Here is a 72,089-nt window from a genome sequence, read left to right as displayed (position 1 = left end):
CTTGCCTGATCAAAGGCAGTGGCTAAGTCGAGAGTTTTATTCTCCAATAAACGCTGCCTTATTATTGGTGATTGCAGGCCACTGATGAAAGCATCCCTGATGGACTCTTCACAATACTGAGCAGCTGTCACTGCTTGGAAGTGACAGGATTTACCTAAAATTTTCAGTGCTTGAAGGTATTCCTCTAAGGATTCATCAATCTGCTGGCGGCGAGTTGCAAGGCGATAGCGTGCAAAGATTTCATTTGTAGGTTTAATATACTGAGACTTGAGGGCTTTGATAGCATCTTCGTAGGTATTACACTCAGAAATAGCCTCATATATCTTAGGTGACACAAAATTGATGAGCAGACTTAGTTTATCTAGATCTTCTTTAGGAAGGGCTCCCAAGAAGTTTTCAAAAGTCTTAAACCAGTGCTTCCATTCCTGAGCAGCCGTTGATAAGCTGCGGTCACAGTCGAGCCTCTCAGGTTTCAGTAAACGCTCCATGTTGTGATGTAGTCTAGCGCAGGATCACCACCAGGTAGCCCAGGATTCTATGTTCAATAAATTGTTGTGATAGAAACACAGGCCTTATCTCTAGGCTCTATTGAACATAGAATCTTCATAGTATTTCTGCAACAACAAAATATAATGACTAGTACATCTAATAACGGCTTGTATAGGGATGGTGATGTCTTGCATATGTCAAGAGAAAAGTTATAACTACAGGCCACATATTTAAACTCACCATGTAATCTGCATCACTAATATATATGGATAGAGGAGACGAGAATCACACACCATGTATTGGCGCCCATGACACACACCAAACTGTTGTTGTTGTTAAGGGCCCCGAGAGGTGGTGCAGTATTATCCTGCTGCTGCTCCCCACAGGAGCAGTATCACTGCAATCTCCCCCTTCTAAAATATCAGAGACAGTAATCTCCCAAACTGTTAGGTGGGCGACGTACACGTCCCGACCTTCGTAGCCCTTGAGCCCCTTCACCAGGTTCAATATTTTCCAGCGGGGTTTGACTAACTGCTGGAGCAGAATCCTCTATTTCCGTAGGGGTAGTCTCAAGGGGCTTTCCAGGAGAAAACGAAGCATCTTTCACATCTATTGGTGTATCTTGAGATTCCACACTAATGGGGATTTCAACTGGGGCTAAATGTCTTGTAGATACTGTAGTCTCTTCACCATTTTGGTAGCGAATGTGAGTGTAATGTGGATTAGCTTGCAGGAGCTCTACCTCTTCCACTAAAGGATCTGTCTTGTTCATCCTACGGTGACTCTTCAGGAGAACGGGTCCAAGATGACATAACCAAGTGGGCACGGAGGCTCCCGTAGAGGAACGACGTGAATAGTTGAGGAGTCTTTCATGAGGGGTTGCATTAGTAGCTGTGCACAGCAATGATCTAATAGAGTGAAGAGCATCAGGTAGGACAGTTTGCCAGTGTTGAACAGGTAGATTGCGCGACTTCAATGTCATTGTAACTGCCTTCCATATAGTACCGTTGAACCATTCCACTTGACCATTGCCTTGAGGGTTGTAGCTTGTTGTTCTGCTGCAGGCAATACCTTTGCTAGCCAAAAACTCCTGAAGTTCGTTACTCATGAACGAGGATCCCCTGTCTGAATGGATATAAGCTGGCATACCAAAAATAGAGAACAACTGTGAAAGACAACTAATAACAGTTGAAGCAGTCATATTTGCACAGGGGAATACAAAGGGAAATACCTATTCTGATTTGTGTTTGGTAGAGGTCCTTTGAAATCTATATTCAGTCTCTCGAAAGGCTGGGTGGATTTGATGAGATGAGTCTTCTCTGGCTGATGAAAGTTTGGCTTGCACTCTGCACATACTCTGCATGCTCTGATCACTTGTCGCACATCTTCCACTGAGTAGGGCATGTTCTTTGATTTGACAAAATGGTACCAGCGTGTAACTCCTGGGTGACACAAAGCCTTGTGGAGCGCTGAGAGTGATTGCAAATCATGACATGCTGCTCCACAGCGGGACCTAGAGAATGCATCAGGTGAGATGTTCTCTTGACCCGGTCGGTACAGAATATCAAAGTCATAACACGATCATTTCATCCTACAGCGTAATATCTTGTCATTCTTTATCCTACTTTTGCGCTTATTGTCAAACATATACATCACGGACCGTTGGTCAGTCCTTATGGTGAAATGTCTACCAGTTAAATAATGCCTCCAGTGGCGAACTGCTTCTATGATGGCCTGGGCTTCCTTTTCTACAGCAGCATAACATTTCTCTGATCCTTGAAAAGTTCTCGAAAACAAGGCTACTGGTCGTCCTGCCTGAGATAAGACTGCAGCAATGGCAATGTCAGATACATCCATTTCCACTTCGAATGGTAGGGACTCATCAATGGCTTGAACTACTGAGTTTTCAATGTCCTGTTTGAGAGTATGGAAAGCGGCTTCTGCTTCCTTTGTCACAGGAAATGTGGTAGCACTCAATGTGCGGACTTTACTTGAATAGTTGTAGATCCATTGTGAGTAATAAGCAAAGAGACCAAGAGTTCTTCGGAGTGACTTTTTGTCTTGAGGCATTGGAAGTTCCCGTAGAGGTCGTAGTCGTTCAGGGTCTGGGAATATTGAACCTCCTTCCACTACATAACCAAGGATGCTAAGCCTTTTAGTTGAAAAAGTGCACTTTTCCTCATTGTAACTGATATTTTTCTTCTTGGCGGCTTCCAAAAACTTATCAAGGTTTGCATCATGTTCCTCCTGGGTCTTGCCACAAATGGTAACATTATCTAAATATGCATAAGTTCCCAGGAGTTGCTCTTTCTGAATGAGTGAATCCATAATTCGTTGGAAACAGGCTACCCCATTGGTGACTCCAAAAGGGACTCTGGTAAACTGATACAGGCCATCACTAGCCTGATGCGCTGTGTATGGTTTATCTTCATTCCTAATAGGGACTTGATGATAGGCACTCTGTAGATCAATTGTGCTAAACACATAGTACTGAGCAATTTTGTTCACTGTATCATCAATTCGAGGTAGAGGGTACCCATCAAGAAGTGTAAATTTGTTGATTGTCTCAGAGTAATCGATAGCCAGTCTCCGTTTCCTGTAATCATCTTTAACAACAACAACCTGTGCATGCCAAGGGGAATTACTCGGTTCTATAATACCCTCCTTCAGCAGCCTCTGAGTTTCTTTCTCAATGAACATCCGATCCTCATAAGAATAGTGGCGTGACTTAGCTGATATACGATGGCAATCCGCGGTAAGATTTGCAAACAGCTTTGGTGGGTCTACCCTTAAAGCACTAAGTCCACAGACAACAAGAGGAGGCAGTTCACCTCCATATGTTAAGGTGACACTACCATGCAGCTTCTGAAAGTCCTGACCAAGGATAACATCAGAGCACAGTTGTGGCAGAATAGCTAAATGTACATCTTGATAATCCTTTCCATTAACTCTGAGATTTACCTTACAAAACCCTAAGGTCTGAATAGAGAGAGATGTTGATGCCATGGAAACGGTACCTGATGAGTGATGTACAGTCAAGGAGTGGCGTTTAACTAAGTCAAGGTTGATGAAACTCTCTGAGCTGCCACTATCAATAAGACCATCTACTTCTGTTCCTTTGATGAATACTTTCACAAAAGCCTTTGACAGTGAATTTGGAGTAGCCGCAGAAGTCACTGTTGCTAGAGTCGCATGATCACTGGAATGTATGGAGGCACTAGCTCTTGTTGATGCATTAGCATGACATACTTTAGCAAAGTGACCTTTCTTGTGGCATTTATGGCACATTGCTTCACGAGCAGGACACTTTTGACGTGGATGTCTTGAAAAACCACAAAAGAAACACACCGTACCTGCTGCTGCTGTCACTGAGGCAGGTTCCACAGTAACTTCATTGCAAGAGTCTTGGTCAGGAATTGCAGCACTTACCACTCGAGAAGGCTGAGTGGTACTGTATACTTCAGAATTCTTCTGGGCTGAATCTAGAGCTCTTGCCTGATCAAAGGCAGTGGCTAAGTCGAGAGTTTTATTCTCCAATAAACGCTGCCTTATTATTGGTGATTGCAGGCCACTGATAAAAGCATCCCTGATGGACTCTTCACAATACTGAGCAGCTGTCACTGCTTGGAAGTGACAGTATTTACCTAAAATTTTCAGTGCTTGAAGGTATTCCTCTAAGGATTCATCAATCTGCTGGCGGCGAGTTGCAAGGCGATAGCGTGCAAAGATTTCATTTGTAGGTTTAATATACTGAGACTTGAGGGCTTTGATAGCATCTTCGTAGTATTACACTCAGAAATAGCCTCATATATCTTAGGTGACACAAAATTGATGAGCAGACTTAGTTTATCTAGATCTTCTTTAGGAAGGGCTCCCAAGAAGTTTTCAAAAGTCTTAAACCAGTGCTTCCATTCCTGAGCAGCCGTTGATAAGCTGGGGTCACAGTCTAGCCTCTCAGGTTTCAGTAAACGCTTCATGTTGTGATGTAGTCTAGCGCAGGATCACCACCAGGTAGCCCAGGATTCTATGTTCAATAAATTGTTGTGATAGAAACACAGGCCTTATCTCTAGGCTTTATTGAACATAGAATCTTCATAGTATTTCTGCAACAACAAAATATAATGACTAGTACATCTAATAACGGCTTGTACAGGGATGGTGATGTCTTGCATATGTCAAGAGAAAAGTTATAACTACAGGCCACATATTTAAACTCACCATGTAATCTGCATCACTAATATATATGGATAGAGGAGACGAGAATCACACACCATGTATTGGCGCCCATGACACACACCAAACTGTTGTTGTTGTTAAGGGCCCCAAGAGGTGGTGCAGTATTATCCTGCTGCTGCTCCCCACAGGAGGAGTATCACTACAATAGCCACTGAGCTTTTGTTGTTGTTTTCTCTTGTCTTGCTTTGAGCATGATCTACTCTTTTTAGGCCAGCCAAACCCCGCAGTTTTCAACAGCGACTTCGCATGTTGCAAACACGCAATACGCTGAAATAAAAAAGCTTGCCAGGACATTTGTCCTGCATTTGAGCGCCTATTCGATGGGAAGGACGTTAGCCTTAATCTGTTCGCTGGAAAGCCAGGCAGTTCCATTGACTGAATCAAGGTTGCCGAGGCAGCTAGTAGTCATTTAACACTATATCTTCGGCTGAAAGACGAAAGACTTATTGTCAGCATGATAGAAGACCTGTCGTGGGTAGCCGCCTCTTGAGTGGTTTAGAGATTAAAACCAAACAGAAGAAATGCCCTAAACTTTGATGGCTTCCCGCTCTTTAGTCTTGACCACTTCTGCTGTCATTCTCGTGCCATCGCGGTGTACACCAATGGTTCCAAGTCTTTTGATGGTGTCCGATTCACATCGGTGTTTCTGGACAGTGTCGTGCAAGGACATTTATTAACATTTGTGGTCGTTTGACTCCCTTAGGGGTTTACAGGCTATACGGAGATTTGATACACCTCTCCCCCCTAGTTCTTCGTATCCAACTTTGGTTATGCCGTATCTCTAACAGTCTTCTGTTGGGTCCCTGGTCATGTTGACGTACAGGGCAATGAACAGGCAGACACTGCTGTGCAGTCAGCAGTACATGACCTTCCAGTTTCATGTAGGTGTTCCATTCACGGACTATTTTGCTGTAATTGCTATCCACCTTCACACCTGTTGGCAACAATGTTGGTCTGATCTGCTCAATAACAAACTTCATTCTATTAAACAGAGTCTAGGTTACTGGCCGTCTTCTTAGTCATCAGTGTCGAGGTTGGGAGACTATTCTCCCGTCTTCACATTGGCCACACTCGTTTTGCTCACGGGTATTTCATGCAGAGGCGCCCTGTTCCTCTGAGAATTGTCAGGTTCCAGTGTTAGCCACATTCTGTTACTGCCCACTCTATCAACGAGCACCATCAAGGGGGGCTCCTTGGCATGGTGAAGAGGCTCTTGGTCTGAGGAATTAGACCTGTTGGTCTCTTTCCTCAGACTGAACCTAATTACCCCCCAATGCCCCCTTCCCTCTCCCATCCTCCCCTTTTTCCTTTCCTCCTCCTCCCCACCCCTCCCTTTTGCCCTTCCTTTTTGACCTAAGGGATTTTTTCCCACAGGCGTGCTAGTTCCTAGGTAGGGGAAAGGGTACCGGGGTCCATCCCATTCCGTTGAGGTGCTTGGCGGTGGCGTAGTTTGCCGTGGAATCTGGATTGCCTGGGGATGTCCTGATCCCTCTCCGGTATCCCGGAGGGTGGCTTTGGGTGTCTTTCGGGCGATGGGTGTATCTCGGTAAGCCACCTTTCGGATTCCGGGGGTGGTGGCCAAAGGAGGTATGCTTTGTGGCGGATATCCGGCCGCCCTCTCTTTTGTCCACCGAGGTAGCTCAGCAGATGTGAGGTTGCTATCCCAGATTGCTGGTTTACTGGCATGATGGGTAGGGTATGGCACGGGTTCCATGCTGCATCTGCAGCATAACATTGGATATGGCATGGGTGTTTTGGTTTAGAGTGTTTGGTTGCACTGAGGTTGACCTGGTTGGGGGGCTTCCATAGGAAGTTGTGAGGGAGGCTGTATTTGATCTTCTTCCTGGGTCTGGGATCTCCTGTCTGTCTCCTCCATCCCCTCTCTTTCCTCCTTTCGCCTTTGTACCATCTCTCTCAGTTTCTGCCTTTCTTCTTGTGTTATGTCGCAGTCGAGATACACCTTCCTGTATGCTGGCATGTCCCTTAATCGTGCTTTCTCCTGCAGGATCCTGTTCCGAGTCGATTCTGCCTTGAAGGTCACTTTCACTGGTCGGGTCCTTGTTTTTACAAAACCCCCTATTCTCCGAAAATTTTCCAGCTGGGTCATGTCTTCTCCTATTGCTTTTATGATGCTTTCAGTTGCTTTTTTTTCCCTTGTTTCCTTGCTTCATATGTTTCCCCTTCAACTTCCTGGAGCCCATACACAAAGACTGACCTCACCCTTTCATTCTCCCACTGCATATCCTTGTGTATCCCCTCATTCAATTTAATTTCCTCCATTACAGCTTTCCTTTCTTCAGTTTCACTAGCTAATGTACTTGGGCTCAGTGGCCTGTCATTTTCCCTTCTCGGCTTTCCCTGGGCTCTGCTGTGGTCTGTTAGGGCCTCCACATATAGCTTAGCTCTTTCATTTACTACAGTCTCCTCTGATAGAGCTTCTACATGCAGTTTTGCTCCTTCTTTCCCTACAGTCCCCTTATTTGTGACTGAGGTAGCAGTCTCTGATGTCAATCCCAAAATGTTCTTTAGTTCTTTAGGCTGTTTCAGATTTTTCAGTTCCTCTTCTAAACTCTGCATCCTAGCTTCTGCTGCTTTGACTTGCACCTCCCACTTCCTGCTTCTAAATCTATCCTCTCTTCCATTCTCATGCTAAGTTCTTCTAGTTTCTTTTCCCATTCATTTTCCTTTTTTATGAGCTCTGCTGCCCAATCTTCCTTTGCAGATTCCACCTCCTGTCCCTTGGTTTTCCTTCCTGCTCTCTGGCAACCCATTTTTGTTTTATTTTGATTGCCTCAGAGTGGGAAACCTATGTAATTCTGTGTGTTAGGTTAGTAGTGTGTTTGTCAGAGTGTGTGTGGGGGGGGGAAGGTAGAGGAAGAACTGTGGCTATGTGGAAGAGGAGTGGGGAGGGGGATTTAGGGGGGAATATGGGGAGTGGGAAGGAGGGAGAATCAAGTGGGTGAATGGGAGAGGGAGAGGGGAGAGGGGAAAGGGGAGAGGTGGGGAGGGGGAGGGTGAAAGAGGGTGGGGTGGGATCAGGGGAAGGTGTGAGAAGTTGGTGGGGGAGGGGGGAGTGTATGAGTCGTGTGTGTGTGTGTGTGTGTGTGTGTGTGTGTGTGTGTGTGTGTGTGTGTGTGTGTGTGTGTGTGTAATTATGTGTGGAATTATGTGTGGGTTTATTATGTGTCTGAAAAGTAGGTGAATTGTGCGTTGGAGTGTAATGTGGAGTCTCAGTGATCGCTTGCCTGACCAAAACTTCTTGTGATCTGACCCCCACCCTCCTGGGAATTGACCTGCACCTACTTACAATGTTGCCCTTTATGCTTGTCCTGCCACCTAGCTGATAGTAACTTGCCTTGTTCCATAGATTACCAATTGCTATTCCTTATTGAATACTTGAGTGCCTATTCTTTATCGTCTATGAGAGTTGACCATCCACAGTCAGCTTGGCGGTTAATTGGAACCTGGAACCCCACACCCATACAACCACTCATAGGTGATTACAGTACTTGCAATGCAGCTGTAGCAGCCTGTAGATTGTCCAGCTCGATGTGACATCCTGGCGTAGATCCACCTCAATTTCTTGTTATATAATGAACCCTATTCACTGTATTTCTCTCACTGGCCACACCCGCGCACGCACTGACGAGACTGTGTGTGTGTGTATGTGTGTGTGTGTGTATACTCACCTAGTTGTACTCACCTAGTTGAGGTTGCGGGGGTCGAGTCCGAGCTCCTGGCCCCGCCTCTTCACTGATCGCTACTAGGTCACTCTCCCTGAGCCGTGAGCTTTATCATACCTCTGCTTAAAGCTATGTATGGATCCTGCCTCCACTACATCACTTCCCAAACTATTCCACTTACTGACTACTCTGTGGCTGAAGAAATACTTCCTAACATCCCTGTGATTCATCTGTGTCTTCAGCTTCCAACTGTGTCCCCTTGTTACTGTGTCCAATCTCTGGAACATCCTGTCTTTGTCCACCTTGTCAATTCCTCTCAGTATTTTGTATGTCGTTATCATGTCCCCCCTATCTCTCCTGTCCTCCAGTGTCGTCAGGTTGATTTCCCTTAACCTCTCCTCGTAGGACATACCTCTTAGCTCTGGGACTAGTCTTGTTGCAAACCTTTGCACTTTCTCTAGTTTCTTTACGTGCTTGGCTAGGTGTGGGTTCCAAACTGGTGCCGCATACTCCAATATGGGCCTAACATACACGGTGTACAGGGTCCTGAATGATTCCTTATTAAGATGTCGGAATGCTGTTCTGAGGTTTGCTAGGCGCCCATATGCTGCAGCAGTTATTTGGTTGATGTGCGCTTCAGGAGATGTGCCTGGTGTTATACTCACCCCAAGATCTTTTTCCTTCAGTGAGGTTTGTAGTCTCTGGCCCCCTAGACTGTACTCCGTCTGCGGTCTTCTTTGCCCTTCCCCAATCTTCATGACTTTGCACTTGGTGGGATTGAACTCCAGGAGCCAATTGCTGGACCAGGTCTGCAGCCTGTCCAGATCCCTTTGTAGTTCTGCCTGGTCTTCGATCGAGTGAATTCTTCTCATCAACTTCACGTCATCTGCAAACAGGGACACCTCAGAGTCTATTCCTTCCGTCATGTCGTTCACAAATACCAGAAACAGCACTGGTCCTAGGACTGACCCCTGTGGGACCCCGCTGGTCACAGGTGCCCACTCTGACACCTCGCCACGTACCATGACTCGCTGCTGTCTTCCTGTCAAGTATTCCCTGATCCATTGTAGTGCCTTCCCTGTTATCCCTGCTTGGTCCTCCAGTTTTTGCACCAGTCTCTTGTGTGGAACTGTGTCAAACGCTTTCTTGCAGTCCAAGAAAATGCAATCCACCCACCCCTCTCTCTCTTGTCTTACTGCTGTCACCATGTCATAGAACTCCAGTAGGTTTGTGACACAGGATTTCCCGTCCCTGAAACCATGTTGGCTGCTGTTGATGAGATCGTTCCTTTCTAGGTGTTCCACCACTCTTCTCCTGATAATCTTCTCCATGATTTTGCATACTATACATGTCAGTGACACTGGTCTGTAGTTTAATGCTTCGTGTCTGTCTCCTTTTTTAAAGATTGGGACTACATTTACTGTCTTCCATGCCTCAGGCAATCTCCCTGTTTCGATAGATGTATTGAATATTGTTGTTAGGGGTACACATAGTGCCTCTGCTCCCTCTCTCAATACCCATGGGGAGATGTTATCTGGCCCCATTGCCTTTGAGGTATCTAGCTCACTCAGAAGCCTCTTCACTTCTTCCTCGGTTGTGTGCACTGTGTCCAGCACATGGTGGTGTGCCCCACCTCTCCGTCTTTCTGGAGCCCCTTCTGTCTCCTCTGTGAACACTTCTTTGAATCTCTTGTTGAGTTCCTCACATACTTCACGGTCATTTCTTGTTGTCTCTCCTCCTTCCTTCCTTAGCCTGATTACCTGGTCCTTGACTGTTGTTTTCCTCCTGATGTGGCTGTACAACAGTTTCGGGTCAGATTTGGCTTTCGCTGCTATGTCATTTTCATATTGTCTTTGGGCCTCCCTTCTTATCTGTGAATATTCGTTTCTGGCTCTATGACTGCTCTCCTTATTCTCCTGAGTCCTTTGCTTTCTATATTTCTTCCATTCCCTAGCACACTTGTGTGTGTGTGTGTGTGTGTGTGTGTGTGTGTGTGTGTTACCATTGTGTCCTAGGCACATGTCGATTAGACACTAGGTCTGTGGTATATGCATGTACTCACCTAATTGTGGTTGCAGGGGTCGAGACTCAGCTCCTGGCCCTTCCTCTTCACTGATCACTACTAGGTCCTCTCCCTCTCTGCTTCCTGAGCTTTGTCATACCTCTTCTTAAAACTATGTATGGTTCCTGCCTCCACTACTTCACTTGCTAGGCTATTCCACTTCCTGACGACTCTATGACTGAAGAAATACTTCCTAACGTCCCTGTGACTCGTCTGAGTCTTCAGCTTCCAGTTGTGACCCCTTGTTCCTGTATCCCCTCTCTGGAACATCCTATCTTTGTCCACCTTGTCTATTCCCCGCAGTATCTTGTATGTCGTTATCATGTCTCCCCTGACCCTTCTGTCCTCCAGTGTCGTCAGTCCGATTTCCCTCAGCCTTTCCTCGTACGACATTCCCCTGAGCTCTGGGACTAGCCTTGTTGCAAACCTTTGTACTTTCTCTATCTTCTTGACATGCTTGACCAGCTGTGTTTTCCAGACTGGTGCTGCATACTCCAGTATGGGCCTAACATACACAGTGTACAGTGTCTTGAACGATTCCTTATTAAGGTATCAGAACACTATTCTCAGGTTTGCCAGGCGCCCATATGCTGCAGCAGTTATTTGGTTGATGTGTGCCTCCGGTGACGTGCTCGGTGTTATGGTCACCCCATGGTCTTTCTCCCTGAGTGAGGTCTGTAGTCTTTGTCCACCTAGCCTATACTCTGTCTGCGGTCTTCTTTGCCCCTCCCCAATCTTCATGACTTTGCATTTGGCAGGATTGAATTCGAGAAGCCAGTTTCTGGACCACATGTCCAGGTCTCTTTGCAGTCCTGCCTCATCCTCATCCGATTTAATTCTTCTCATCAACTTCACATCATCTGCGAATAGGGACACTTCAGAGTCTATTCCTTCCATCATGTCGTTCGCATATATCAAAAATAGCACTGGTCCTAGAACTGACCCCTGTGGGATCCCGCTCGTCACAGGCGCCGACTGTGATACCTCTTCACGTACCATGACTCGTTGCTGCCTCCCTGTCAGGTATTCCCTGATCCACTGCAGTGCCCTCCCTGTTATATGCGCCTGATCCTCCAGCTTCTGCACTAATCTCTTGTGGGGAACTGTGTCAAAGGCCTTCCTGCAGTCTAGGAAAATGCAATCAACCCACCCCTCTCTCTCGTGTCTTACTTCTGTTATCTTGTCATAAAACTCCAGAAGGTTTGTGACATAGGATTTGCCTTCCATGAACCCATGCTGGTTTTCATTTATAATCTTGTTCCGTTCCAGGTGTTCGACCACTCTCCTCCTGATAATCTTCTCCATGACTTTGCACACAATACATGTCAGAGACACAGGTCTGTAGTTTAGTGCCTCATTTTTGTTTCCTTTCTTAAATATGGGAACTACATTTGCTGTCTTCCATTTCTCAGGCAGTTGCCCAGTTTCAAGGGATGTGTTGAAGATTGTGGTTAGAGGCACGCACAGCATCTCTGCTCCTTCTCTAAGGACCCATGGGGAGATGTCCGGTCCCATCGCCTTTGAGGTATCAAGGTCACTTAGCAGCTTCACCTCCTCCTTGGTTGTTCGTATGTCATCCAGCACTTGTTGGTATATTCCCTCTTGATGTTCCCTTCTGTTCCCTTCTGTGTGTGTGTGTACTTACCTAATTGTACTCACCTAATTGTGGTTTGCTAGGTCTGTGTTCTCAGCTTGCCTCGTTAGGTATTCCTGGATTATAATTGGTTCAGCCTGAATACCACAAGGTTATGATTGGTTATTGTCTCTCAGAGGTGAGGAGCTTGTTAGTGTCGGTGTGTGTTGTTCCTGCTTGTTGTGTGTGTCTGGCGTCCCTACTGCCCTTCCTACTGCTGTCTCCTACGCAGTTTCTCGCTCCTGAAGTTCTCCTAGAAGTTCTTGACTCCTCCTACATCTTTGACATCTTGCAGATTTAAGGAAGCTGAGGTATACAAAGGTTATAGTTAATCTGACTGTTAACCTGACTCACTAATAGAGCTCTCTCTTATATCAGTCTGTAAGGAAGCTATAAAACACAAGTATGAATATATACTGCGATACCTTTCTATGTTACTGACCTAAATAAACAAGCAAGGTATCTTGTACCTAGGTACATGTAACACTAGTGTACATAGAGAGGAGAGACGGAACTAATACTCTTCAAAAGCTCTTGTACTTTCGTGTATACAGGTACGTGAAACGCAACTAGTAGTACCCTTCCAAAGCTCAGGTGTTCTCGTTTATCTAGGTACATGATATACGATTTATAATACTCTTCTAAAGCTCTTGTACTTATATACATAGACATTATAACACTTGTACTCACAGCTCCACTTGTTTCAAAATACTTCATTCTTGTACAAAAGACTGTTGTTGCAAGGCAGACAAGATTTCCACCCAAAAAAAATTAAGTACAAAGATCGATCGCTAACGCATTCACCTCACACACTGAGGTCCGGGGTTGGAATCTCGGGTACGGCTGGAATACATTAGGACGTTTTTCCATAAGATACCTGCTGTCCCTCTTCACCCATCAGTTTAAAATGGGTATCTGGATGTTAGTGGACTGGTGTGGGTCGCATCCTGGGACAAAACTAACCTTATTTTCGGGAAATGCTCAGCATAACAAGTGGCTTTCTATAAAATAGTATGTTATTGATGTCAGCTATGGTCTGTATACCTTGTACATGTACTTGTAGAAATAATATTTAATATCTAAACTATTTAGAGCACCTCAGGGGACTCTGAATTTATTTTCTAACACGGAAGATAGAGTGGTATCATATATTCTAAGTAGGGTAAATATTATGCCAGATACCTGTCTTACACACTAAAATAACTAACTGGAGTATGAGATGTCAGAGGAAGTGAAATGTAAAAGGTGCCTTAAATACAATTAGAGTGAATCTTGTCAACATTCATGCTCCATTCATTCATCAAGGTTTTTAATACCATGGTGGCTGCTGGGGATTGTGCCTTAAATATTTTGTTCAGTTTTTAAGCAACTGGTGTTGCAAGATGATGATCTTGCAAGTGAATGTTGTCTTATGGAGGATTTCATTAGTTCACTTTACTGTGATCTCCATGGATCCAGGGATGATCTTATACACAAACAATGATGATCAAGTCATCCTGACTCTCACTCTCATACTTAGTTATGTATATTAACTCAAATTAAGTTTAATTAACAACTGTCCATTAATAAACAGAAAGGTTCAGGTAGGGATCGAACCGCCGTCCTCACATTTACAGTCCGACACTCTACCGACTGAGCTAACCAAGAAAATTAATTAGAAGAATTCAGAATTAATTGTAATTGTATTACAGAACAGCACACAGCACAACGGTGCACAATACAGCTGTGTTATCCATCGTATTACCTTCAGTGTTATCTGCTATATTGGAATCAGCACATCATTCTTGATAACCAACTTCATGACGTTCTCTTTATCTGATAGTTCAGACCTTCTTAATCCCCCCACCCCTCTTAATCCCCCCCACTCCACACCACCCCACCCCCCACCAATGCCCCAACCCCAAACAACACCCCATCACCACCTCCCACCCCCCACCAACCACCAACCCCCTACCTCTGTATCTCACTAAGTATTGATCACAAAAAAATTTTTTTTTGGTTCTATAACACTTAAAAAATATTCTTAAGATTTTTGTAAGAAAAAACAAAACTACTTCTTTATATATATATTTTTGGAGCCTCAGAACGAGTTCAGGACGAGGCGTCTCAACCCTGAAAGGCTTAAATAAGTTCTATTCATAAATTATTTGTTCTTTAATAGATTTTTTACAAAACAATTCTACACAGTAATTAGCACACTGACAAAATGAAAGTAAAGTTTGCCAATATTAATGTGTGTTGTTGCAACAGTACTTGTGTGAAGAAATGTGTTGTTGCAACAGTACTTGTGTGAAGAAATGTGTTGTTGCAACAGTACTTGTGTGAAGAAATGTGTTGTTGCAACAGTACTTGTGTGAAGAAATGTGTTGTTGCAACAGTACTTGTGTGAAGAAATGTGTTGTTGCAACAGTACTTGTGTGAAGAAATGTGTTGTTGCAACAGTACTTGTGTGAAGAAATGTGTTGTTGCAACAGTACTTGTGTGAAGAAATGTGTTGTTGCAACAGTACTTGTGTGAAGAAATGAAACTGATTCCTTGTACGTTAAAATTTGGAAATAAGTCATATCTATAAAAGAACTTTCTGGGAAACTGAATGCAATAATAAATGAAACTGACTCGTTGTATAACTGAATATCAAGCTTATTTACTACAACCTCTGTTAACACTGTTAATTCACTTCAAACATCTTGTGGGTACTACAACGGATGTGATATTCAACACTATCGTACTGGTACTTTTGTCCTTCAGTGTTATCTTAGCTTCCTTTAGCCTCTCCTCGTTAACTCGTACCCTTTAGCTCTGGAACTAGCCTCAATGCGAAGGAATTCTTTGCACACTTGACATGTTGTATAAAGGGCTTAGAACTTGCACGAAAGTTTAGTAAGCAAAGGATGGACCTCTGTCGTCATCATCTTGGCCAGGATACTCAAAGTCTGTTGTTCTGACATCTTGATCTTCACCATATTGCAGAGCAAAGTCTGTCTGAATAAGTACATCCATCAAAGAGTCTTCCTTCTTAATGCTGAGAGGAACATAATGTACAAGGGAATATTCGTCGAGAACTCTACCCAGGGCCCGGGTCAACTTGTGATGCCTGCAATAAAAAAATCATCTCGTACATTTGTACATCACCACTGACAACACACAAGCATCATTGGCATCGCTTTTAAAGAGATTTTAGAAAATAGCCTTAGTTACCCCACTGTAAGATTAGTATTATTATTCACAAGTGATAAACCGCAATGGGTCATTCAGTGCTGAACCAAATGAGAAAACGTTACCAACAGTATACAGTCGTACCTTGAGTTTCAAACAGCTCCCAACTTGAATAATTATGTAAGTGTATTTTTGGGGGTCTGAAATGGACTAATCTAATTTACAGGTCTCCCTCAACATTCATGTTTTCAACTTTCACGGGCTTCACACATTCGCGAATTCCCAACCGCCAAATTCCCAGCCACCAAATTCCCAGCCGCCAAATCATATTTAAGTTTCCTGCCACCTGCGAGTCCCTACTACCCTCCCTCCGACCCCCGCAACTGGCAGCCAGCCCTCCCACCACTCAGTGTGGTGAGTGTTTTGTTTGTTCATTATTTGCTATTAAACTACAGAATAAATAATGTAAACCCATTCATGACTGCATATTGGAATGGCTATTAGGAAAGGTATTAGACGGTGACATCATGTGTTTACTCTTGAACACAGCAAAGAATTAAACATTTCTGCTACAGCTAATAATAACAATAGTAATAATAATAATAATAATAATAATAATAATAATAAATGATATAATTGAAGAAGGAAATTGTACAAAAATACGAGGGAGTGGTTGACACATCGTCAGTGTGACTTTGTTTATGCTGGAGTGAACATTAGTCTCCGTGCTCTTCCAAACATTTCACAATAATTCATTGTGTTTGGTGCTTGTAGATTGAGTGTGACTGGAGTGGTAGAGGCAGTGATTGAAGCAATGGTATTTAATAACATACATGTTAATAATAATACATGTTATTAATAATATGTACTATTATTATTTATAACATATATGTTATTAAATACATACATGTTAATAAATGTTAAAAGCAGGGGGGATATAGTGTTGGAGTGGTTGGTACTTTTGTTTAATAAATGTATGAAAGAGGGGAAGGTACCTAGGGATTGGCGGAGAGCATGTATAGTCCCTTTATATAAAGGGAAAGGGGACAAAAGAGATTGTAAAAATTATAGAGGAATAAGTTTACTGAGTATACCAGGAAAAGTATACGGTAGAGTTATAATTGAAAGAATTAGAGGTAAGACAGAATGTAGAATTGCGGATGAGCAAGGAGGCTTCAGAGTGGGTAGGGGATGTGTAGATCAAGTGTTTACATTGAAGCATATATGTGAACAGTATTTAGATAAAGGTAGGGAAGTTTTTATTGCATTTATGGATTTAGAAAAGGCATATGATAGAGTGGATAGAGGAGCAATGTGGCAGATGTTGCAAGTTTATGGAATAGGTGGTAAGTTACTAAATGCTGTAAAGAGCTTTTATGAGGATAGTGAGGCTCAGGTTAGGGTGTGTAGAAGAGAGGGAGAATACTTCCCGGTAAAAGTAGGTCTTAGACAGGGATGTGTAATGTCACCATGGTTGTTTAATATATTTATAGATGGGGTTGTAAAAGAAGTAAATGGTAGGGTGTTCGGGAGAGGGGTGGGATTAAATTATGGGGAATCAAATTCAAAATGGGAATTGACACAGTTACTTTTTGCTGATTATACTGTGCTTATGGGAGATTCTAAAGAAAAATTGCAAAGGTTAGTGGATGAGTTTGAGAATGTGTGTAAAGGTAGAAAGTTGAAAGTGAACATAGAAAAGAGTAAGGTGATGAGGGTATCAAATGATTTAGATAAAGAAAAATTGGATATCAAATTGGGGAGGAGGAGTATGGAAGAAGTGAATGTTTTCAGATACTTGGGAGTTGACGTGTCGGCGGATGGATTTATGAAGGATGAGGTTAATCATAGAATTGATGAGGGAAAAAAGCTGAGTGGTGCGTTGAGGAATATGTGGAGTCAAAAAACGTTATCTATGGAGGCAAAGAAGGGAATGTATGAAAGTATAGTAGTACCAACACTCTTATATGGATGTGAAGCTTGGGTGGTAAATGCAGCAGCGAGGAGACGGTTGGAGGCAGTGGAGATGTCCTGTCTAAGGGCAATGTGTGGTGTAAATATTATGCAGAAAATTCGGAGTGTGGAAATTAGAAGGTGTGGAGTTAATAAAAGCATTAGTCAGAGGGCAGAAGAGGGGTTGTTGAGGTGGTTTGGTCATTTAGAGAGAATGGATCAAAGTAGAATGACATGGAAAGCATATAAATCTATAGGGGAAGGAAAGAGGGGTAGGTTTTGTGGGTGAGGGGCTTGGACTTCCAGCAAGCGTGCATGAGCGTGTTAGATAGGAGTGAATGGAGACGAATGATACTTGGGACCTGACGATCTGTTGGAGTGTGAGCAGGGTAATATTTAGTGAAGGGATTCAGGGAAACCGGTTATTTTCATATAGTCGGACTTGAGTCCTGGAAATGGGAAGTACAATGCCTTCACTTTAAAGGAGGGGTTTGGGATATTGGCAGTTTGGAGGGGTATGTTGTGTATCTTTATACGTATATGCTTCTAAACTGTTGTATTCTGAGCACCTCTGCAAAATCAGTGATAATGTGTGAGTGTGGTGAAAGTGTTGAATGATGATGAAAGTATTTTCTTTTTGGGGATTTTCTTTCTTTTTTGGGTCACCCTGCCTCGGTGGGAGACGGCCAACTTGTTGAAAAAAAAAATGTTAATAATAATACATGTTATTAATAATAACATGTACTATTATTATTTATAACATACATGTTATTAAATACCACTGCCTCAACCGCTGAATTATTGTGAAATGTTTGGAAGAGCAGGGAGACTAATGTTCACTCCAGCATAAACAAAGTCACACTGACGATGTGTCAACCACTCCCTCGTATTTTTGTACAATTTCCTTCTTCAATTATATCGTATTTATTATTATTATTATTATTATTATTATTATTATTATTATTATTGTTATTATTAGCAATAGCAGAAATGTTCGATTCTTTGCTGTGTTCAAGAGTAAACACATGATGTCACCGTCTAATACCTTTCCTAATAGCCATTCCAATATGCAGTCATGAATGGGTTTACATTATTTATACTGTAGTTTAATAGCAAATAATGAACAAACAAAACACTCACCACATAGTGGTGGGAGGGCTGGCTGCCAGTTGCGGGGGTCGGAGGGAGGGTAGTAGGGACTCGCAGTGGTGGAGTCTGTGGTATTTAATAACATACATGTTATTAACATACATGTTGTTAAATAACATACGTTATTAAAGCATAACATGTATATATTTAGTACAATTTACAACGTTTTCATGTATTTTATGATTGTTCATGGTTCAACAAGTTAAGGAAGCAGTATTGTAATATATTTCCCTACAATATATTGGGGCACCAAACATTCACGGTTTTTCAACTTTCGCGAGGCTCTTGATCCCCTAACCCTCATGAATGTTGAGGGAGACCTGTACATTATTTGTTCGGTAACGGCACTCAACCTTCTGGAATGAATTAAGTTCATAACTCGAGATACCACTGTATGTTAAATCCTAATTTAATTGGTCAAGTTTGCCATTATTTTGTTTAAAAATAGAACTTGGGGAATGATGGGTAACTAAGTTTGATACAGGGAAGGGAAGGATAGCTCCACTTAGTCAGTCAAGAAACATCTACCATCATCAATAGAGAAAAATAAAAATCTTACTTTTTATTGAACTTAGAAGTGGCATGTTGTGAGTGTAGCAACTGTCGTACCTCCGGAACAAGGAACATCTCAAGGTGTTGTTGTGCCGCCTTGTTCAGTAAGTCCATCTTGGTCAGCACATTTGTGTGAGGAACCTGACAACACAACACTTGAGTCACATGCTCTGATAACACTAGTGAAGATGATGTACTAACAACACTATTGAACATTATATACTGACAGCAATAGTGTCTTGTTCTTCACAGCAGTCATGGAGACAATATCAACAGACTCACTTTCAGTTCATCTTTCTCACTGTTTATCTTACCCTGCTATCTTTTTTTTTCTCTTTCTACTGGTCACTCCATCTGTTCATACTGCAAGTTGCTCCCTAAATGAGCTTATTTATGTTCATGTTATTATAGCAAGTTATAGATCTACTCAGCCTTTCAAATACATTTCTATGACATTCAGATTCATTAGTCATTTCTAATACTATTTCTAGTACCTGATACAAAGAGACCAAGGTTTTATTTTGCCCTGTCTTTCAAAATACTTTCTTTGGTATGTATAATTCAGTGAGATTAAATCCATACAAACTGTACATCAATTCCTTTCTCTCCAGTTTTCTAATATTTGTACGTGGCTGCTTCAATAAGTATGTTGTTGAAAGTCCTTATGCAACCATCAACTTTTAGTGTCAGAGCCTCAACCATCCACCTCAGCATCAACCATCCACCTCAGCATCAACCATCCACCTCAGCATCAAGCATCCACCTCAGCATCCTTCTACACTGTTCACCATCATCGACATGCACCAACAATCACAATTTAAGGTAAGATTATTTCTGTAACATTTGTAGATTTAATCAATGCATTAAACATAATACATCTCGACAACCAACTATAGTTACATCATTATTTTTGGGGGGTCCAAGGAATGCAAAGCAGTACATAAAAAAATTCAGGTTGAAATTCTCAGCAAAGCATCAAAGCATCACTTACAGCTGCCATTATTTAATGATTAACACATTAATTGCAAAGCAATATCTTTATCCTTAACAACCTGCTCCTTTATAGGAAACTTCTCCTGTTTTCGTAGCAGATAACCTAAGCTAGCCAGGACCACCAGAAGGTATCCCTCAGCTACTAGGTCTTTGCCTAAGCTAGCCAGGACCATCACAAGGTCCCCTTCAGCAGTAGTAAGCATAAAAGAACAAGGTTACCTCCAAATACGCCATCATACATCCCATAAAGTGTAGGAAAACTCTTTCCCAGTCAAGATGGTCCAAAAGACTGGGACAGATCTAACTGTAAAGCTCTTGTCTAGCATATTTAGAGCAGTGATGCGACCATGGCCAAAAGCTGGTGCCAATAAATGGATAATAGCCACACTACCACCATCTTTTATGACAAGCAGAAAACTACAAGCATTACACTATCCACAAACATTAAATTCTGAGAATGAGTGTCACAATACTGTGGCTGGAACAATACACAAATAACCCACATTTAAGAGGCTGAAACTTGTGATGTTTTGGTCTGACTTGGACCATTAACAAATCTGTATGATATTACTGGTCCAAGTCGGACAAAAACATCAGGATAAGTTTCAGTCTCCTACGTGTGGATTACCTGTGTATTAAAATGAGGGATTTTATGAGTTTTTTTTCATTTCATATAAATGAAGCTATTGCTAAATTTTCCCTGTAAAATGCAGTGTAGAAAACAAGTTTGATTAAAAATTCTGGTAACTGATGTGTTTCTACACAATATAATAACTCTGCTATTTATGTGATCATTCTGTGCTCCTGGTAATAACTATGCAAAACACACACACAAAGTAAAACTGTGTACACTGGAGCCTTGTTTTTTGGCTGCTTTGTTTATCAGTCGATTCATACTTAGGCCAATTTTTGGGAGAAAATTTTGCTCCATATTTCTGCCGACGCCTCGTAAGTCGGTGGTATTAGATGCATTAGCCCGCCTCTTCCGCAGGGACGCCGCACTTTGGTGAGTTAGTTTCCCTGTGTCTCTTGGTGAATGAGCATATACTCCACGCATTCATCCAAACATTTCCTTAAAATCCATTGGTTTTTGTGATTCTTTATTAAGTGCGACTGTGAAATAAGCCACCATGGGACCAAAGAAACTTCCTAGTGCTAGACCTTTGGTAAAGAAAGTGAGAAACACTATAGAATTGAAGAAAGAAATTGTAGCAAGGTACGAAAGTGGAGGAGGAAGAGAGGGGGAAGAATGTGCCTTCTTCAGTGATTCTACAATATGTACAATACTAAAGCAGCAGGAGTCACAGGTTCTAACCTCACCCGTGGTATGGTTAGCTTTTTTTTTAAAAGTAAAAATAATATTACCGAGTAAGCGGCAGTCACCGATGTTACTGTAAGTGGTTAACTTTCTGTCAACTTCTCGCCTCTATATTTTGGTAAGTATTTATCACAAAAAAATATTTTTTTTTCCGTTTTAAAACTCGGAAAAATATTCTTAAGATTTTGGTAAGAAAAATAATTTTTTTTTTCAAATATTTTTTGACACTGAGAGCAGGTTTATAATCAGGGCTGTCGACAGTGAAAAGATTAAATAAAAGTTCATTGAATTGATGGTCTACACACACACACAAATGACTGCACTGATGGACTACTGAACATTCTAAGAATAAGGTAATTTACTGCACTGTACAGTAAATTACCCGACCTGAAAAGAAGAGAGTTTAAAGTACAGTAGAGTATCCCAACTGTTTTGGATACTTTTTTTGATGTGTTTTGGATATGGGTGCTGAAACTCAGGTTGTTGTTGAGGTATAGGCCTAGGAATTTGCCCTCATTATGAGCTTACAGTAGGTATATTCCTGTGACTTCTAGTGGCTGAGTCAGAGAAGCTGTGTAGCTCCAGCAGTAACATCACAAATCAAATCAAAGTTTATTCTCTATAAGGATTACAATGCGGGGTTTACAGATTTTGGTTATTGTGTGGTTTACATGTAATAAAATACTAATTACAGAGGGGGCCACTAGAACACCTAGCAAGGCTAGGCATTTCGGGCAAACTTAGATTAATTCGTAACCCTAAATTATTACAAATTGTGGAGTAAGTTGACTAAATACTAGTATGTGAGTTTAGCAATGTGAATGCTTTTGTTTTGGCGCAATACAAAGTTTCTATATTGGTGTATCACAGGCAAACTTGTGACTAGTTAGGAATCATTATTTTAAGATTAAGATATGTATTTCTGTGCTTATAGTCAAATTGGTGAGTGAGTGAGTGTAAGTGTGAACCACCAGGTGGTTTTTATGTAGTTAATTGATGGGGTGTATCAGGGAGATAAGATGTTTTCTAACGGTAGTTTTGAAGGTGATGAATGTGTCTGCAGTTCTAGAGTTCTCAGGTAGGGTGTTCCAGATTTTAGGGCCTTTGACGTACATTGAATTTTTGTAAAGGTTTAGTCGGACACGGGGAATGTCGTAGAGATGCTTGTGTCTGGTGTTATGCTTGTGGGTCCTGTCACATCAAGAAAGCATTTTAGGTCAAGGTTAATATTGGAATTTAAGGTCCTGTATATGTGGAGTGCACAGAAGTGTCGATGTTCTGAACAGGGAGTAAGTTTAGATCTACGAAGAGTGGGGGGGGGGTGTTGCCATTGATGGAATTTAGTGATTATTCTTACTGCGGCTTTTTGTTGAGTTATTATTGGCTTTAGGTATGTTGCTGCAGTTGAACCCCAAGCACAAATAGCATAGGTGAGGTATGGATAAACGAGTGAATGGTATAGTGTGAGAAGGGCATTTTGCGGCACGTAGTATCCCAACTGTTTTGGATACTTTTTTTGATGTGTTTTGGATATGGGTGCTGAAACTCAGGTTGTTGTTGAGGTATAGGCCTAGGAATTTGCCCTCATTATGTCTGGCAATTAGAGTGATGTCAATCTTAATGTTTAGTTGTGCAGCACCTGCTCTGCTACCAAACATAATATAGTAGGTTTTGTCTGTGTTAAGTGTAAGTTTATTGGCTGTCATCCAAGTTGTTATTTTGAGCAGCTCCTCATTAACAATGGTGTTGAGGGTGGCAAGATTAGGATGAGAGATGACATAAGTTGTGTCATCAGCAAAGAGAATGGGTTTCAGGTGTTGGGATACGTTTGGAAGATCATTGATGTGTATGAGGAAGAGCAGGGGTCCAAGGACACTTCCCTGTGGAACTCCAGTATCAAGTGGCCATGTTGATGATGCTGTGTCTTTAATGGTGACATACTGACATCTATTAGTAAGGTAGGATTTGAAATATGCAAGCGCATGGCCTCTTATACCATAATGGTCAAGTTTGTGGAGTAGGATGCCGTGGTCTACTGTGTCAAAAGCTTTTCTTAGGCCAATAAAACTTCCTAGTGGATATTCCTTATTTTCCAATGTGGAAGACATACAGGTTGATGGTGTGGGAAATGTAGAGTAGGTTATGTGGGAGATGTAGAGTAGATTATGTGGGAGATGTATAGTAGATGGTTGAGGAGATGCCAGAATCCATCATCCTTTTTAATTCAGGTTTCATCTCAACAGAGTTATACATTATCACTTGCCTTTAGAGTTCTTTCTTAATAACATAATTAAATAAAATAATGATAATCACTGTAAATCCAGGGAAAACTGGAGACCAAATGATAGTACGTGAGCATATGAGCAGCCTATAACCAACTCATGCAGGCTGAGCCAGTCATCGTGTACAATGGAAACAGGCAGGTCATGGACACAAACTGTACTGGACAGACCTGAGATGAAGCAGACATGGTCTGCTGCATTGATGGTACTACCAAACACCTCCCATAGAGACTTGGTCCACTGCCTTGGCAATTCAACCAAACATCCCCATGCAGCGGACTCGCTGAGCCTTTGTTCAGAAAGATTTTTTGTTTGTTTTATTCAAAATTAATTTCATATATCAGAACTCTGTCCTTTAGTCCTGTACCTTAGAGGTATGAAGATGGACTGCTCTATCATTACACATCTTGTCGATGATTCAGTGCATAGGGGTATTTTATACCGAAGTTCTACTGGACCATTATTAAAAGTGGAGCTCTGAACCTATTTAGGTTATTCAGCATAAATGTTAGAAGCTACAAGACACGCGACATTAACCCGTAAATGGTCCAAGCAGATCTACGTTCACATGTGTAGTGCTACAAAAGTAGATCTACATTTTTATTACATATTTTCAAATGTAAAAAAAAAAAATGTAGATCAAAGTTTTTTACACATTTTCAAATGTAAAAAAAACAAAAAGATCTACTTTTTTTACTTTTTTTGAAAAAAAACGTATGTATACGTTTGGACCGTTTACGGGTTAATACCAAAATATACAGAGGTAAGTTTATTTCTAAGGAGAAATTATTATTATAATAGAATGAAAACTCATTAGGGTCATAAAGTATCAGTGTAACTGGAGGTGATGAGCTTTGATTCATGGGGACGGAGGTTCCGATTCCATGGATCACAACCCCTTAACCTGCCTCTCTATCTCTATCATGACCCCCCCAACTGAGGGGAGGAGTCATGGCTAATAATGTAAACAAAATAGAGAGGCACACGAAATGAACCAGAAATAAATATACAATTGTGTCTACTAGTAGTAGTAATAATAATAATATAATACATTTACTAACTTCAAGTTGCACCATTGTGGCTAGAGCAGCAATGCTCCAAGAGAGGAATTTGGTAGTATCGACCATGTATACCAAATCCAACACAAATACTGCACACACTCGGAAATCCATTGATAGAAGATGACCTATCAATCTGAAAATGAACAGTATGTCACAAATATATTCACAAAAAATGATTTATTAATGTGAAAATGAATAAGACCATAGATTGAAAATAACCTACTTAACAGTCTGTGTCTAAATCTTAATTTATTACATGTAAACTATATCATTTTGTACCACATAACTGTATAGTCCTTGTGGCTCAGCACTCCCATCTTGTTCCTCATCCTCATATCTGACATAGACAAGGATGTCAGCCACAGCATCGTGTCTTCCTTTGCAGATGACACCCGAATCTGCATGACAGTGTCTTCCATTGCAGACACTGCAAGGCTCCAGGCGGACATCAACCAAATCTTTCTGTGGGCTGCAGAAAACAATATGAAGTTCAACGATGAGAAATTTCAATTACTCAGATATGATAAACACGAGGAAATTAAATCTTCATCAGAGTACAAAACAAATTCTGGCCACAAAATAGAGCGAAACACCAACGTCAAAGACCTGGGAGAGATCATGTCAGAGGATCTCACCCTCAAGGACCATAATATTGTATCAATTGCAGCTGCTAGAAAAATGACAGGATGGATAATGAGAACCTTCAAAACTAGGGATGCCAAGCCCATGAAGACACTCTTCAGGTCACTTGTTCTATCTAGGCTGGAATATTGCTGCACACTAACAGCGCCTTTCAAGGCAGGTGAAATTGCTGACCTAGAAAATGTACAGAGAACCTTCAAAGCGCTCATAACGGAGATAAAACACCTCAATTACTGGGAGCGCTTGAGGTTCCTGAACCTGTATTCCCTGGAACGCAGGAGGGAGAGATACATGATTATATACACCTGGAAAATCCTAGAGGGACTAGTACCGAACTTGCACACGAAAATCACTCACAACCAGTACCAACAATACCACCAGTCCGATAACATTCTTCTTTGCAAATATACAGGGTCTAAAGCCAGCAACAAACAACAAAATACCTTTCATCCGTGGACTGCTTGCAGAGGCAAAGGCAATGTTCGCGGCTTTCACTGAGACCCACATAAAGGATCACTTGGACAACGAAATATGGATCCCAGGTTACAACCTATACAGATGTGACAGAGTGAACAGGCAAAAGGGGGGGGGGGTTGGCCTGTACATTGCAGAGTCACTTGTTTGCACAGAACTGCTAAATGCCTCAAATGATGTAGTGGAAGTTTTAGCAGTAAAGGTCGAGAACCAAAACCTAGTCATTGTGGTAGTCTACAAGCCTCCGGATGCAACATCCCAGCAATTCCAGGAACAGCTGTTAAAAATTGACAACTGTCTGGAAAATCTTCCAGCTCCTGCACCCAACATCTTGCTCCTGGGGGATTTCAACTTAAGGCACCTAAAATGGAGGAATATAGCAAATAATATTGTTGCAGTAATAACACCAGGAGGCAGCTCTGATGAAAACTCACACTCACGCGAGCTTTTAAATCTCTGCACAAAATTCAATTTAAACCAGCAAATAAGAGAGCCTACTAGACTGGAGAATACACTAGACCTCATCTTCACTAACAATGATGATCTGATAAGAAATGTCACCATATCAAAAACAATATACTCAGATCACAACATAACTGAGGTTCAGTCATGTATGCGCAGAGCCCCAGACCGACATAATGAGATTAGTCATGAGGGAGCATTCACCAAATTCAACTTCAATAACAAAAACATAAAGTGGGACCAAGTAAACCAAGTCCTAACCGATATAAGCTGGGAAGATATACTAAGCAACACAGACCCCAACTTATGCCTAGAACAGATTAACTCGGTGGCACTCGATGTATGCACAAGGCTTATTCCTCTAAGAAAAAGGAGGAGTAGATGTAAAATAGAAAGAGACAGGCTCTCCCTTTACAGGCGACGGAAAAGAATAACAGAGCGGCTAAAAGAGGTCAATATATCTGAAATGCGTAGGGAGACACTGGTCAGAGAAATAGCAAGCATCGAACTTAAGCTAAAAGAATCCTTTAGGAGTCAGGAATCGCGGGAAGAACTAAAAGCCATAAATGAAATCGAAAGAAACCCAAAGTATTTCTTCTCCTATGCCAAATCAAAATCGAGAACAACGTCCAGTATTGGGCCCCTACTTAAACAAGATGGGTCCTACACAGATGACAGCAAGGAAATGAGTGAGCTACTCAAGTCCCAATATGACTCAGGTTTTAGCAAGCCGCTAACCAGACTGAGAGTCGAAGATCAAAATGAATTTTTTATGAGAGAGCCACAAAATTTGATTAACACAAGCCTATCCGATGTTATCCTGACGCCAAATGACTTCGAACAGGCGATAAATGACATGCCCATGCACTCTGCCCCAGGGCCAGACTCATGGAACTCTGTGTTCATCAAGAACTGCAAGAAGCCACTATCACGAGCCTTTTCCATCCTATGGAGAGGGAGCATGGACACGGGGGTCGTCCCACAGTTACTAAAAACAACAGACATAGCCCCACTCCACAAAGGGGGCAGTAAAGCAACAGCAAAGAACTACAGACCAATAGCACTAACATCCCATACCATAAAAATCTTTGAAAGGGTCCTAAGAAGCAAGATCACCACCCATCTAGAAACCCATCAGTTACACAACCCAGGGCAATATGGGTTTAGAACAGGTCGCTCCTGTCTGTCTCAACTATTGGATCACTACGACAAGGTCCGAAATGCACTAGAAGACAAAAAGAATGCAGATGTAATATATACAGACTTTGCAAAAGCCTTCGACAAGTGTGACCATGGCGTAATAGCGCACAAAATGCGTGCTAAAGGAATAACAGGAAAAGTCGGTTGATGGATCTATAATTTCCTCACTAACAGAACACAGAGAGTAGTCGTCAACAGAGTAAAGTCCGAGGCAGCTATGGTGAAAAGCTCTGTTCCACAAGGCACAGTACTCGCTCCCATCTTGTTCCTCATCCTCATATCCGACATAGACAAGGATGTCAGCCACAGCACCGTGTCTTCCTTTGCAGATGACACCCGAATCTGCATGACAGTGTCTTCCATTGCAGACACTGCAAAGCTCCAGGCGGACATCAACCAAATCTTTCAGTGGGCTGCAGAAAACAATATGATGTTCAACGATGAGAAATTTCAATTACTCAGATATGGTAAACATGAGGAAATTAAATCTTCATCAGAGTACAAAACAAATTCTGGCCACAAAATAGAGCGAAACACCAACGTCAAAGACCTGGGAGTGATCATGTCAGAGGATCTCACCTTCAAGGACCATAACATTGTATCAATCGCATCTGCTAGAAAAATGACAGGATGGATAATGAGAACCTTCAAAACTAGGGAGGCCAAACCCATGATGACACTCTTCAGCTCACTTGTTCTATCTAGGCTGGAATATTGCTGCACACTAACAGCACCTTTCAAGGCAGGTGAAATTGCCGACCTAGAAAATGTACAGAGAACTTTCACGGCGCGCATAACGGAGATAAAACACCTCAATTACTGGGAGCGCTTGAGGTTCCTGAACCTGTATTCCCTGGAACGCAGGAGGGAGAGATACATGATTATATACACCTGGAAAATCCTAGAGGGACTAGTACCGAACTTGCACACGAAAATCACTCACTACCAGTACCAACAATACCACCTGGAGTTTACCTGGAGAGAGTTCTGGGTGTCAACGCCCCCGCGGCCCGGTCTGAGACCAGGCCTCCTGGTGGATCAGAGCCTGCTGCTGGCTGCACGCAAACCAACATACGAGCCACAGCCCAGCTGATCCGGAACTGACTTTAGGTGCTTGTCCAGTGCCAGCTTGAAGACTGCCAGGGGTCTGTTGGTAATCCCCCTTATGTGTGCTGGGAGGCAGTTGAACAGTCTCGGGCCCCTGACACTTATTGTATGGTCTCTTAACGTGCTAGTGACACCCCTGCTTTTCATTGGGGGGATGGTGCATCGTCTGCCAAGTCTTTTGCTTTCGTAGTGGGTGATTTTCGTGTGCAAGTTCGGTACTAGTCCCTCTAGGATTTTCCAGGTGTATATAATCATGTATCTCTCCCTCCTGCGTTCCAGGGAATACAGGTTTAGGAACCTCAAGCGCTCCCAATAATTGAGGTGTTTTATCTCCGTTATGCGCGCCGTGAAAGTTCTCTGTACATTTTCTAGGTCGGCAATTTCACCTGCCTTGAAAGGTGCTGTTAGTGTGCAGCAATATTCCAGCCTAGATAGAACAAGTGACCTGAAGAGTGTCATCATGGGCTTGGCCTCCCTAGTTTTGAAGGTTCTCATTATCCATCCTGTCATTTTTCTAGCAGATGCGATTGATACAGTGTTATGGTCCTTGAAGGTGAGATCCTCCGACATGATCACTCCCAGGTCTTTGACGTTGGTGTTTCGCTCTATTTTGTGGCCAGAATTTGTTTTGTACTCTGATGAAGATTTAATTTCCTCATGTTTACCATATCTGAGTAATTGAAATTTCTCATCGTTGAACTTCATATTGTTTTCTGCAGCCCACTGAAAGATTTGGTTGATGTCTGCCTGGAGCTTTGCAGTGTCTGCAATGGAAGACACTGTCATGCAGATTCGGGTGTCATCTGCAAAGGAAGACACGGTGCTGTGGCTGACATCCTTGTCTATGTCGGATATAAGGATGAGGAACAAGATGGGAGCGAGTACTGTGCCTTGTGGAACAGAGCTTTTCACCGTAGCTGCCTCGGACTTTACTCTGTTGACGACTATTCTCTGTGTTCTGTTAGTGAGGAAATTATAGATCCATCGACCGACTTTTCCTGTTATTCCTTTAGCACGCATTTTGTGCGCTATTATGCCATGGTCACACTTGTCGAAGGCTTTTGCAAAGTCTGTATATATTACATCTGCATTCTTTTTGTCTTCTAGTGCATTTAGGACCTTGTCGTAGTGGTCCAATAGTTGAGACAGACAGGAGCGACCTGTTCTAAACCCATGTTGCCCTGGGTTGTGTAACTGATGGGTTTCTAGATGCGTGGTGATCTTGCTTCTTAGGACCCTTTCAAAGATTTTTATGATATGGGATGTTAGTGCTATTGGTCTGTAGTTCTTTGCTGTTGCTTTACTGCCCCCTTTGTGGAGTGGGGCTATGTCTGTTGTTTTTAGTAACTGTGGGACGACCCCCGTGTCCATGCTCCCTCTCCATAGGATGGAAAAGGCTCGTGATAGGGGCTTCTTGCAGTTCTTGATGAACACAGAGTTCCATGAGTCTGGCCCTGGGGCAGAGTGCATGGGCATGTCATTTATCGCCTGTTCGAAGTCATTTGGCGTCAGGATAACATCGGATAGGCTTGTGTTAATCAAATTTTGTGGCTCTCTCATAAAAAATTCATTTTGATCTTCGACTCTCAGTCTGGTTAGCGGCTTGCTAAAAACTGAGTCATATTGGGACTTGAGTAGCTCACTCATTTCCTTGTTGTCATCTGTGTAGGACCCATCTTGTTTAAGTAGGGGCCCAATACTGGACGTTGTTCTCGATTTTGATTTGGCATAGGAGAAGAAATACTTTGGGTTTCTTTCGATTTCATTTATGGCTTTTAGTTCTTCCCGCGATTCCTGACTCCTAAAGGATTCTTTTAGCTTAAGTTCGATGCTTGCTATTTCTCTGACCAGTGTCTCCCTACGCATTTCAGATATATTGACCTCTTTTAGCCGCTCTGTTATTCTTTTCCGTCGCCTGTAAAGGGAGCGCCTGTCTCTTTCTGTTTTACATCTACTCCTCCTTTTTCTTATAGGAATAAGCCTTGTGCATACATCGAGTGCTACCGAGTTAATCTGTTCTAGGCATAAGTTGGGGTCTGTGTTGCTTAGTATATCTTCCCAGCTTATATCGGTTAGGACTTGGTTTACTTGGTCCCACTTTATGTTTTTGTTATTGAAGTTGAATTTGGTGAATGCTCCCTCGTGACTAATCTCATTATGTCGGACTGGGGCTCCGCGCATACATGACTGAACCTCAATTATGTTGTGATCTGAGTATATTGTTTTTGATATGGTGATATTTCTTATCAGATCATCATTGTTAGTGAAGATGAGGTCTAGTGTATTCTCCAGTCTAGTAGGCTCTATTATTTGCTGGTTTAAATTGAATTTTGTGCAGAGATTTAAAAGCTCGCGTGAGTGTGAGTTTTCATCAGAGCTGCCTCCTGGTGTTATTACTGCAACAATATTATTTGCTATATTCCTCCATTTTAGGTGCCTTAAGTTGAAATCCCCCAGGAGCAAGATGTTGGGTGCAGGAGCTGGAAGGTTTTCCAGACAGTGGTCAATTTTTAACAGCTGTTCCTGGAATTGCTGGGATGTTGCATCCGGAGGCTTGTAGACTATCACAATGACTAGGTTTTGGTTCTCGACCTTTACTGCTAAAACTTCCACTACATCATTTGAGGCATTTAGCAGTTCTGTGCAAACAAGTGACTCTGCAATGTACAGGCCAACCCCCCCCTTTTGCCTGTTCACTCTGTCACATCTGTATAGGTTGTAACCTGGGATCCATATTTCGTTGTCCAAGTGATCCTTTATGTGGGTCTCAGTGAAAGCCGCGAACATTGCCTTTGCCTCTGCAAGCAGTCCACGGATGAAAGGTATTTTGTTGTTTGTTGCTGGCTTTAGACCCTGTATATTTGCAAAGAAGAATGTTATCGGACTGGTGGTATTGTTGGTACTGGGGGGGGATTTTTTTTCCGGCATTAGTATCTGTATCTGTTGGTTTGGAGTGGAGGCCATCGACTGTGGTTCCACTCCAGGAATGACTGGATTTGGTGTACGATTTCTGCCATTTCCTGCCAGTTTTTTTTCCTTCCTGGCACTAAAAAACCTCTCCCTCTTGAGTGGCTGTGGCTACCCAGGTTTTCCCATGGCCTGGATGTTTTGTATCTTTTTGTCCCCTTTAGATGGTATGCCTGGCAATTTAAGTTATAGCACAGTCTTTCCTGTACTGAAGAGGTACACAGTTCAGGGTGAAAAAGCTTACAGGAAGGGAGTTTGCATTTTCCTGTTGTCATATGGGCATGGCATTTCCTAGGGTGGTCATAGTTGCATGTCCCATCTGTTTTTCCAGATTTCCCATGCCAGCAGATACCGAGTGCATAGTATGTGCACAGGCTTGGTTTCCGTTTGCCTTGGGTTTCTGTGACTGTATTCCCTGTTGGTGCATGTTTCCCTGTCTTACTTCTATCCTCCCTAGCACCAACAATGGAGCTCCCACCATTTGTTTTTGGTAATATATCCTCACTATTGCTAGTGGAGTCCTCTTGTTTGCTATTTCCTGCGGTATTTCTAGTTTGCAATATTGGTTTTATCTTATCTTTGACTACACTTGTTTCCCTACTATGGCTCCTGTCCCCTATGCGGTCATTCATATGTATTCCTTCCTGCGTATAATTCCCGACTACCTGGACAAAATCTCCAGCTTCACCATTACTGTCTCCCAGGACAGCATCTCCAGCTTCCCCATTACTGTCTCCCAGGACAGCATCTCCAGCTTCACCATTACTGTCTCCCAGGACAGCACCTCCAGCTTCACCATTACTGTCTCCCAGGACAGCACCTCCAGCTTCCCCATTACTGTCTCCCAGGACAGCACTATCAGCCCCCCATTTACTGACTACCAGGACATCATCTCCAGCCTTACAGTTTCTGACTACATGGCCAGTATCAAGGGCAGTACCATTCAGCCCGGACTTTTTATGTTCCCATCTGTTGTAGAAAGCTTCCAGGTTTTCTATGAAAGCAGCTTTGATGTTGACCTCTTTTAATACCCTTGTGATTTTAGTCCACAGATTTATCTCATTTGGGCATACCCAAAAACACTTCCCTGTTTTAATACTGCTTGTAGCTAGTTCTTGGATATCTGCACAAGGGGCGTGACACCAATTTCCACAGAAATGACAATTTATGCATGTGGAAGCCCGTTTGTTTGACTGACCACAGACTACACACAGCTTCATAATGATTTGAATGGTTGATTTACTGCAATTCTACTAGCAACCTCTTGAATATTCTATTAATAACCTGCTAGGTGGTGCACAACGAAACCGTTTGAAACCAGTCCAGGGTTCGGACCAGTCAAGGGTTCGGACCAGTCAAGGGTTCGGACCAGTCTATCTGATCTGATCAGTGGGTCACTTATTTAAACCATACTGGTCGGTGATTTGAGCTAACACATGAAGGATCTACTGGAAATTATCTACCCGAGTAATATGTGATTTGATTGATACAAAAGTATAACTTGCGTGTTGAAGAGCCGGTGACTGCTGGCACTCCTACAATGACGAACGGTCGAGCCTCCACCTTTGTTTATCAATCGCTGTATCTAGCTTCTCTATTTTTTTTTTTTTTTTTTTTTTTCCGTCTCCACCACAATAAATGCTATATTATCACTATAGTTGACTGGTGCAAATTTTGGAGGAAGGGCGCTTTTTCTGTAGTAATAATTGCTTCTCGTTGTGTATATTGCGACCGCTGGTAACTACAGGTTATATGAAATTCACAGTAACGTCTGGTATTTCAAGAAAAAGAAACTATTGAAAGTCACTCCACTTCACTAAGTACCATTATAATACCGGTTAGTTGCTACTACAACACTGTATTCTGCTATTCACTGGTATCACTAGATTATATGCGAGAACACTAGCAGGCCAGGAAGATTATTAAAAACAGCTGACCTGTGGTAAGTTTCTGGCGACTTCTGGCACCTGCCTCTATAGGCTTATCACTTCATTTACAAATTCACCTGTTTTCAAATGACACTTTAGCCTTTATCATCAATATACTAGGGAGCCACTGTAGTATACACTATACACTATGTATACTCAATGCTTTCAGGGAGACTTTCTTTCCTCTGACACAAAGTTCAATATTATTATTTTTCCACACGGGACAGGCCTATGATTCCCCTCTGGCAGTAAACTCTGCTAGGAAGTGCACACTAATTCTCCTTTTTTTACTCAGTATATAATGTTTTCCGCCCAAGATTGGTTCCAGGCGCTAGAGGGATGTATCGTATAGGATTGATGACACAAATTAAAGTTCTAGCACGTAAGAGCGACCGTGAAAACACCAGAAAAACCGGGAGCACAACGAGGCACGCTGACACGCTATGAAAAGGTGTAGTCCGATAACATTCCTCTTTGCAAATATACAGGGTCTAAAGCCAGCAACAAACAACAAAATACCTTTCATCCGTGGACTGCTTGCAGAGGCAAAGGCAATGTTCGCGGCTTTCACTGAGACCCACATAAAGGATCACTTGGACAACGAAATATGGATCCCAGGTTACAACCTATACAGATGTGACAGAGTGAACAGGCAAAAGGGGGGGGGGGGGTTGGCCTGTACATTACAGAGTCACTTGTTTGCACAGAACTGCTAAATGCCTCAAATGATGTAGTGGAAGTTTTAGCAGTAAAGGTCGAGAACCAAAACCTAGTCATTGTGGTAGTCTACAAGCCTCCGGATGCAACATCCCAGCAATTCCAGGAACAGCTGTTAAAAATTGACCACTGTCTGGAAAACCTTCCAGCTCCTGTACCCAACATCTTGCTCCTGGGGGATTTCAACTTAAGGCACCTAAAATGGAGGAATATAGCAAATAATATTGTTGCAGTAATAACACCAGGAGGCAGCTCTGATGAAAACTCACACTCACGCGAGCTTTTAAATCTCTGCACAAAATTCAATTTAAACCAGCAAATAAGAGAGCCTACTAGACTGGAGAATACACTAGACCTCATCTTCACTAACAATGATGATCTGATAAGAAATGTCACCATATCAAAAACAATATACTCAGATCACAACATAATTGAAGTTCAGTCATGTATGCAAGGAGCCCCAGACCGACATAATGAGATTAGTCACGAGGGAGAATTCACCAAATTCAACTTCAATAACAAAAACATAAAGTGGGACCAAGTAAACCAAGTCCTAACCGATATAAGCTGGGAAGATATACTAAGCAACACAGACCCCAACTTATGCCTAGAACAGATTAACTCGGTGGCACTCGATGTATGCACAAGGCTTATTCCTCTAAGAAAAAGGAGTAGATGTAAAACAGAAAGAGACAGGCGCTCCCTTTACAGGCGACGGAAAAGAATAACAGAGCGGCTAAAAGAGGTCAATATATCTGAAATGCGTAGGGAGACACTGGTCAGAGAAATAGCAAGCATCGAATTTAAGCTAAAAGAATCCTTTAGGAGTCAGGAATCGCGGGAAGAACTGAAAGCCATAAATGAAATCGAAAGAAACCCAAAGTATTTCTTCTCCTATGCCAAATCAAAATCGAGAACAACGTCCAGTATTGGGCCCCTACTTAAACAAGATGGGTCCTACACAGATGACAGCAAGGAAATGAGTGAGCTACTCAAGTCCCAATATGACTCAGTTTTTAGCAAGCCGCTAACCAGACTGAGAGTCGAAGATCAAAATGAATTTTTTATGAGAGAGCCACAAAATTTGATTAACACAAGCCTATCCGATGTTATCCTGACGCCAAATGACTTCGAACAGGCGATAAATGACATGCCCATGCACTCTGCCCCAGGGCCAGACTCATGGAACTCTGTGTTCATCAAGAACTGCAAGAAGCCCCTATCACGAGCCTTTTCCATCCTATGGAGAGGGAGCATGGACACGGGGGTCGTCCCACAGTTACTAAAAACAACAGACATAGCCCCACTCCACAAAGGGGGCAGTAAAGCAACAGCAAAGAACTACAGACCAATAGCACTAACATCCCATATCATAAAAATCTTTGAAAGGGTCCTAAAAAGCAAGATCACCACCCATCTAGAAACCCATCAGTTACGCAACCCAGGGCAACATGGGTTTAGAACAGGTCGCTCCTGTCTGTCTCAACTATTGGATCACTACGACAAGGTCCTAAATGCACTAGAAGACAAAAAGAATGCAGATGTAATATATACAGACTTTGCAAAAGCCTTCGACAAGTGTGACCATGGCGTAATAGCGCACAAAATGCGTGCTAAAGGAATAACAGGAAAAGTCGGTCGATGGATCTATAATTTCCTCACTAACAGAACACAGAGAGTAGTCGTCAACAGAGTAAAGTCCGAGGCAGCTGCGGTGAAAAGCTCTGTTCCACAAGGCACAGTACTCGCTCCCATCTTGTTCCTCATCCTCATATCCGACATAGACAAGGATGTCAGCCACAGCACCGTGTCTTCCTTTGCAGATGACACCCGAATCTGCATGACAGTGTCTTCCATTGCAGACACTGCAAAGCTCCAGGCGGACATCAACCAAATCTTTCAGTGGGCTGCAGAAAACAATATGAAGTTCAACGATGAGAAATTTCAATTACTTAGATATGGTAAACATGAGGAAATTAAATCTTCATCAGAGTACAAAACAAATTCTGGCCACAAAATAGAGCGAAACACCAATGTCAAAGACCTGGGAGTGATCATGTCGGAGGATCTCACCTTCAAGGACCATAACATTGTATCAATCGCATCTGCTAGAAAAATGACAGGATGGATAATGAGAACCTTCAAAACTAGGGAGGCCAAACCCATGATGACACTCTTCAGGTCACTTGTTCTATCTAGGCTGGAATATTGCTGCACACTAACAGCACCTTTCAAGGCAGGTGAAATTGCCGACCTAGAAAATGTACAGAGAACTTTCACGGCGCGCATAACGGAGAAAAAACACCTCAATTATTGGGAGCGCTTGAGGTTCCTAAACCTGTATTCCCTGGAGCGCAGGAGGGAGAGATACATGATTATATGCACCTGGAAAATCCTAGAGGGACTAGTACCGAACTTGCACACGAAAATCACTCACTACGAAAGCAAAAGACTTGGCAGACGATGCACCATCCCCCCAATGAAAAGCAGGGGTGTCACTAGCACGTTAAGAGACCATACAATAAGTGTCAGGGGCCCGAGACTGTTCAACTGCCTCCCAGCACACATAAGGGGGATTACCAACAGACCCCTGGCAGTCTTCAAGCTGGCACTGGACAAGCATCTAAAGTCGGTTCCTGACCAGCCGGGCTGTGGCTCGTACGTTGGTTTGCGTGCAGCCAGCAGCAACAGCCTGGTTGATCAGGCTCTGATCCACCACGAGGCCTGGTCACAGACCGGGCCGCGGGGGCGTTGACCCCCAAAACTCTCTCCAGGTAAACTCCAGGCTGTGGCTCGTTTTTTGCGTGCAGCCAGCAGCAACAGCCTGGTTGATAATCCACCACGAGGCCTGGTCACATTGACCCCCAAAACTCTCTCCAGGTAAACTCCAGGCTTCTTTTTTATTATAATAATAATTTGTACCACAGAAGGAAATAAAAATTTGTTTTGCATTTGTAATGTGAAAATGAACACTGCATTTCCACATATCTCTCATGATCTTCAGGGAAAGGAAAGAGGGAACTGGGGAGGGGGAATGGGGGGGCTCTTGATCCAAGGAATTGACCTACCCTATCCTTGAACTGCCCTTGTGGCTTAGCGCTTCTTTTTGATTATAATAATAATATCCTTGAACTAAACCTCGTTCAGAAACACCTGTCCTTCCCTTGCTGGGTGAAGGTAATGAACCGGGGGTAAGATAGTGGACCACTTAAGTGGTGCACCACACCACCAAATGAAATGGATTCAACAATTAGTGAAGAAAATACACAGTGTACTAGCCTGGTCACGACATTCATGTGAGTGTACAGTTCTATCTGGCCAGGACAGTCAAACAAAATACAGTCTTCATCGTAGTCTCCCAGCTGCTCCTGCATATACAAAGTAAATATAAAAGTATGCAGTAATAATGGTAGAATTACCAATAATCTTCTTTCAACAAACTGGCCGTATCCCACCAAGGCGGGGTGGCCCAAAAAGAAAAACAAGTGTTTCTCTTTTTAACATTAGTTATATATACAGGAGAAGGGGTTACTAGCCCCTTGCTCCCAGCATTTTAGTCGCCCTTTACGACACTCATGGCTTACAGAGGAAGAATTCTGTTCCACTTCCCCATGGAGATAAGAGGAAAAGAACAAGAACTAGTAAAAAATAGAAGAAAACACAGAGGGGTGTGTATATATTTGCTTGTACATGTATGTGTAGTGTGACCTAAGTGTAAGTAGAAGTAGCAAGATGTACCTGAAATCTTGCATGTATACAAGACAAAAAAAAGACACCAGCAATCCTACCATCATGTAAAACAATTACAGACTTTCGTTTTACACTCTCTTGGCAGGACGATAGTACCTCCCTGGGTGGTTGCTGTCTACCAACCTACTACCATAGGACGGTAGTACCTCCTTGGGTGGTTGCTGTCTACCAACCCACTACCTAGGAATTACGAATAATATTTTAGGTAAATGAACACATGCAACCAATGGGACATTTTATTGTGGCAGCATTTCGCTCTTCAGGAACTTTGTCAAGCTGTTATGGTTTGACAAAGCTCCTGGAAAGAGAAATGTTTAAAGATTAAAGATTCTTTATTTCAGTATGATACAATGTTTGTACAAAGGTGAATGACATCTAGGTATGCATGCAGAAAGACCCTTAGTATGCAAAGCACTTCACATGTAGGTATGCATGCAGAAAGACCCTTAGTATGCAAAGCACTTCACATGTAGGTATGCATGCAGAAAGACCCATAGTATGCAAAGCACTTCAGGCAAACTTAAGACTAACTTAAGATTAATAAGTCAATAACTAATTGACTGCTTATATATACAGTCTCTTAGGTGATTGTAAAAAATAAAATTAAGAATTATAATGAATACAAGAGAACTGAATATCCTATTAGTACATGTTTTATGGCTTTTATCATGTTTCAATGTTTGAGAATTACATGTTGGATTATGATTATAAATAATGAGGATACTAGCATATTAACATATTGTGAACACATTCAATATTTTAATGGTTGTGAGAATTACAGATATTGAGAATGTCTTCCATACATTTGTGACAAAGAGAATAAGGATATATAGTTTTCTCATATTTATTCTGATGTTAGGATATGTAAGGAAGAGAAAGTGCTTTTTTTTTACAGTAGTTTTGAAGATGGTGGCAGAGTGACTAGAGATTTCCAACAGGGAGTTCCAGATTCTGGGCCCTTTTATGTACACTGAATTTTGACAAAGGTCAAGCCAGACACAGGGTATGTCAGAGATTTTTGTGCCTAGTATTATGTTGATGGGTCCTGTTGTAGCTATCAAGGAAGTGTTTCAGGTTGGGATTAATATTAGAATTTACTGTTCTGTATATGTAAGATGCACAGTAGTAAGACTGAATGTTTTGTATAGTAAGTAGATTTAGATTTTTGATGAGTTAGGGGAGGAGGTTGGCTAGCAGTGGACTGTGATCATTTGTACTGTGGCTTTTTGTAGTTATTACAGGCCATAATAAAATGTCACATTAGTTGCATATGTGTACATTTACTTGACAATATGAAAGTACACATTATAAGCTTGCCAGTAATGACAGGATCACTAACTTGGGCAATATTACTGTTATATTCATGGGAATGCACTAACCCTGTAAGTTTCATACAACACCTGGGAAATGGCAGGTAATAAAGTTTGACCTAAGGGAAGAGGAGCTCCATTTGCTTGAATTATGAGCTCTTCACTAGCATTAAGAAAGTTAAAAATTAAATAAAAATATTAAAAATTGAAATTTTCATTTCAAGAAAATATAGATGGAAGTTACAATGGAAGAATTAGCAGTTTGCTTGGTTCCAGGTATGATAATATATCAAGTATATGTTAGGAAAACCTCTTTTTATGCCAAGCATTTTAGGCAAACTAATTCTAGACCTTACATACTACGTAATGCTATTTCTCGCATGTCAAATTAGACTGAAAATTCAGCACGAATATTTTGTGCTTAATTATTTTATGCCTCAAGGGCAGCTCAAGAAACAATCTTTTAAGTGACTCAGGAGAATTATCTGTAAATTGTAATGACAAAATTGCAAACAAACCATACCACAGGCAGGGCTGGAACTTGTGGTTATGGTCAAACAAACCATACCACAGGCAGGACTGCAACTTGTGGTTATGGTCAAACAAACCATACCACAGGCAGGGCTGGAACTTGTGGTTATGGTCAAACAAACCATACCACAGGCAGGACTGCAACTTGTGGTTATGGTCAAACAAACCATACCACAGGCAGGGCTGGAACTTGTGGTTATGGTCAAACAAACCATACCACAGGCAGGACTGCAACTTGTGGTTATGGTCAAACAAACCATACCACAGGCAGGGCTGGAATTTGTGGTTATGGTCAAACAAACCATACCACAGGCAGGGCTGCAACTTGTGGTTATGGTCAAACAAACCATACCACAGGCAGGGCTGCAACTTGTGGTTATGGTCAAACAAACCATACCACAGGCAGGGCTGGAACTTGTGGTTATGGTCAAACAAACCATACCACAGGCAGGGCTGGAACTTGTGGTTATGGTCAAACAAACCATACCACAGGCAGGACTGCAACGCTGGAATTTGTGGTTATGGTCAAACAAACCATACCACAGGCAGGACTGCAACTTGTGGTTATGGTCAAACAAACCATACCACAGGCAGGGCTGGAACTTGTGGTTATGGTCAAACAAACCATACCACAGGCAGGACTGCAACTTGTGGTTATGGTCAAACAAACCATACCACAGGCAGGGCTGGAACTTGTGGTTATGGTCAAACAAACCATACCACAGGCAGGACTGCAACTTGTGGTTATGGTCAAACAAACCATACCACAGGCAGGGCTGGAATTTGTGGTTATGGTCAAACAAACCATACCACAGGCAGGGCTGCAACTTGTGGTTATGGTCAAACAAACCATACCACAGGCAGGGCTGCAACTTGTGGTTATGGTCAAACAAACCATACCACAGGCAGGGCTGCAACTTGTGGTTATGGTCAAACAAACCATACCACAGGCAGGGCTGGAACTTGTGGTTATGGTCAAACAAACCATACCACAGGCAGGGCTGCAACTTGTGGTTATGGTCAAACAAACCATACCACAGGCAGGGCTGGAACTTGTGGTTATGGTCAAACAAACCATACCACAGGCAGGGCTGCAACTTGTGGTTATGGTCAAACAAACCATACCACAGGCAGGGCTGCAACTTGTGGTTATGGTCAAACAAACCATACCACAGGCAGGACTGCAACTTGTGGTTATGGTCAAACAAACCATACCACAGGCAGGGCTGGAACTTGTGGTTATGGTCAAACAAACCATACCACAGGCAGGGCTGCAACTTGTGGTTATGGTCAAACAAACCATACCACAGGCAGGGCTGCAACTTGTGGTTATGGTCAAACAAACCATACCACAGGCAGGGCTGCAACTTGTGGTTATGGTCAAACAAACCATACCACAGGCAGGGCTGCAACTTGTGGTTATGGTCAAACAAACCATACCACAGGCAGGGCTGCAACTTGTGGTTATGGTCAAACAAACCATACCACAGGCATGGCTGGAACTTGTGGTTATGGTCAAACAAACCATTCCACAGGCAGGGCTGCAACTTGTGGTTATGGTCAAACAAACCATACCAAAGGCAGGGCTGGAACTTGTGGTTATGGTCAAACAAACCATACCACAGGCAGGGCTGGAACTTGTGGTTATGGTCAAACAAACCATACCACAGGCAGGACTGCAACTTGTGGTTATGGTCAAACAAACCATACCACAGGCAGGGCTGGAACTTGTGGTTATGGTCAAACAAACCATACCACAGGCAGGGCTGCAACTTGTGGTTATGGTCAAACAAACCATACCACAGGCAGGGCTGCAACTTGTGGTTATGGTCAAACAAACCATACCACAGGCAGGGCTGGAACTTGTGGTTATGGTCAAACAAACCATACCACAGGCAGGGCTGGAACTTGTGGTTATGGTCAAACAAACCATACCACAGGCAGGACTGCAACTTGTGGTTATGGTCAAACAAACCATACCACAGGCATGGCTGGAACTTGTGGTTATGGTCAAACAAACCATTCCACAGGCAGGGCTGTAACTTGTGGTTATGGTCAAACAAACCATACCACAGGCAGGACTGCAACTTGTGGTTATGGTCAAACAAACCATACCACAGGCAGGGCTGAAACTTGTGGTTATGGTCAAACAAACCATACCACAGGCAGGACTGCAACTTGTGGTTATGGTCAAACAAACCATACCACAGGCAGGGCTGGAACTTGTGGTTATGGTCAAACAAACCATACCACAGGCATTACTGCAACTTGTGGTTATGGTCAAACAAACCATACCACAGGCAGGGCTGGAACTTGTGGTTATGGTCAAACAAACCATACCACAGGCAGGACTGCAACTTGTGGTTATGGTCAAACAAACCATACCACAGGCAGGGCTGAAGCTTGTGATTATGGTCAAACAAACCATACCACAGGCAGGGCTGGAACTTGTAATTATGGTCAAACAAACCATACCACAGGCAGGACTGCAACTTGTGGTTATGGTCAAACAAACCATACCACAGGCAGGGCTGGAACTTGTGGTTATGGTCAAACAAACCATACCACAGGCAGGGCTGCAACTTGTGGTTATGGTCAAACAAACCGTACCACAGGCAGGGCTGCAAATTGTTGTTATGGTCAAACAAACCATACCACAGGCAGGACTGCAACTTGTGGTTATGGTCAAACAAACCATACCACAGGCAGGGCTGGAACTTGTGGTTATGGTCAAACAAACCATACCACAGGCAGGGCTGCAACTTGTGGTTATGGTCAAACAAACCATACCACAGGCAGGGCTGCAACTTGTGGTTATGGTCAAACAAACCATACCACAGGCAGGGCTGCAACTTGTGGTTATGGTTAAACAAACCATACCACAGGCAGGGCTGCAACTTGTGGTTATGGTCAAACAAACCATACCACAGGCAGGGCTGGAACTTGTGGTTATGGTCAAATAAACCATACCACAGGCAGGGCTGGAACTTGTGGTTATGGTCAAACAAACCATACCACAGGCAGGACTGCAACTTGTGGTTATGGTCAAACAAACCATACCACAGGCAGGGCTGAAACTTGTGGTTATGGTCAAACAAACCATACCACAGGCAGGACTGCAACTTGTGGTTATGGTCAAACAAACCATACCACAGGCAGGGCTGAAACTTGTGGTTATGGTCAAACAAACCATACCACAGGCAGGACTGCAACTTGTGGTTATGGTCAAACAAACCATACCACAGGCAGGGCTGGAACTTGTGGTTATGGTCAAACAAACCATACCACAGGCAGGACTGCAACTTGTGGTTATGGTCAAACAAACCATACCACAGGCAGGGCTGGAACTTGTGGTTATGGTCAAACAAACCATACCACAGGCAGGGCTGCAACTTGTGGTTATGGTCAAACAAACCATACCACAGGCAGGGCTGGAACTTGTGGTTATGGTCAAACAAACCATACCACAGGCAAGGCTGCAACTTGTGGTTATGGTCATAAAACAATGTGAGTTCAAGCTCCGCCCGTGGTATGGTTTGATTGCATTTACTCTTGAGCTCTCTAAATAGTCAGGCTCTACTGGGAGACAAATGTTACTGCAATAAGAGCTAGAGTAAGATCACTTACACAAATAACCTGCACGGAAGATGTTTTGGTCCGACTTGGACCATTGACTAGTCTCACTAGTTAATGGTACAAGTTTGACTGAAATGTCATCGCAAGTTTGTCTCTCCTGTATGCCCGGAGTATACCTGGAGAGGGCCTCGGGGGTCAATGCCCCCACGGCCCGGTCTGTGACAAGGCCTCATTGTGGATCAGGGCCTGATCAACCAGGCTGTTACTGTTGGCTGCATGCAACCAGACATATGAACCACAGCAGAGCTGGTCAGGTATTGACTTTAGGTGCCTGTCCAGTGCCTTCTTGAAGACAGCCAGGGGTCTATTGGTAATCCCCTTCATGTATGCTGGAAGGCAGCTGAACAGTCTTGGGCCCCTGACACTTATTGTATTGTCTCTTATCGTGCTAGAAGCACCCCTGCTTTTCATTGTGGGGATGTTGCATCATCTGCCAAGTCTTTTGCTTTCATGGGGAGTGATTTTTGTGTGCAAGTTTGGTACTAATCCCTCTAGGGTTTTCCAAGTATATATAATCATGTATCTCTCCTGCCTGCATTCCAGGGAATACAGGTTGAGGAACTTTAAGCCTTCCCAGTAAGTTCAGTGTTTTCTCGCAGTTATGTGTACCATGAAGGTTCTCTGTACATTTACCAGGTCAGCAATTTCACCTGCCCTGAAAGGTGCTGTTAATGTGCAGCAATATTCCAACTTATATAGTACAAGAGACCTGAAGAGTGTCATCGTGGGACTGGCATCCCTAGTTTTGAAGGTTCTCATTATCCATCCTGTCATTTTTCTAGCAGATGCGATTGACACAGTTATGGTCTCTGAAGGTGAAATCCTCTGACATGATCACTCCCAGGTCTTTTACATTAGTTTTATGCTCTATTGTGTGGTTGGAATTTGTTTTATAAGCTGATATAGCTTTAATTTCCTCACGTTTTCCATGCCGGAGTAATTGAAATTTCTCATCATTGAACTTCATAGTTTTCTGCGATCCATTTCAAGATTTGGTTGATGTCCTCCTAGAGTCTTGCGCTGTCTTCAATGGAGGACACTGTCATGCAAATTCGGGCGTCACCTGCAAAGGAAGACACTGAGCTGTGGCTTACATCCCTGTCTATGTCAGATATGAGGATGAGGAACAGGATGGGAGTGAGTATTGTGCCTTGTGGAATAGAGCTTTTCACCATAGCCACCTCAGACTTTACTCTGTTTACTACTATGGGTTATTGTGTGTTGTTTCAGTCACGGTAATGTGACTTAATTCTCTAAGCTCTTCTATAAGCAATTCCATTCAGTGCAATTTTTAGGGAAACGCAATTGAAAAAGCACATTCAAAAATTTAATATTGAGTGGAGAAGACAAAGTTTGTGTTTTATTGTTTTGAAAGCAGTTTTAAATTGTATTTACAAAAAAATCACACTTTATAGAGAGAGGAGCTTCATAAAAGAGCTTACAAACACAAAGAAAAATAAAATTGTGTGGTGAAGGTAAAGAGTAGATTGTAAGATTTAGCTGTCATCTTAAATGTTGGTGAGAAAGAAAAATGGCCAGCAAACCTGCCAACACACATAATATAACTGTCTTCCATCTGACACTAATACAACCTACCTTGCATTAATACAACTTAACACACACTCAACACTAGTTTCTGCCTACAAATTCATTTACAACAAAAATCTTTGAAAAATGAGGAAAAAAAATCATTAAAAAATACAAATATCTGTAGATACAGCAGAGGAGGGTCCTGCCTTACCGCCTTTTACTAATGCAGAGGTTTTCGATTATACCCATTCTTCATTTATTTGGTACCCATTTTGCTATGCCAGCAGTTTTTTTGCCCGATGCATGAAGTTAGAAATTATTAAACTTGGTGAGTAACGTATGTCTATGGCTGAGACAGAATGTAACCTAGGTTTGGCTCATCACGCAGTACAACTGTGAACTCTAAGAAGAAAGTGTTGAAGGAAATTAGAAGTGCTAAACCAGTGAACATTAAAGTTATAAGGAAACATGATGGCTTTACTGATGACATGGAATAACTTCTACTGGTGTGGACTGAAGATCAAACCAGTCACAATGTACCTGTAAGCCAAGCCATCATCCAGGCCAAACCCTAAGAGAGAGGTGAGGAAGCTGCCGAAGATAAATTCAAAGCTAGCAGAGGCTGGTTTCATAGGTTTAAGGAAAGAAGTTAACTTCACAGCATCAAAGTGCAGAGTGAAGCAGTTAGCACTGATACAGTAGCTTCAGAAAATTATCCATATGAGCTAGCTAGGCTCATCAAATATGATGGACATACCAAGCAACAGATTTTTAACATGGATGAAATTGCAATATATTGGAAGATGATGCCATTTAGGACTTATTCCTAAAGAAGAAAAGTCAATGCCTAGCTTCAAAGCTGCAAAAGGCAGCTAACACTGTTGCTAGAGGCTAATGTATTTGGTGGCTGCAAGTCAAAACCTATAATGATTTAACACTCGGAGAATCCTAGGGCCTTAAAGAACTAGGCAAAAGCTAGCCTCCTTGTTTATTATTAATCCAGTTCCAAAGCTTGGAGTACCAGTGATCTTTTCTCAAATTGATTCATATTTTAATTTAAGAAATGTGTGTTCTGCATATGCAAAACACACATTCTGTTTTCTTATCTTTTATTTTTAGGCCTAGTTCTATTGCTCACTTGATTTATGATAGTGTAAACATGTTTCAAGGTTTTATATGCATTCAAAAGTAAAAAAAGGCTATGTTTCACTTTGGAAATTATCACTTTTCAACAGGAGTTCGGGACCTAACCTGCAGTATAAGTAGGGTCCTCCTATATTGTAGGCAAGTATATTCTCTATGGAATAAATTATTACATTCATGGAGAAGCAGTAAACCCACATAGGTTATAAAGCACATGGATAATGGAAGGTACAAAGCCATTTCCATGCAAGGAATGAAATGCAATTTTTGTTTTTAAATATATTTTAAGAAGTATTTATATTAATTCTCCATGGGGAAATGGAACAGAATTCTTCCTCCGTAAGCCATGTGTGTCGTAAGAGGCGACTAAAATGCCGGGAGCAAGGGACTAGTAACCCCTTCTCCTGTATACATTACTAAATTTAAAAAGAGAAGTTTTCATTTTTCTTTTAAGGCCACCCTGCCTTGGTGGGATATGGTCAGTTGGTTGAAAAAAAAAAATACATTAATTGGAAATCAGTAAAATTAGCCCAGTAGAGGTCATAGTGCCTGGAGGTAATGGTGTTTGATTCAAGGTCACAGAAGGTAGTTCTAATTCTACCAAATGCAAGCCAGATTAAACATATATTCTCTAATGAATCAAAATGGGCACATCCAAATCCTTGTAGTGAATAATCCATACTGATTTTGTGCTTCATGTTAGTATAATGTTGAAATATTCATAATAGGTGCCAGTGTGTCCCCCCACACACTATTATTTTCAGTAACGTCTTCTAATTTAGGTCTAATGTTACTATTAGAGGAAGGTGTTGCCCCTGAGCGCCTCTGAAAAGACAGTGATTATTTATGAGTGAGGTGAAAGTGTTGAATGATAATGAAAGTCTGTTTTTTGGGTCACCCTGCCTCAGTGGGAGACGGCCGACTTGTTGAAAAAAAAAAAATTGCGCCTGCACCCCACCCCCACATTACCCACTATCTTGCTCCACTCCTGCACTAACTTGCCATATAACCACTACAGTTTTTTTTTTTACTTTTGTTTACACTGGCTGTTTCTCGTCAAGGCAGGGCAACCCAGAGGAAGAAGCATGCACCATCACTCATTCAACAGCCATCTTCACAATTTGAAATTTCACAGTGTTGGTCATGTAACAATTTGAAACCTAAGAAATAATTCATTTTCCAATAATTTAGTCAAAACATTTCAAAACAGCAGTTCAAAGGGTCATTTGAACAGTGATGTGTTGTGATAGAAACACAGGCCTTATCTCTAGGCTTTATTGAACATAGAATCTTCATAGTACTTCTGCAACAACAAAATATAATGACTAGTACATCTAATAATGGCTTCTACAGGGATGGTGATGTCTTGCATATGTCAAGAGAAAAGTTATAACTACAGGCCACATATTTAAACTCACCATGTAATCTGCATCACTGATAAATGGATATAGTAGGAGAGAATCACACACCATGTGTTGGCGCCCATGACACACACCAAACTGTTGTTGTTGTTAAGGGCCCCAAGAGGTGGTGCAGTATTATCCTGCTGCTGCTCTCCACAGGACCAGTATCACTACAATCTCCCCCTTCAAAAATAACAGAGACAGTAATCTCCCAAACTGTTAGGTGGGCGACGTACACGTCCCGACCTTCGTAGCCCTTGAGCCTCTTCACCAGGTTCGATATTTTCCAGCGGGGTTTGATTAACTGCTGGAGGAGAATCCTCTATTTCCATAGGGGTAGTCTCAAGGGGCTTTCCAGGAGAAAACGAAGCATCTTTCACATCTATTGGTGTATCTTGAGATTCCACACTAATAGGGATTTCAACTGGGGCTAAATGTCTTGTAGATACTGTAGTCTCTTCACCATTTTGGTAGCGAATGTGGGCGTAATGTGGATTAGCTTGCAGGAGCTCTACCTCTTCCACTAAAGGATCCGTCTTGTTCATTCTACGGTGACTCTTCAGGAGAACGGGTCCAGGATGACATAACCAAGAGGGCACGGAGGCTCCCGTAGAGGAACGACGTGAATAGTTGAGGAGTCTTTCATGAGGGGTTGCATTAGTAGCTGTGCACAGCAGTGATCTAATAGAGTGAAGAGCATCAGGTAGGACAGTTTGCCAGTGTTGAACAGGTAGATTGCGCGACTTCAATGTCATTGTAACTGCCTTCCATATAGTACCATTGAACCGGTCCACTTGACCATTGCCTTGAGGGTTGTAGCTTGTTGTTCTGCTGCAGGCAATACCTTTGCTAGCCAAAAACTCCTGAAGTTCGTTACTCATGAACGAGGATCCCCTGTCTGAATGGATATAAGCTGGCATACCAAAAATAGAGAACAACTGTGAAAGACAACTAATAACAGTTGAAGCAGCCATATTTGCACAGGGGAATACAAAGGGAAACCTTGAATATTCATCTACTATGTTAAGGAAATACCTATTCTGATTTGTGCTTGGTAGAGGTCCTTTGAAATCTATATTCAATCTTTCGAAAGGCTGGGTGGATTTTATGAGATGAGTCTTCTCTGGCTGATGAAAGTTTGGCTTGCACTCTGCACATACTCTGCATGCTCTGATCACTTGTCGCACATCATCCACTGAGTAGGGCATGTTCTTTGATTTGACAAAATGGTACAGGCGTGTAACTCCTGGGTGACACAAAGCCTTGTGGAGCGCTGAGAGTGATTGCAAATCATGACATGATGCTCCACAGTGGGACCTAGAGAATGCATCAGGTGAGATGTTCTCTTGACCCGGTCGGTACAGAATATCAAAGTCATAACACGATAGTTCCATCCTCCAGCGTAATATCTTGTCATTCTTTATCCTACTTTTGTGCTTCTTGTCGAACATATACATCACGGACCGTTGGTCAGTCCTTATGGTGAAATGTCTACCAGTTAAATAATGCCTCCAGTGGCGAACTGCTTCTATGATGGCCTGGGCTTCCTTTTCTACAGCAGCATAACATTTCTCTGATCCTTGAAAAGTTCTCGAAAAGAAGGCTACTTGTCATCCTGCCTGAGATAAGACTGCAGCAATGGCAATGTCAGATGCATCCGTTTCCACTTCGAATGGTAGGGACTCATCAATGGCTTGAACTACTGAGTTTTCAATGTCCTGTTTGAGAGTATGGAAAGCGGCTTCTGCTTCCTTTGTCACAGGAAATGTGGTAGCACTCAATGGGCGGACTTTACTTGAATAGTTGTAGATCCATTGTGAGTAATAAGCAAAGAGACCAAGAGTTCTTCGGAGTGACTTTTTGTCTTGAGGCATTGGAAGTTCCCGTAGAGGTCGTAGTCGTTCAGGGTCTGGGAATATTGAACCTCCTTCCACTACATAACCAAGGATGCTAAGCCTTTTAGTTGAAAAAGTGCACTTTTCCTCATTGTAACTGATATTTTTCTTCTTGGCGGCTTCCAAAAACTTATCAAGGTTTGCATCATGTTCCTCCTGGGTCTTGCCACAAATGGTAACATTATCTAAATACGCGTAAGTTCCCATGAGTTGCTCTTCCTGAATGAGTGAATCCATAATTCGTTGGAAGCAGGCTACCCCATTGGTGACTCCAAAAGGGACTCTGGTAAACTGATACAGGCCATCACTAGCCTGAAACGCTGTGTATGGTTTATCTTCATTCCTTATAGGGACTTGATGATAGGCACTCTGTAGATCAATTGTGCTAAACACATAGTACTGAGCAATTTTGTTCACTGTATCGTCAATTCGAGGTAGAGGGTACCCATCAAGAAGTGTAAATTTGTTGATTGTCTCAGAGTAATCGATAGCCAGTCTCCGTTTCCTATAACCATCTTTAACAACAACAACCTGTGCACGCCAAGGGGAATCACTCGGTTCTATAATACCCTCCTTCAGCAGCCTCTGAGTTTCTTTCTCAATGAACATCCGATCCTCATAAGAATAGCGGCGTGACTTAGCTGATATAGGATGGCAATCCGCGGTAAGATTTGCAAACAGCTTTGGTGGGTCTACCCTTAAAGTGCTAAGTCCACAGACAACAAGAGGAGGCAGTTCACCTCCATATGTTAAGGTGACACTACCATGCAGCTTCTGAAAGTCCTGACCAAGGATAACATCAGAGCACAGTTGTGGCAGAATAGCTAAATGTACATCTTGATAATCCTTTCCATTAACTCTGAGATTTACCTTACAAAACCCTAAGGTCTGAATAGAGAGAGATGTTGATGCCATGGAAACGGTACCTGATGAGTGATGTAGAGTCAAGGAGAGCCGTTTAACTAAGTCAAGGTTGATGAAACTCTCTGAGCTGCCACTATCAATAAGACCATCTACTTCTGTTACTTTGATGAATACTTTCACAACTGCCTTTGACAGTGAATTTGGAGTAGCCACAGAAGTCACTGTTGCTAGAGTCGCATGATCACTGGAATGTGTGGAGGCACTAGCTCTTGTTGATGCATTAGCACGACATACTTTAGCAAAGTGACCTTTCTTGTGGCATTTATGGCACATTGCTTCACGAGCAGGACACTTTGGACGTGGATGTCTTGAAAAACCACAAAAGAAACACACCGTACCTGCTGCTGCTGTCACTGAGGCAGGTTCCACAGTAACTTCATTGCAAGAGTCTTGGTCAGGAATTGCAGCACTTACCACTCGAGAAGGCTGAGTGGTACGGTATACTTCAGAATTCTTCTGGTCTGAATCTAGAGCTCTTGCCTGGTCAAAGGCAGCGGCTAAGTCGAGAGTTTTATTCTCCAATAAACGCTGCCTTATTATTGGTGATTGCAGGCCACTGATAAAAACATCCCTGATGGACTCTTCACAATACTGAGCAGCTGTCATTGCTTGGAAGTGACAGTCCTTACCTAAAATTTTCAGTGCTTGAAAGTATTCCTCTAAGGATTCATCAATCTGCTGGCGGCGAGTTGCAAGGCGATAGCGTGCAAAGATTTCATTTGTAGGTTTAATATACTGAGACTTGTGGGTTTTGATAGCATCTTCGTAGGTATTACACTCAGAAATAGCCTCATATATCTTAGGTGACACAAAATTGATGAGCAGACTTAGTTTATCTAGATCTTCTTTAGGAAGGGCTCCCAAGAAGTTTTCGAAAGTCTTAAACCAGTGCTTCCATTCCTGAGCAGCCGTTGATAAGCTGGGGTCACAGTCTAGCCTCTCAGGTTTCAGTAAACGCTCCATGTTGTGATGTAGTCTAGCTCAGGATCACCACCAGGTAGCCCAGGATTCTATGTTCAATAAATTGTTGTGATAGAAACACAGGCCTTATCTCTAGGCTTTATTGAACATAGAATCTTCATAGTACTTCTGCAACAACAAAATATAATGACTAGTACATCTAATAATGGCTTCTACAGGGATGGTGATGTCTTGCATATGTCAAGAGAAAAGTTATAACTACAGGCCACATATTTAAACTCACCATGTAATCTGCATCACTGATAAATGGATATAGTAGGAGAGAATCACACACCATGTGTTGGCGCCCATGACACACACCAAACTGTTGTTGTTGTTAAGGGCCCCAAGAGGTGGTGCAGTATTATCCTGCTGCTGCTCCCCACAGGACCAGTATCACTACATGATGTTTACACATTTTTGGCAAGACAACTACTGCATGAGCGATAGTGAATAAGTTTCCTTCTTTGGGGTCACCTAATCTTGGTGGGACACACACACACAGCTTATTATAATAATCAAATTAAGTGCTAAATCTGTAGGGGTCATCCAGCTCTGTTGGGACACATATAGAAAAACTACTTTTACCTTCAACCAATCAAGTCCCTCAGGTTCTATGAGGTATTCCATACAGAAGACTAATCCACCATTTGGACCAAAGTTCAAGTCGTCAGCTTGCATAACATCATCCACTTGAATAAGGTCTCGAACATCAGCAAGTGGTTCAGCTGCCGGATCCAGGTTCACTATGCTGCAAAGTTTAAAAGGTGTGTATGCACTGCAAAATTAAAATACGTATGCACTGTAAAGTAAAAACAAAATATGTAATGTATACACTACAAAATACATCACAATAAATTGCATCACAGCAAATATGAAAAAATACGTCTAAAAATACTATACCCGATATTATATAAATGGTGCAAAGGTGACATTAACACAATATCAAAGATGGTTGACACAAACCCACTACCATTATAGTGTGCTCCTCAGTTAGCGACAAATTCATTTACCAATGCAATCTTAGGAACGGAACTCCGTCATTAAGTGAGAAGAGGCTGTATAAGTACGTAACAACCTATGCTAATTAACCGTGTTAAAAAATGTGTATTAATGCTTGAAAATAAGCTTGTGTTTTATTTAATTTACAGATATACATGTACTGTAAGTTTAAGTGAACACTGACTGCATAGTGCGGTTGATGGTCTCGGCATGTTTCTGTAGCACAGCACAATAGGTGGACTTGCCAGAGCCTGCGGGACCCAGCAATAGCTGACAGAACCTCATTTTCTATGTCTCAATATATCTGAAAAAAGGAGAAACAATTCAGTGAGCTATATCTTACGGGCACCCAAGTTTTACAGGCACCAAGGTCTTACAGGCAACCAGGTCTTTTAGGCACTTTGGTCTTACTAGCACCTGGATCTTGCAGGCACCCAGTCTTCTGAGCACCCAGGAGTAATGGGTACCTAAGTCTTTCGGGCACCCAGGTAAAGACCAAAACAGAAATAAATCACAATGTTAGACTTTACTGGGATATCCTAGGGTATCTTAAGTTATCCTAGAGTTAATTTACACAAAAGTTACTTTATATGGACATAATAAAATTCTAAATTTGTGTAATAAACCTGAGTATTATTATTATTATTATTATTATTATTATTATTATTATTATTGGGAAGCACAAAAACCACACTGGTCATACAAAACATGGAGAATGAAAGGCAATTCTCTTGTATTCACTGTAACTCCTAAATTTATAGTTAGATACAGCTAAGAGATTGTATGTACATGTATAAAATTATAGAAATTGTCATTCAATTTGTAATCTTAAGTTAGTCTTAAGTTTGCCCAAAATGCTCTGCATATTAAGAGGATTCCTGCATGCACACCTAAATGTCATTTACCTTTGTACAAACATTGTATCATGCTGAAATAAAGTATTATTATTAATTATTATTATGTATTAAGTTTGATCATGAACATGGTACAATATAGATATTTTTATTCAGCTCCCACTTCAGCTTTATTTTTATGAGCATATTTGTCTGAAATTACTGTGGCTGTGCAGGAACTACACTCATCTACTGTGAAAATTGTTATCAACCTTTCAGTGAAAACAAATAATAATAATAATACGTAATAATCATGACATAACCCAGAGGCAATGGATTGTTGGTCACTAGTCACAGCCTCATTATCAACAGCCACCACCAGTGCACACCCAGATGGTAGCCACCCACTGCTTCCAGGATGCAGCAGTGAAGGAATGTATTATATGGTGAAAACCCGGTTATCAGTCGTTCCGGCTATTGGCCAACTCAGTTATAGGCCAGTTTTCCAGCTTCCGGTTATCGGCCGTTATTTCACTTATTGGCCGTATGGGAAGCATCAACCTGCCAGCCCAGCCGCTTGCCCGTCAGTTTGGCTGTGTCTCTGGGCGAGAGAGGAAACTTCTGCTCATTCCCTATACAGCCATTGTTTTTGGTGGTTTTTGATTAAGTGCAACACGATGGAACTTAAGAAAGAAGTTATTGAAAAATATGAGTGGTGTGCGGGTGCTGGAACTTGCCAGGATGTATGGGAAAAACAAATCAACAATCACTTCCATCCTGCCATTGCTTCAACACACCAGTCACTGCTTCACCATACCAGCCACTGCCTCGCCTCACCAGCCACTGCCTTGCCTCACCAGCCACTGCCTCGCCTCACTAGCCACTCCCTCGCCACACAAGCCACTGCCTCACCTCACCAGCCACTGTCTCACCTCACCAGCCACTGTCTCACCTAACCAGCCACTGTCTCACCTCACCAGCCATTGCCTTGCCTCACCAGCCACTGCCTTGCCTCACAAGCCACTGCCTCACCACAAAAGCCAGTGCCTCACCTAACCAGCCACTGCCTCACTGCACCAGTCACTGCCTCACCTCACCAGTAAATGCCTCAACTTACCAGCTACTGCCTTGCCTCACCACACCAGCCACTGCCTCACCACACCAGTCACTACCTCACATCCAGGTACACCACATCAGTCACTGCCTCACCACACCAGCCACTGCCTCAAGTCACCAATCACTACATCACCTCAAGCTGAAACAAGCCATATCTGCAACATGTTCAGTGACAAAACTTTGTCCCACTTCAGGGAAATCTTAAAGAGAAGCCAGAAACAGACCTCTCTGGACAGTTATTTTGTGTGACAGGTGTGCAGTGACTCTCAAGCTGGTCCTAGTGGCATTAAGAGACAAAGAAGAGAAGTAACCCCAGAGAGGGACTTGTTACCTAAAGTCATTATGGAGGGGAATTCCCCTTCAAACAATAAATTCTCTCTCTCTCCTCCTCCCTATCTTCCAGAAGCCAACAAGAGTCTTCAATAAAGGTATGTAATACTGATTTAATTGTTAAAAAAATTATTTTTTGTTAATATTTTTGGGAGTATGGAATGGATTAATTGTATTTACATTAATTGTTATGGGAAATATTATTTCGCTTCTAGGCCGAGCTTCTGGAATGGATTACAGCCAATAACTGGGGGTCCACTGTACTGCCTATGTCTCTCTCTTTCCATGCTTATGACATTTTGACCCAAAAAAAAATACATAATGACCCTGCTTATACAGCAGGTTAGGTTCCGGGCTAATGCTGTCGAGCCAAAATTGCTGTGAAGTGAATCATGGATTTTTTCCACTTTTGGATGAATATAAAAGCCTGATAACGTGTTTACACTATCATGTATTAAGTGAGCAGTAAAGCTAAGCCTAAAAGATGCAAATACAGCCTCTCCTCGCTTAACGACGGAGTTCCATTCCTAAGACCACGTCAGTAAACGAATTCGTTGCTAAGTGAGGAGCATACTACATATAATGGTAGTATGTATCAACTGTCTTTGATATTATTTTAATGTCGCTTTTGCACCATTTATAACACTTCTGATATACAGGTCTGCCATCACAAATCCGGCAATCAGTTATTTGGTTCCTTCAGTTACTCGGCACTAATTTTGGCTAGCATAATTTCAAATTTCCAGGGTTGCCACACCAACCTGCTGGTACTGTTTGGTGGCGCTACTTGCTGCATAAGTCATTCCAATTTCTTTTTCTCCATTTATTGTTATAACCTGCTTACTTTTAGCCCTAGCCATAGTTCCAATGAATAAAAGAAATGCTTCTCATTATGTAAAGCACCCACACAGTACCTACACAGTACCTACACAGTGGCTTTGAAGCCACTGTCAGTTGTCATGAACTCAGTCTCATGAAGCAGGAGAATATGCTTTATTGTTATGCTAATACGAAAAGTACCTTGAAATTGCGCTCACAGTAGCGAAAATGTTCTATTCTTTAGCGAAGCTCAAGAGTAAACAAATGACGTCACCGTCCAATACCTGTCCACCTGCCAGTCCAAATTCCAGTACGGAGTCAAGAATGGATTGATATTATTTATACAATTATTACAATAATGCAGTAGTCTGCATAACAGTAAATCTTTTATTTTTTTTTTTTTGTGAATAAAAATTCCAAATGGTAAGCTAGAGTAATATAAAAGGGGCCTGTAGCCATGACTAATGAACAGAGAAAATGTTATTTTAGTGCCAGGAATGTCTGCATTGTTTATTCTGGATCCTATTTTGAAATTGGCATCTGTTGAAATTTGTGTGAAATTGGCCAAATTGCAAATTTCTGACCACTTTATTGGGCAGTTGAAATAAGTGAATGGGCAGTTTCTTGTACTCAGTTGACAGACTAGAAGTAAATAAGTGTTCAGGTATACACAAATACAGTTACATAGATTATCATACATAGCAGTGTATGTATAGAGAACCTGGGATAACCCAGAAAAGTCAGACAAAGTGACTTATTTCCAGTACCTGGCTTGGGCTTGCCATATATGATTTTTGGTAAATATTTTTTTTCTCGGTTGTTTGTTGGGTTATCTCTTGCTCTCATGACGAAAGGTACCTTGAAATTGAACTCAAAGTAGCGGAAATGTTCGATTTTTGCCGATGTTCAATGAACTGTGCAAGTCAAGTTGGTTAATTTTATTAAGTGTATTCTAACTTAACCACTCTGTAATTTGGCAAACTCAGTAATCCGGCACACTACAGGTCCCAATGATGCCGGATTTGTGATGGAGGACCTGTACTATTTTTAAATATTTATATAGTAGTGTACTAAACAGAATAGAAGAAATGAGCTTTTATATACATTATTTAGGTATGCATACTGGTCAGAGAGCCCGTCATAAGTCCGAGTCATCGGTAAACAGGTACGTCGGTAAGTGAGGAGAGAGCCCGTCATAAGTCCGAGTCATCGGTAAACAGGTACGTCGGTAAGTGAGGAGAGAGCCCGTCATAAGTCCGAGTCATCGGTAAACACGTACGTCGGTAAGTGAGGAGAGGCTGTACAGTACACACATTGCTTACCATAAAATATTTTCATCCTTAGGTTATTGTAAGAGGCCTGAATAAATGAAGAATGGTTATAATTAAAAACTGTTGTATTAGCAAAACACTGTAAAGCGGACCCTGCCCATACATAATCCATAACCCAATATCATAATTTAAAAAATTCTGAAATTATTACCATATTAGAAATATGCACTATTTATTTATTTTTATTTATTTATTTTATGTCCTTGCAATTGAGGTTTTATATTTACAATAGTGGGTTGCAATGCAGAGAGAGCCTCTATTATGCCTAGGCATTATGCACCAACTTAACATTATTGGCTTACAGGCTACTTAACACTAAGGACTTTATCATAGTTGTACAGTAAGATAGTAATTATTTCATAGTTGAACAGTAGATTATTAATTATAACTGAATTAAATTTGTGTAAGAAAAAGGATACATTCTTAGTCTAAAATGCTTTTTGTGGAAAACAATGGTTCAATTATATTCCTGTCAACAATGGATAAAAGGTTCAAAGTGATTGTTGAAGTTATGATGTGGCAGTACATAGGTGAGTAAGTGTGTACTAGTATTTAGCATTTAGTCTAAGGTGATTAAGTGGCTTTTGAGAGGAGTCTTAAATGTATTATTTTATTCAGGTGGAGGGAGCTCTAAACCTACAAGTGTTATCGAGTGCCTAGAAAATGGAAGCTACGATTTTGTTTGGATTTTTAACCCGGAGGGTTAGCCACCCAGGATAACCCAAAAATAAGTTGTCCGAGTAATTGACAACTGTCTGTGTCGTGCTTATTTCAAACCCCAGCCCTATCTAACATATACTACCACCCCCCAGGATGCCACCCACCACTCAGGTACCTGCTTACTGCTAGGTGAACACGGACAGCAGGTGTAAGGTGACTAAAGCCCAGGTACCTACTTACTGCTAGGTGAACATGGACAGCAGGTGTAAGGTGACTAACATCCAGGTACCTACTTACTGCTAGGTGAACATGGACAGCAGGTGTAAGGTGACTAAAGCCCAGGTACCTACTTACTGCTAGGTGAACATGGACAGCAGGTGTAAGGTGACTAACATCCAGGTACCTGCTTACTGCTAGGTGAACATGGACAGCAGGTGTAAGGTGACTAAAGCCCAGGTACCTACTTACTGCTAGGTGAACATGGACAGCAGGTGTAAGGTGACTAACATCCAGGTACCTACTTACTGCTAGGTGAACATGGACAGTAGGTGTAAGGTGACTAAAACCCAGGTACCTACTTACTGCTAGGTGAACATGGACAGCAGGTGTAAGATGACTAACATCCAGGTACCTACTTACTGCTAGGTGAACATGGACAGCAGGTGTAAGGTGACTAACATCCAGGTACCTATTTACTGCTAGGTGAACATGGACAGCAGGTGCAAGGTAACTAACATCCAGCTACCTATTTACTGCTAGGTGAACATGGACAGCAAGTGTAAGGTGACTAACATCCAGGTACCTACTTACTGCTAGGTGAACATGGACAGCAGGTGTAAGGTGACTAACATCCAGGTACCTACTTACTGCTAGGTGAACATGGACAGCAGGTGTAAGGTGACTAACATCCAGGTACCTGCTTACTGCTAGGTGAACAAGGACAGCAGGTGTAAGGTGACTAACATCCAGATACCTACTTACTGCTAGGTGAATATGGACAGCAGCTGTAAGGTGACTAACATCCAGGTACCTACTTACTGCTAGGTGAACATGGACAGCAAGTGTAAGGTGACTAACATCCAGGTACCTACTTAGTGCTAGGAGAATATGGACAGTAGGTGTAAGGTGACTAACATCCAGGTACCTACTTACTGCTAGGTGAACATGGACAGCAGGTGTAAGGTGACTAACATCCAGGTACCTACTTACTGCTAGGTGAACATGGACAGCAGGTGTAAGGTGACTAACATCCAGGTACCTACTTACTGCTAGGTGAACATGGACAGCAGGTGTAAGGTGACTAACATCAAGGTACCTACTTACTGCTAGGTGCACATGCAGCAGGTGTAAGGTGACTAACATCCACATGGTGACAGCAGGTGTACTAGGTGACTAACATCCTGGTACCTACTTACTGCTAGGTGAACATGGACACCAGGTGTAAGGTGACTAAGGTGACTAAAACCCAGGTACCTACTTACTGCTAGGTGAACATGGACAGCAGGTGTAAGATAACTAACATCCAGGTACCTATTTACTGCTAGGTGAACATGGACAGCAGGTGCAAGGTGACAGGTGTAACTGCTAGGTGAACATGGACAGCAGGTGTAAGATAACTAACATCCAGGTACCTATGTACTGCTAGGTGAACATGGACAGCAGGTGTAAGGTGACTAACATCCAGGTACCTACTTACTGCTAGGTGAACATGGACAGCAGGTGTAAGGTGACTAACATCCAGGTACCTACTTACTGCTAGGTGAACATGGACAGCAAGTGTAAGGTGACTAACATCCAGGTACCTACTTACTGCTAGGTGAACATGGACAGCAGGTGTAAGGTGACTAACATCCAGGTACCTACTTACTGCTAGGTGAACATGGACAGCAGGTGTAAGGTGACTAACATCCAGGTACCTGCTTACTGCTAGGTGAACATGGACAGCAGGTGTAAGGTGACTAACATCCAGGTACCTACTTACTGCTAGGTGAACATGAACAGCAGGTGTAAGGTGACTAACATCCAGGTACCTACTTACTGCTAGGTGAACATGGACAGCAAGTGTAAGGTGACTAACATCCAGGTACCTACTTACTGCTAGGTGAACATGGACAGCAGGTGTAATGTGACTAACATCCAGGTACCTACTTACTGCTGGGTGAACATGGACAGCAGGTGTAAGGTGACTAACATCCAGGTATCTGCTTACCGCTAGGTGAACATGGACAGCAGGTGTAAGGTGACTAACATCCAGGTACCTACTTACTGCTAGGTGAATATGGACAGCAGCTGTAAGGTGACTAACATCCAGGTACCTACTTACTGCTAGGTGAACATGGACAGCAAGTGTAAGGTGACTAACATCCAGGTACCTACTTACTGCTAGGAGAATATGGACAGTAGGTGTAAGGTGACTAACATCCAGGTACCTACTTACTGCTAGGTGAACATGGACAGCAGGTGTAAGGTGACTAACATCCAGGTACCTACTTACTGCTAGGTGAACATGGACAGCAGGTGTAAGGTGACTAACATCCAGGTACCTACTTACTGCTAGGTGAACATGGACAGCAGGTGTAAGGTGACTAACATCAAGGTACCTACTTACTGCTAGGTGAACATGGACAGCAGGTGTAAGGTGACTAACATCCAGGTACCTACTTACTGCTAGGTGAACATGGACAGCAGGTGTAAGGTGACTAAAACCCAGGTACCTACTTACTGCTAGGCGAACATGGAAAGCAGGTGTAAGGTGACTAACATCCAGGTACCTACTTACTGCTAGGTGAACATGGACAGCAGGTGTAAGGTGACTAAAACCCAGGTACCTACTTACTGCTAGGTGAACATGGACAGCAGGTGTAAGGTGACTAACATCCAGGTACCTACTTACTGCTACGTGAACATGAACAGCAGGTGTAAGGTGACTAACATCCAGGTACCTACTTACTGCTAGGTGAACATGGACAGCAGGTGTAAGATAACTAACATCCAGGTACCTATTTACTGCTAGGTGAACATGGACAGCAGGTGCAAGGTGACTAACATCCAGGTACCTACTTACTGCTAGGTGAACATGGACAGCAGGTGTAAGATAACTAACATCCAGGTACCTATGTACTGCTAGGTGAACATGGACAGCAGGTGTAAGGTGACTAACATCCAGGTACCTACTTACAGCTAGGTGAACATGGACAGCAGGTGTAAGGTGACTAACATCCAGGTACCTACTTACTGCTAGGTGAACATGGACAGCAAGTGTAAGGTGACTAACATCCAGGTACCTACTTACTGCAAGGTGAACATGGACAGCAGGTGTAAGGTGACTAACATCCAGGTACCTACTTACTGCTAGGTGAACATGGACAGCAGGTGTAAGGTGACTAACATCCAGGTACCTGCTTACTGCTAGGTGAACATGGACAGCAGGTGTAAGGTGACTAACATCCAGGTACCTACTTACTGCTAGGTGAACATGGACAGCAGGTGTAAGGTGACTAACATCCAGGTACCTACTTACTGCTAGGTGAACATGGACAGCAAGTGTAAGGTGACTAACATCCAGGTACCTACTTACTGCTAGGTGAACATGGACAGCAGGTGTAAGGTGACTAACATCCAGGTACCTACTTACTGCTAGGTGAACATGGACAGCAGGTGTAAGACTAACATCCAGGTACCTACTTACTGCTAGGTGAAGGTGTAAGGTGACTAACATCCTGGTACCTACTTACTGGTAGGTGAACATGGACTCCAGGTGTAAGGTGACTAAGATCCTGGTATCTACTTACTGGTAGGTGAACATGGACTCCAGGTGTAAGGTGACTAACACTCTGGTACCTACTTACTGCTAGGTGAACATGGACAGCAGGTGTAAGGTGACTAAAACCAAGGTACCTACTTACTGCTAGGTGAACATGGACAGCAGGTGTAAGGTGACTAAAACCCAGGTACCTACTTACTGCTAGGTGAACATGGACAGCAGGTGTAAGGTGACTAAAACCCAGGTACCTACTTACTGCTAGGTGAACATGGACAGCAGGTGTAAGGTGACTAACATCCAGGTACCTACTTACTGCTAGGTGAACATGGACAGCAGGTGTAAGGTGACTAACATCCAGGTACCTACTTACTGCTAGGTGAACATGGACAGCAGGTGTAAGGTAACTAACAACCAAGTACCTATTTACTGCTAGGTGAACATGGACAGCAGGTGCAAGGTGACTAACCGCTAGGTACCTACTTACTGCTAGGTAAACATGGACAGCAGTTGCAAGGTGACTAACAGCTAGGTACCTACTAACTGCTAGATGAACAGGGACAGCAGGTGGAAGGTGACTAACAGCTAGGTACCTACTTACTGCTAGGTGAATATGGACAGCAGTTGCAAGGTGACTAACAGCTAGGTGCCTACTTACTGCTAGGTAAACAGGGACAGCAGGTGCAAGGTGACTTATATCCAGGTACCTACTTACTGCTAGGTGAACATGGACAGCAAGTGTAAGGTGACTAACATCCAGGTACCTACTTACTGCTAGGTGAACATGGACAGCAGGTGTAAGGTGACTAACATCCAGGTACCTACTTACTGCTAGGTGAACATGAACAGCAGGTGTAAGGTGACTAACATCCAGGTACCTGCTTACTGCTAGGTGAACATGGACAGCAGGTGTAAGGTGACTAACATCCAGGTACCTACTTACTGCTAGGTGAACATGGACAGCAGGTGTAAGGTGACTAACATCCAGGTACCTACTTACTGCTAGGTGAACATGGACAGCAAGTGTAAGGTGACTAACATCCAGGTACCTACTTACTGCTAGGTGAACATGGACAGCAGGTGTAAGGTGACTAACATCCAGGTACCTACTTACTGCTGGGTGAACATGGACAGCAGGTGTAAGGTGACTAACATCCAGGTATCTGCTTACCGCTAGGTGAACATGGACAGCAGGTGTAAGGTGACTAACATCCAGGTACCTACTTACTGCTAGGTGAATATGGACAGCAGCTGTAAGGTGACTAACATCCAGGTACCTACTTACTGCTAGGTGAACATGGACAGCAAGTGTAAGGTGACTAACATCCAGGTACCTACTTACTGCTAGGAGAATATGGACAGTAGGTGTAAGGTGACTAACATCCAGGTACCTACTTACTGCTAGGTGAACATGGACAGCAGGTGTAAGGTGACTAACATCCAGGTACCTACTTACTGCTAGGTGAACATGGACAGCAGGTGTAAGGTGACTAACATCCAGGTACCTACTTACTGCTAGGTGAACATGGACAGCAGGTGTAAGGTGACTAACATCAAGGTACCTACTTACTGCTAGGTGAACATGGACAGCAGGTGTAAGGTGACTAACATCCAGGTACCTACTTACTGCTAGGTGAACATGGACAGCAGGTGTAAGGTGACTAAAACTCAGGTACCTACTTACTGCTAGGCGAACATGGAAAGCAGGTGTAAGGTGACTAACATCCAGGTACCTACTTACTGCTACGTGAACATGGACAGCAGGTGTAAGGTGACTAAAACCCAGGTACCTACTTACTGCTAGGTGAACATGGACAGCAGGTGTAAGGTGACTAACATCCAGGTACCTACTTACTGCTACGTGAACATGAACTGCAGGTGTAAGGTGACTAACATCCAGGTACCTACTTACTGCTAGGTGAACATGGACAGCAGGTGTAAGATAACTAACATCCAGGTACCTATTTACTGCTAGGTGAACATGGACAGCAGGTGCAAGGTGACTAACATCCAGGTACCTACTTACTGCTAGGTGAACATGGACAGCAGGTGTAAGATAACTAACATCCAGGTACCTATGTACTGCTAGGTGAACATGGACAGCAGGTGTAAGGTGACTAATATCCAGGTACCTACTTACAGCTAGGTGAACATGGACAGCAGGTGTAAGGTGACTAACATCCACGTACCTACTTACTGCTAGGTGAACATGGACAGCAAGTGTAAGGTGACTAACATCCAGGTACCTACTTACTGCAAGGTGAACATGGACAGCAGGTGTAAGGAGACTAACATCCAGGTACCTACTTACTGCTAAGTGAACATGGACAGCAGGTGTAAGGTGACTAACATCCAGGTACCTGCTTACTGCTAGGTGAACATGGACAGCAGGTGTAAGGTGACTAACATCCAGGTACCTACTTACTGCTAGGTGAACATGGACAGCAGGTGTAAGGTGACTAACATCCAGGTACCTACTTACTGCTAGGTGAACATGGACAGCAAGTGTAAGGTGACTAACATCCAGGTACCTACTTACTGCTAGGTGAACATGGACAGCAGGTGTAAGGTGACTAACATCCAGGTACCTACTTACTGCTGGGTGAACATGGACAGCAGGTGTAAGGTGACTAACATCCAGGTATCTGCTTACCGCTAGGTGAACATGGACAGCAGGTGTAAGGTGACTAACATCCAGGTACCTACTTACAGCTAGGTGATCATGGACAGCAGCTGTAGGGTGACTAACATCCAGGTACCTACTTACTGCTAGGTGAACATGGACAGCAGGTGTAAGGTGACTAACATCCAGGTACCTACTTACTGCTAGGTGAACATGGACAGCAGGTGTAGGGTGACTAACATCAAGGTACCTACTTACTGCTAGGTGAACATGGACAGCAGGTGTAAGGTGACTAACATCCAGGTACCTACTTACTGCTAGGTGAACATGGACAGCAGGTGTAAGGTGACTAAAACCCAGGTACCTACTTACTGATAGGTGAACATGGACAGCAGGTGTAAGATAACTAACATCCAGGTACCTATGTACTGCTAGGTGAACATGGACAGCAGGTGTAAGGTGACTAACATCCAGGTACCTACTTACTGCTAGGTGAACATGGACAGCAGGTGTAAGGTGACTAACATCCAGGTACCTACTTACTGCTAGGTGAACATGGACAGCAAGTGTAAGGTGACTAACATCCAGGTGCCTACTTACTGCTAGGTGAACATGGACAGCAGCTGTAAGGTGACTAACATCCAGGTACCTACTTACTGCTAGGTGAACATGGACAGCAGCTGTAAGGTGACTAACATCCAGGTACCTACTTACTGCTAGGTGAACATGGACAGCAGGCGTAAGGTGACTAACATCCAGGTACCTACTTACTGCTAGGTGAACATGGACAGCAGGTGTAAGGTGACTAACATCCAGGTACCTACTTACTGCTAGGTGAACATGGACAGCAGGTGTAAGGTGACTAACATCCAGGTACCTACTTACTGCTAGGTGAACATGGACAGCAGGTGTAAGGTGACTAACATCCAGGTACCTACTTACTGCTAGGTGAACATGGACAGCAGGTGTAAGGTGAATAACATCCAGGTACCTACTTACTGCTAGGTGAATATGGACAGCAGGTGTAAGGTGATTAACATCCAGGTACCTACTTACTGCTAGGTGAACATGGATGGCAGGTGTAAGGTGATTAACATCCAGGTACCTACTTACTGCTATGTGAACATGGACAGCAGGTGTAAGGTGAGTAACACTCAGGTACCTACATACTGCTAGGTGAACATGGACAGCAGGTGTAAGGTGACTAACACCCAGGTACCTACTTACTGCTAGGTGAACATGGACAGCAGGTGTAAGGTGACTAACACCCAGGTACCTACTTACTGCTAGGTGAACATGGACAGCAGGTGTAAGGTGACTAACATCCAGGTACCTACTTACTGCTAGGTGAACATGGACAGCAGGTGTAAGTTGACTAACATCCAGGTACCTACTTACTGCTAGGTGAACATGGACAGCAAGTGTAGAGTGACTAACATCCAGGTACCTACTTACTGCTAGGTGAACATGGACAGCAGGTGTAAGGTGACTAACATCCAGGTACCTACTTACTGCTAGGTGAACGTGGACAGCAGGTGTAAGGTGAGTAACACTCAGGTACCTACATACTGCTAGGTGAACATGGACAGCAGGTGTAAGGTGACTAACACACAGGTACCTACTTACTGCTAGGTGAACATGGACAGCAGGTGTAAGGTGACTAACACCCAGGTACCTACTTACTGCTAGGTGAACATGGACAGCAGGTGTAAGGTGACTAACACCCAGGTACCTACTTACTGCTAGGTGAACATGGACAGCAGGTGTAAGGTGACTAACACCCAGGTACCTACTTACTGTTAGGTGAACATGGACAGCAGGTGTAAGGTGACTAACATGCAGGTACCTACTTACTGTTAGGTGAAGGGACAAAACACACACGAGGTTTGATATTTTGGAGAGACTTAAGCCAAGGAAGTGTAGCTCCAGTTCCTTGGCTCAAGAGGCAAGGAACTGGAGCAACCCGCATTAATTCACAATCCCTTAATCACTATATTAGCCACTAAGAAGCGCTAAACCCATAAGGGCCAAAAACACAAAAGAAAATATAGACATGCGTATTTCCTTACCATTAGCATCAATCTGTCACATAACTACGTTAATTTTTCATTTATCAAAACTAATATACTGTACTAGGATACTTACTCCACAAATTGAGTTTATTCACAATGAAAAATAACCTAAAAGTAGAGAGACAATGTCACCTAAGTTAGGTTGTTATTGTTATTGTTGGGTTGTAGGGCACTGTCGGCCCCGAGGTCCTCCTCTCTTATATTATTGTTGGGTTGTAGGGCACTGACGGCCCTGAGGTCCTCCTATCTTATATTATTGTTGGGTTGTAGGGCACTGACGGCCCTGAGGTCCTCCTCTCTTATATTATTGTTGGGTTGTAGGGCACTGACAGCACTGAGGTCCTCTTCTCTTATATTATTGTTGGGTTGTAGGGCACTGACGGCCCTGAGGTCCTCCTCTCTTATATTATTGTTGGGATCTAGGGCAGTGACAGCCCTGAGGTCTTCCTCTCTTATATTATTGTTAGGATGTAGGGCACTGACGGCCCCGAGGTCCTCCTCTCTCATATTATTGTTGGGTTGTAGGGCACTGACAGCTGCAAGGTCCTCCTCTCTTATACTAGTGTTGGGTTGTAGGGCACTGACCGCCCCAGGGTCCTCCTCTCTTATATTATTAACATGTTGGGTTGTAGGGCACTGACGGCCCCAAGGTCCTCCTCTCTTATATTATTGTTGGGTTGTAGGGCACTGACGGCCCTGACGTCCTCTTCTCTTATATTATTGTTGGGTTGTAGGGCACTGACAGCACTGAGGTCCTCTTCTCTTATATTATTGTTGGGTTGTAGGGCACTGACGGCCCTGACGTCCTCCTCTCTCATATTATTGTTGGGTTCTAGGGCACTGACAGCCCCGAGGTCTTCCTCTCTTATATTATTGTTAGGTTGTAGGGCACTGACGGCCCCGAGGTCTTCCTCTCTTACATTATTGTTAGGTTGTAGGGCACTGACGGCCCCAAGGTCCTCCTCTCTCATATTATTGTTGGGTTGTAGGGCACTGACAGCTGCAAGGTCCTCCTCTCTTATACTAGTGTTGGGTTGTAGGGCACTGACCGCCTCAGGGTCCTCCTCTCTTATATTATTAACATGTTGGGTTGTAGGGCACTGACGGCCCCAAGGTCCTCCTCTCTCATATTATTAATATGTTGGGTTGTAGGGCACTGACGGCCCCGAGGTCCTCCTCTCTTATATTATTAATATGTTGGGTTGTAGGGCACTGATGGCCCCAAGGTCCTCCCCTCTTATATAATTAATATGTTCGGTTGTAGGGCACTGACGGCCCTGAGGTCCTCCTCTCTTATATTAATAATATGTTGGGTTGTAGGGCACTGACAGCCCTGAGGTTCTCCTCTCTTATACTATTGTTCGGTTGTAGGGCACTGACAGCCCCGAGGTTCTCCTCTCTTATATTATTAATATGTTGGGTTGTAGGGCACTGACAGCCCCGGGGTCCTCCTCTCTTATATTATTAATATGTTGGGTTGTAGGGCACTGATGGCCCCGAGGTTCTCCTCTCTTATATTATTAATATGTAGGGTTGTAGGGCACTGACAGCCCCGGGTTCCTCCTCTCTTATATTATTAATATATTTGGTTGTAGGGCACTGACGGCCTCGAGGTCCTCCTCTCTTATATTATTAATATGTTGGGTTGTAGGGCACTGATAGCCCCGGGGTCCTCCTCTCTTACATTATTAATATGTTGGGTTGTAGGGCACTGACGGCCCCGAGGTCCTACTCTCTTATATTATTAATATGTTGGGTTGTAGGGCACTGACGGCCACGAGGTCCTCCTCTCTTATATTATTAATATGTTGGGTTGTAGGGCACTGACGGCCCCGTGGTCCTCCTCTCTTATATTATTGTTGGGTTGTAGGGCACTGACAGCCCCAGGGTCCTCCTCTCTTATATTATTGTTGGGTTGTAGGGCACTGACAGTCCCGAGGTCTTCCTCTCTTATATTATTGTTGGGTTGTAGGGCACTGACAGCCCCGGGGTCCTCCTCTCTTATATTATTGTTGGGTTGTAGGGCACTGACGGTCCCAAGGTCCTCCTCTCTTATATTATTAATATGTTGGGTTGTAGGGCACTGACGGCCCCGAGGTCCTCTCTTATATCATTAATATGTTGGGTTGTATGGCACTGACAGCCCCGGGGTCCTCTCTCTTATATTATTAATGTTTTGGGTTGTAGGGCACGACAGCCCCGAGGTCCTCCTCTCTTATACTATTGTTGGGTTGTAGGGCACTGACAGCTGCAAGGTCCTCCTCTCTTATACTATTGTTGGGTTGTAGGGCACTGACAGCCCCGGGGTCCTCCTCTCTTATATTATTAATATGTTGGGTTGTAGGGCACTGACAGCCCCGAGGTCCTCCTCTCTTATATTATTAATATGTTGGGTTGTAGGGCACTGACGGCCCCGAGGTCCTCTTCTGTTATATTATTGTTGGGTTATAGGGCACTGACAGCCCCGGGGTCCTCCTCTCTAATATTATTGTTGGGTTGTAGGGCACTGACAGCCCCGAGGTCTTCCTCTCTTATATTATTGTTGGGTTGTAGGGCACTGACAGCCCCGGGGCCCTCCTCTCTTATATTATTGTTGGGTTGTATGGCACTGACAGCCCCGGGGTCCTCCTCTCTTATATTATTGCTGGGTTGTAGGGCACTGACGGCCCCGAGGTCCTCCTCTCTTATATTATTAATATGTTGGGTTGTAGGGCACTGACGGCCCCGAGGTCCTCCTCTCTCATATTATTAATATGTTGGGTTGTAGGGGACTGACGGCCCCGAGGTCCTCCTCTCTTGTATTATTAATATGTTGGGTTGTAAGGCACTGACGGCCCCGAGGTCCTCCTCTCTTATATTATTAATATGTTGGGTTGTAGGGCACTGACGGCCCCGAGGTCCTCCTCTCTTATACTATTGTTGGGTTGTAGGGCAATGACAGCCCCGGGGTCCTCCTCTCTTATATTATTGTTGGGTTGCAGGGCACTGACGGCCCCGAGGTCCTCCTCTCTTACATTATTGTTGGGTCGTAGGGCACTGACGGCCCCGAGGTCCTACTCTCTCATATTATTGTTGGGTTGTAGGGCCCTGACGGCCCCGAGGCCCTCCTCTCTAATGCTATTGTTGGGTTGTATGGCCCTGACTGCCCCGAGGTCCTTCTCTCTTATATTATTGTTGGATTGATAGGCCCTGACGGCCTCGAGGTCCTCCTCTCTTATATTATTGTTGGGTTATAGGCCTTGATGGCCCTGAGGTTGTCCTCTCTTATATTATTTTTGGGTTGTAGGGCCTTGATTGCCCCGAGGTCCCCCTCTCTTATATTATTAATATGTTGGGTTGTATGGCACTGACGGCCCTGAGGTCCTCCTCTCTTATATTATTGTTGGGTTGTAGGGCACTGACGGCCCCGAGGTCCTCCTCTCTCATATTTTTAATATGTTGGGTTGTAGGGCACTGACGGCCCCGAGGTCCTCCTCTCTTATTTTATTGTTGGGTTGTAGGGCACTGACGGCCCCGAGGTCCTCCTCACTTATATTAATGTTGGATTATTGGGCACTGACGGCCCCAAGGTCCTCCTCTCTTACATTATTGTTGGATTGATAGGCCCTGACGGCCTCGAGGTCCTCCTCTCTTATATTATTGTTGGGTTGTAGGGCACTGACGGCCCCGAGGTCCTCCTCTCTTATATTACTGTTGGGTCGTAGGGCACTGACGGCCACGAGGTCCTACTCTTTCATATTATTGTTGGGTTGTAGGGCACTGACTGCCCCGAGGTACTCCTCTCTTATATTATTGTTGGGTTGTAGGGCCCTGACAGCCCCGAGGTCCTCCTCTCTTATGCTATTGTTGGGTTGTATGGCCCTGACGGCCCCGAGGTCCTCCTCTCTTATATTATTGTTGGGTTGCAGGGCACTGACAGCCCTGAGGTCCTCCTCTCTTATATTATTAATATGTTGGGTTGTAGAGCACTGACGGCCCCGAGGTCCTCCTCTATTATATTATTGTTGGGTTGTAGGGCCTTGATGGCCCCGAGGTCCTCCTCTCTTATATTATTTTTTGGTTGTAGGGCCCTGACGGCCCCGAGGTCCTCCTCTCTTATATTATTGTTGGGTTGCAGGGCATTGACTGCCCTGAGGTCCTCCTCTCTCATATTTTTAATATGTTGGGTTGTAGGGCACTGACGGCCCCGAGGTCCTCCTCTCTTATATTATTGTTGGGTTGTAGGGCACTGACGACCCCGAGGTCCTCCTCTCTTATATTATTGTTGGATTGTGGGGCACTGACGGCCCCGAGGGCCTCCTCTCTTATATTATTGTTGAGTTGTAGGGCCCTGACAACCCCGAGGTCCTCCTCTCTTACATTATTGTTGGGTTGTAGGGCCCTGACGGCCCCGAGGTCCTCCTTTCTTGTATTATTGTTGGGTCGTAGGGCACTGACAGCCCCGAGGTCCTCCTCTCTTATATTATTAATATGTTGTGTTGCAGGGTCCTGACGGCCCCAAGGTCCTCCTCTCTTATATTATTGTTGGGAAGTAGGGCACTGATGGCCCTGAGGTCCTGCTCTCTTATATTATTGTTGGGTTGTTGGGCAATGATGGCCCCGAGGTCCTCCTCTCTTATATTATTGTTGGGTTGTAGTGCACTGACAGCAAAGAGGTCCTCCTCTCTTATATTATTGTTGGGTTGTAGGGCCCTGACGGCCCCGAGGTCCTCCTCTCTTATATTATTGTTGGGTTGTAGGGCACTGACGGCCCTGAGGTCCTCCTCTCTTATATTATTGTTGGGTTGCAGTGCACTGATGGCCCAGAGGTCCTCCTCTCTTATATTATTAATATGTTGGGTTGTATGGCACTGACGGCCCCGAGGTCCTCCTCTCTTATATTATTGTTGGGTTTTAAGGCACTGACGGCCCCGAGGTCCTCCTCTCTTATATTATTTTTGGTTGTAGGGCACTGACGGCCCCGAGGTCCTCCTCTCTTATATTGTTGTTGGGTTGTAGGGCCCTGACTGCCCCAAGGTCCTCCTCTCTTATTTTATTGTTGGGTTGTAGGGCACTGATGGCCCAGAGGTCCTCCTCTCTCATATTATTGTTGGGTTGTAGGACCCTGACGGCCTCGTGGTCCTCCTCTCTTATATTATTGTTGGGTTGTAGGGCACTGACGGCCCCGAGGTCCTCCTCTCTTATATTAATGTTGGGTTGTAGGGCTCTGATGGCCCAAAGGTCATCCTCTCTTATATTATTGTTTTGTTGTAGGGCACTGACGGCCCCAAGGTCCTCCTCTCTTATATTATTGTTGGGTTGCAGGGCCCTGACGGCCCCGAGGTCCTCCTCTCTTATATTATTGTTTGGTTGTAGGGCCCTGATGGCCCCGAGGTCCTCCTCTCTTATATTATTAATATGTTGGTTTGTAGGGCACTGACGGCCCCGAGGTCCTCCTCTCTTATATTATTGTTGGGTTGTAGGGCCCTGACGGCCCTGACGGCCCCGAGGTCCTCCTGTCTTATATTATTATTGGGTTGTATGGCACTGACGGCTCCGAGGTCCTCCTCTCTTATATTATTGTTTTGTTGTAGGGCACTGACAGCCCCGAAGTCCTCTTCTCTTATATTATTGTTGGGTTGTAGGGCCCTGATGGCCACGAGGTCCTTCTCTCTTATATTATTAATATGTTGGGTTGTAGGGCACTGGAAATAGTTTTCCTTTTTTGCAAAGGCCCTTACAGGCCTCTGCTTCCCCTCTGCCTTTCATTTGACCTCAGCCTTTCGCCTCTATCAACATACAGTGTAGAGGCGAATTTTGCTAGTCCACTGCTACTTGTGCCTCTCAAAATGCTCACAACTCATCGCTTTACCAACCTGAGGAATAACGACGAGTGTGCAGTCCTACGTGAGTTGGTAACCCAGGTGTCCACACAGTGAAAATTCGTCTCTCACTCCAAGACACGTGTGCTTGAAGTTCTGCAAGTTTGGAGTGAGTAAGTAACAATTTGTACGAGTATTGCAGTGTTTGGTAGCTTTTGAGAAGTCTGCCTCAGCCTGTGACCTTGAGCGAGGCACTGCATCACCTGCCTGAGACTTACGCCCATATTGACTATGTGAAGAAAGGCAAATGTGCGTGCTCAGTTACCCCTGCTGTTCTCCTGTATCCCCAACTCTCCGCCTTTAAACTCAGCCGTTCGCCTCTATCAACGACGTACAGTGTAGAGGTGTATTTTGCTGCACCGCTGGTACTCGAATATGTGAGTTCCACAAGTGCTGCAGATTTGTTGTAACTATTTGCATGAGTGGATTACGCTGACTTAGGACATTGTGCTACCATCATTACCTATGTAGGCTTAAAATGAGTGAGGAATGTCTGGCCTGCTGGGTGACCTTGAAAATGACACTATAAGACCCGC

At 43.2% G+C, this 72,089-nt stretch overlaps 1 protein-coding gene across 1 annotated transcript; it reads right to left on the bottom strand.

The window, feature by feature from the left end:
- Window positions 1-14,277: 14,277 nt before the first annotated feature.
- On the bottom strand, window positions 14,278-65,848 carry LOC128700845 (GPN-loop GTPase 3-like). The gene is made up of 7 exons (XM_070080463.1): window positions 65,766-65,848; window positions 52,333-52,452; window positions 51,735-51,897; window positions 37,333-37,432; window positions 24,568-24,692; window positions 18,921-19,054; window positions 14,278-15,197 (listed from the first exon to the last, which is right to left on the bottom strand). Exons 2-7 carry the CDS (start codon window positions 52,431-52,433, stop codon window positions 14,981-14,983), a joined length of 840 nt encoding a protein of 279 aa, XP_069936564.1. The 5' UTR covers window positions 52,434-52,452; window positions 65,766-65,848; the 3' UTR covers window positions 14,278-14,980.
- Between the last annotated feature and the right edge of the window lie 6,241 nt (window positions 65,849-72,089).

The sequence above is a fragment of the Cherax quadricarinatus genome, unplaced genomic scaffold, assembly GCF_038502225.1.
Source record: "Cherax quadricarinatus isolate ZL_2023a unplaced genomic scaffold, ASM3850222v1 Contig478, whole genome shotgun sequence".
Classification (NCBI taxonomy): domain Eukaryota; kingdom Metazoa; phylum Arthropoda; class Malacostraca; order Decapoda; family Parastacidae; genus Cherax; species Cherax quadricarinatus.
This window is presented reverse-complemented; position numbering and strand designations above follow the sequence as displayed.

Coding starts and splice junctions, on each gene's coding strand:
- LOC128700845 (XM_070080463.1), bottom strand. CDS start 52,433: ATGAGGTTCTGTCAGCTATTGCTGGGTCCCGCAGGCTCTGGCAAGTCC. Junction 19,055..24,567: donor CCACAATGGTGCAACTTGAA/GTTAGTAAATGT, acceptor TTGTGTTGTCAG/GTTCCTCACACAAATGTGCT. Junction 15,198..18,920: donor ACTTCTAAGTTCAATAAAAA/GTAAGATTTTTA, acceptor TTTTTATTGCAG/GCATCACAAGTTGACCCGGG.